General features: G+C 26.7%; 3 protein-coding genes across 7 annotated transcripts; 1 reads left to right on the top strand and 2 right to left on the bottom strand.

Annotated features, from left to right (window-relative positions):
* Nucleotides 1–13,986: 13,986 nt before the first annotated feature.
* Nucleotides 13,987–45,396, bottom strand: LOC128962158 (protein tiptop-like). 3 transcript variants are annotated; one of them, XM_054308511.1, is made up of 4 exons: nt 45,098–45,396; nt 17,263–18,570; nt 14,679–16,010; nt 14,498–14,601 (listed from the first exon to the last, which is right to left on the bottom strand). In XM_054308511.1, exons 1-4 carry the CDS (start codon nt 45,138–45,140, stop codon nt 14,558–14,560), a joined length of 2,727 nt encoding a protein of 908 aa, XP_054164486.1. In that variant the 5' UTR covers nt 45,141–45,396; the 3' UTR covers nt 14,498–14,557. The 3 variants fall into 3 exon arrangements, with proteins under 3 accessions (XP_054164484.1, XP_054164485.1, XP_054164486.1); XM_054308509.1 differs by having other exon boundaries at nt 13,987–16,010; XM_054308510.1 differs by lacking the exon at nt 45,098–45,396 and adding an exon at nt 26,902–27,013 and having other exon boundaries at nt 13,987–16,010.
* Nucleotides 45,397–47,288: 1,892 nt separating this feature from the next.
* LOC128962039 (protein RER1-like) lies at nt 47,289–48,996 on the bottom strand. Of its 2 annotated transcripts, none has more exons than XM_054308360.1 (8): nt 48,693–48,996; nt 48,580–48,630; nt 48,300–48,353; nt 48,137–48,239; nt 47,986–48,067; nt 47,784–47,919; nt 47,579–47,707; nt 47,289–47,352 (listed from the first exon to the last, which is right to left on the bottom strand). In XM_054308360.1, the coding sequence occupies exons 1-7, from the start codon at nt 48,768–48,770 to the stop codon at nt 47,618–47,620; spliced, it is 594 nt and encodes a 197-aa protein (XP_054164335.1). In that variant the 5' UTR covers nt 48,771–48,996; the 3' UTR covers nt 47,289–47,352; nt 47,579–47,617. The 2 variants fall into 2 exon arrangements, with proteins under 2 accessions (XP_054164335.1, XP_054164334.1); XM_054308359.1 differs by having other exon boundaries at nt 47,622–47,707.
* Nucleotides 48,997–50,500: 1,504 nt separating this feature from the next.
* On the top strand, nt 50,501–55,174 carry LOC128962973 (ubiquitin carboxyl-terminal hydrolase 10-like). 2 transcript variants are annotated; one of them, XM_054309424.1, is made up of 9 exons: nt 50,501–50,702; nt 51,114–51,206; nt 51,276–51,779; nt 51,836–52,813; nt 52,898–53,007; nt 53,308–53,722; nt 53,781–53,903; nt 53,965–54,271; nt 54,334–55,174. In XM_054309424.1, exons 1-9 carry the CDS (start codon nt 50,679–50,681, stop codon nt 54,567–54,569), a joined length of 2,790 nt encoding a protein of 929 aa, XP_054165399.1. In that variant the 5' UTR covers nt 50,501–50,678; the 3' UTR covers nt 54,570–55,174. The 2 variants fall into 2 exon arrangements, with proteins under 2 accessions (XP_054165399.1, XP_054165400.1); XM_054309425.1 differs by lacking the exon at nt 50,501–50,702 and adding an exon at nt 50,952–51,051.
* Nucleotides 55,175–55,729: the final 555 nt, after the last annotated feature.

Genomic DNA, 55,729 nt, shown 5'->3' with positions numbered 1-55,729 from the left:
ATAATTATATCAATAAATAGGTGATCCATATCCTCAATATTATTATTATTATTATTACTATTTTAATGAGAAAGTCAACAAAAACTTTAATGAGTTAGTTATACAGTATATAATAAATAATATATATATAATTATATGTATACTATATATATAAGAACAAAAAATAAATTTTTTATTATATTTATATAAGAGTCTCACAAAAATAGTAATATATTTTTATGGATTATTACTTCAAATGTTTGCTTTTTTTGTTAAAATATATTTTACTGAAATAAATTTAATGTGAAGTTTTCAATCATCTCTCTCTCTCTCTCTCTCTCTCTCTCTCTCTCTCTCTCTCTTATTTTTAATGAGTGAATAAACTTTTCGTTTTGATATCTATTATTGAATTTAATTTAAAGGTATATAAATATTGCTATAAAACATATCTACTAAATAATACTGTATAACATTGTATATACTATATATGATAAATTGTTTTTAAAGACTTATTTAATTTATTCAATAGTAATTTATTGAGTCAATAGTGTTTGCCATGTGATGTGACGGCAATACTACTATAATATATAGAATACAAATAGCAAAAAATGGCATTAATTTAACAGATGATTATTGTTGTAAATGAAAGAAAAATCAATCAATTGTTAGTTTGTTAGACCCATCAAACAAAACCATCAGTGAAAATGTTTTTGCATTTCAAATGAGACTGTTTTTAGCTATTTTTGCATTTGATATAAACTCATATATTATTTGCCCATTCAGTTGGCATTAGAGATAGTGAATGTTAATTGACTTAATTTATAGCTATTTCACTATTCAATCATCTATTTTCACGTATATCAGTATATATTATTTTTGATAAATTGAAAGTCAACTAAAATAACTTATAGTATTAACTCATTTAATGTAAATATAGTGTACTGTATATACAATAATACAGGTATTGCTGTACTAATAATACATAATATATTTAATATGATCTCATTAGCAACAAATGTAATACTTTTGCTGTATAGCTATAGTTTGTCTGTGTTGTTGTTGGTGGTGGTGGTAGTGGTGGTGATGGCAATGGTATGACCATTGATATGACTGGTATTGAGACAAAAGTATGACTGGACTGAAGGGGGAAATGGTTAACATTAATGCTTTTGTGTCCGTCCGCTAACAATCATTCGTCATTTGAGTCATTACTGGATTGTTGTGTTCATAGCATCGACCCATTCATTGCCGAGTGATGTGATGCCAGTGCTGTGCTGCCAGTGCTCTGAACGTTCAAATGTTATCAATCAAATGTGACACTCAAACCTGCATGCATTCAATTGCACACTACATTCACACAGACATATACTTACATTCATAGACACATATATTTATATACCAAAAACATATATAAACAGCACTGGGATCTGATCTCCAGTAAAGCTAATTGAAAATCACTTTTACATTAGAGCTAATAATACTATACTTTTTTGCATTTATTCAAAAATGATTGTATGATTGGAGAAAAACATTACTGAATAATCATAGAAAATATATAAATGATCGCATTGTTAGCACACATACTCTACATAAATATTATATACTATTTGTTATAATTTATATTTATATAAAATGATTGCTTAAAGTATTCAAATTGCTTTCAAAAGTCTATTGAAATCAAAATTTGTGCCAAAAATTTGTGATCTCTTGTATAAATTAATGACAAAATCTAGAAAAAGTATTTGTAAAACATATATAATTACTTGAAATACAATTAATTCATGTTATGGTAATGTGAAAAAAAGAGAATGTAATTGACTTTAATAACATAATTGATGAACAAAATGATCAATGATTTGAATCAATTATTGAAAATTATTTTTAACTTTTAATTTACTTAAAATGCAAAAAAAAGTTATTCATAACTAATAGTATTTATATAATGGTAGTGAATATAATGGTTTATATGATGAGATACGATAGGATAGCATGAAGTGAATGTAATGATAGTATGTTTGATATGAAATGGACGATCACTGGGCGGACACAGACTTAGTTTGTCTCATATCATCATTTGTTCCCAAAAAACATAATTAATCACTACTTTCCTCGTAAGCCTCGACACTAACTTCTCTGACAGTCATTGCCAGAGTTGTTGTGTTACTGTAATCCATGAATCAGTCACCGCTTTCGTCAAAAGACAACCAAAAATAAAATAAAAAAGTTTTGTATCAATAGTTTTGCTGTAAAGAACAGTCAAACAGTGATCTTCAATGCCATCAATGGTTATACCTATAGATGGCGTATTGTCGTCCATATAATTACAATCCATTTATAGACTTACGGCAAAACTTGTGTTTGCATTCAATATTTCTGTAGTATATATGCAAACATGCATTCAATCACTTCATACTGTATTAAGTATTAGTTACTAATAGTAATAATAGTAATAAGTTAAGTAATAGTAACTTACTATACAGGTATCGACTTTATACTACACTATCACAACTGTATATACTGTATATTGTTGTGTTGTTTAACTTGACTTTAAATGTCAAACAAAACGTCTAATAAATTAAGATAAAAATTCACATCCGTTTCTCATTTTTATTACACATCACTAAACATTTACTATATAATACAATATAATTTACTAAACAATATTTTTTTGTTTATTTTATTCACTAATTCTGTCTTTTCATTTATATTTTTTGTTCATTGATTAGCTATTTATGCAAATTATTGTTTTATTTTATTTAAATAATACATTAAAACGTTAGATATTAGATTATTATAATTTATTATTGAATTTTATGACTATTCTTATGTTTTGTTAAATAAATAATTTTTAAATAATTAATATCAATATTTATAATTATATTGTGTATTGATAAAACTATTTAAATTTTTTAAATGGTTAAATAAATTAGAAATAATTAATTGACAAATAATTGTTTTGTTAGCACTTAATAATATTATTTGAATTTTATAAAAGTTTTTGAATAATAAACAATTTGCATAAAATATCGTTTAGTTCATATCATTAGAATATCAAATAAAAGATATAAATATTACACTATATTTAGATTGAAAGGTCAGTTCATACCTTTTTGTATATATTTTTTAATTATTATTACAAAATAACCATGCATGTTTTTAGTATAAACATTAATGTTATAAAAATGTTAAATTTTTTCGCAAATGTTTTACAATTAACAATATTGTTGTTTACCATTAAAAACATTTACAATAATAATTATTATATATATATATATATATATTTGAATTTAAATTAGATTCTAAATATATTGTTTTTTATTTAATTTCAATATTATAATTATCATTAATACCACTTGAATTTAAAGTAAGAAAATATAATTTATAATAAAGTTATATATATTCCATATACATGTATAAATAAACAATTATATAAAATTATTAATTCATTTTTATAAATTTGATATTTTTTAGTAATTAATATATTGAATGCATTAATTTATTAACTTAAAAAAATAAAATGACTGTTGAGAATTATTTTATGCAAATAATTAGATTTACTTAAATATAACAATAACTATAATGTTTAACATAATAAAGTTTAGTAATATTCATTTCTAAAGTTACTTATTACTTATAATAATATATATAATAAAATAAGTTTAATTTTAAGTAATAATAATAATTTAATATTTTCTTAAATATTTTTAAAAAATATTACATAAAAGCGAAATAATAGGATATTATGATAAAGTATAATACATTAATTTACTGAATGTCATTAAATGATGTTTTATCTATGATATCGTCAAGTTTTGTAGTATTTATATGTTTCAAAGTATATGATATCCTTAAGATGTGAATTGAAATCTGAATGATTGGTTGAGACTATAGTTGTTGTCTATGTGTTGGCCCATCATTTGATTAATTGTCTTAAATATTTAGTTACTTTAGTATTGAGCTATAATTCATTTAAAGCACATAAACATGTTTTGCGATCTTTTGTTTCATACTTTGAAAATAAAAAACTTTTTAAAAACATTTACTTAAAGTAATCGTTTTCCTAATCTATTGTATTATATTATGGATAACGGCTATAATAGTTGTGTGAACTGCATATTTGGTTAAGCGATTGTTGACCAATGGGCAATACGGGATATCGGGTGGGGGCTGTCATATTGTGATGGATGCCCCTCATATTGAATGGGGTGGTCAGTCTTGTAGTACAACAAACCAGCTAATGATGGCTCGCAATGATGAGTGTTTGGACAGTGACTGATGGTCTCACTATTGTCAGTGGGACCAATAGGTCCGCCCTTAGTGAGGGTCACTTGCAATCAACTGACTACAGTAGTGTAATACAAATATATGCCGTTTTGTTAAACATTTTTTATTTTTAGGACATATCATACATTTGAATATATATATGATGTCCAATATTTATGGCATTATATTAGATGAGTTGTGTTCAGTCTCTGACTGACTGTCAGTCGTGTTAGTGAGTGATGAGATTTCTTTGTTTGAAAGGCACGTAAGTCTGGGCCTCAATATTACTGGTCCGGACTCCACCTACTCATTACTAGAGTGAGTAAGTGAGTGACTGAGTTAGTGAGTGAGTGAGTGAGTAAGAGAGAGAGAGAKAGATAGAGAGAGAGAGAGAGAGAGAGAGAGAGAGAGAGAGAGAGCAATAAGCAATAAAAGTGATGCCGTGATGGCAATGATGTGAACCATATATCAAAATATTGTTGCTTTCAATGTAATGAACGCTTCGACCAACAAACAAACCATTCAATGCATTTGCATATAAAATATTCCTCACTTTGTATGTATGTATATATATATATATATGTGTGCACTAAAGGCTCAACTAAATAATAATAAAAAAAGAAATGCCAAAAACGGCTAAAATTACTAATGAATCAAAAGTTATAAATTATTTTTATTGTGTCCCTCTATGTATATATATATATATATATACGGTATTTATATATATAATATATATATTATTGTATACACATATTGTATGCAAAAAGTTTTCTAATTAATTATTACGTGTATTTCAAACATTTGTTACGATAACATCAGTTTTGAGTTCAACTAATGCCACAACTTTACTGAAGGGAAATAGTTTTGGAAATGAATGGCCTAAACAAAAATGAGACGTGAATTGGCTCAGAGAGTGAGTGAGTGAGTGAGTGAGTGAGTGAGTGAGTGAGTGAGTGAGTGTGTGTGTGTGTGTGTGTGTGTGTGTGTGTGTGTGTTTGAGTTAGTGAGAGAGATCTACTGATGCAATAATAGGGCCTTTCATAGCAATGAGAAATGTTTCGGTGATTTATTTGAGTACATTTACTGTGCAATGCAATGGACAGGCCGTCAAACATCAATCAAAGTAATAGCGTTCAGGAAAGTGACACTTAATGCACCCGAGAGACAAATGAGTGTTAGGACTGTACCACTCTATACCAGCACTGCCTACACAACCAATACATACTGATTGTGTGGAACAGCACTTCTTGGAAGACCTAAATCACTCATAAAACTAAAGTCAAACTCAAATACACAATATATTCACTAATATTATAATACCGATAATAATAGCAATAGTAATAATAATAAGCTATAACTACTAATAGCCATCGTTTCTTATTTTCTCAATATATATATATATATATATATATATATTAATTTATGAACTCATATCCAATCTATCGTTGCTTTTATTGAGCCCTTATGTACAGTTTGGGTGAACAACTTGGACACATGGGATGCTTTACCAGACATTGCCGTATCATTTCATATATACCATCATTAGAACCAGTCTTTACTTTGGATCAAATATTATTCAAGACATGAATTAAGATTAAAATAATATAAAATAATATAAATTAGTTCATCTTCTCTTCTACCAGTATTTCTTTAACAATAATATCAATGAGTGCGTAAATCTGACAATTTTATAATAAACGAAAATGAAAACTAAGAAATAAGTTAAAGAGAAAAGAGATATCAAAATAAGTATCTCTGTGTATGTGTATGTGTATGTGTATGTGTATGTGTATGTGTATGTGTATGTGTATGTGTATGTGTATGTGTATGTGTATGTGTATGTGTATGTGTATGTGTATGTGTATGTGTATGTGTATGTGTATGTGTATGTGTATGTGTATGTGTATGTGTATGTGTATGTGTATGTGTATGTGTATGTGTATGTGTATGTGTATGTGTATGTGTATGTGTATGTGTATGTGTATGTGTATGTGTATGTGTATGTGTATGTGTATGTGTATGTGTATGTGTATGTGTATGTGTATGTGTATGTGTATGTGTATGTGTATGTGTATGTGTATGTGTATGTGTATGTGTATGTGTATGTGTATGTGTATGTGTGTGTGTGTGTGTGTGTGTGTGTGTGTGTGAGAGAGAGAGAGAGAGAGAGAGAGAGAGAGAKATAATAGTTGGATAAGTGATCAAAATTTGGCAATGACTGCAAATGACAAGTGAGACTAACTGTTAAGTGAAATAAGGACTGAACTCAAAATAACATGACATTATTGCTAACGGGTCTCTCTCTCTCTCTCTCTCTCTCTCTCTCTCTCTCTTTATATTTTTATATATGTTTATAACTTACTATTGAATTAGCATTGAAATGTCGAAAATGTTTTGTTCACTCAAATAGAAACCTTTTGGAGACAAAACTGCAAACATTAGGATAACATATAACACATACAATGAGACAGTGAGTTGTGATCACTTGTCTAAAATGATAACTATATGACAATTGAAGGCAAAAATTGAAAATTTTAATTAAATGAATTTGCATTTACTATAATGAGTGACTTGAAATGACAATTTTATGACAACAATTGTAATATTAGTTGTTTTAGACATATTTTCAATGATGTCCACAGTTATGACAGCATAATAACTGACAGAATAAGTTATATATCAGTGATAATAGTGTTTATTGGATGACAAGCAGTGAATCATTTGAATCATGCAATGCCTTATGAGATGTTAAGTCAAAATTTAGATAATGTTTTATGTGATGCCATTTGTAGTCAACATATATAATAAAATAAAATAATTTAATGCTTATATTTACAGGTAATATTAGTATTGCCATTTGGGGCCAAACATTGTAGTGAATGCACTGTACAATAATGGTGGCAATAGTGGCGCACAAATTTAGTTGGTCTTATGGGCCGTACTTTTGATTATTTATGATACAAACCATTATATTTATTGAAAGAATAAAACTATATTATCTTATAATATATTGTATTATCTATTATCATGTTATATATATATATATATAGAATATACTGTATGTATGTATGTGTGTGTGTGTTGTAAATGATAGTTAAGATTTTTGTTATTCAGTATAAATGTAAAAATATTGTCTAAATTTAAAAATGATAGTTAATATATATATATAAATCATATATATTTTGACAATAACTAATTAAATGCACACATTATTAGGGAGTATTGTATTTAATTTATTGTTAAGTGAGGGCTCAAGCATTGCGATGACGGGTTGAGACAGAGCTATGTTCTAATCGTTAGTTTGTTTGAGAGCATCACTGGTCTGAATAGTTTGACATACAGTGTCTGTGAGACAGAAATGGTGAGACTCAGTACATAGAGAAGCGACATATCATTTTCAGACCAAAAATGAAGATTAATTCAGTAGACATTTGTTGTACGGCTGACTGATTCACAAAACTCACGGCAATCGCTCTCTAAACTCAATTCTTTGCATATAATTTTTGAAACATTCAAATGACAACTAATGAAATCGCTATATAAGAGATGACTTTGACAGCTAATCATCCAAAGAGTTGAAAAATATTACTATTGGGTTCACTATCGCATCACAGATGAAATGATACAAGAAATTAGACTAAAATTGAGACAAAGAGACACATAGACAGTGAATCCACTATTATTTCATATCATAAGGATTAACACACATTATTAACGCAATGATTAGTTTGATTTTTAAATAATTTTCATTTCATGTGTAAGACTTCAAATATATTTATAATAATTAAAAATTAAAATTAGTTTAAATACATTGTCTTATTGTTTAAATATATATCATTAATTTTATATCAGAACTACAAGTAATTTATTAATTATATATCACACCTACCGGTGCTATTTTTATTTTAAATAACAATGAAATATATTTATCATATTTTATTGAATAATTATCTTATTTATAATGTTAATAAATAATTACCTAAAAAGATCATAGAAACTACTTATACTTAACATTTATAAATGTAAATATGATTTTAATTATTTTACGCCATATTTTTATGAAATATACCTAAAAAATATTGATATCAATAGCAGATCATAATAACAATTGTTTAAAAATTTAACAACAAAGACAATAAAACACAATATAGTATAGATATGTATTGCAGCGAAACACAGAAATAAATATAAAAATTGTTGTTTTGTTGGAAAAAACAAGTGATTAATTACAAGTAGACACGATATTTTAGATATGAATATACTGTACAAATCAGGGTTAAGCGCTGGGGGTAGGGGGTATGGCCGGCTTACTCCCCAGTTATTACTTAATATAAAATTTATTATTTACATTTTATTAAAAATATTTATTTTTATAGTTAAAAAGAGATATTTGGTTAGAATGACTAATTTTATTTCATTTATAGTATTATTTAAAACTAAAAATAATCATAATAATAATAAAAATACTATATTAATGTATTTTTAATAATTTATAAATTTCATTAATGCTAAAATATTTTTTATTTTTAAAAATAAAGATAAATTTTAATAAATTTATAATTTTTAAAAAATTTGCCGAAAATAAGGGAATTTATTGGTAATATTTTCCTATTTTCCCTGGAATTTCCTCCCATTTTCGGGAACTTTGGGAATTTTTAAGGAATTTTCTCATGACCCCCTCCTTGATTTTCAAATTTTGAAAAAATTACCGTTTAAAAATGCAACAAAAGTAGACACCCCACTCAGTACCCCCAGGATTTTTCGAGATTTTTGTCAGTTGACCTCTCAGTACCCCCTAGACCAACAAAACTTGCTTAACCCTGGTATAAATATTACGTATATACTGTTTATAACTTATATATATACTGTATAACGAGTGTCTTATGAAATACAATGTTTGATGCGATATAATATAAGTTTTTGTTTAATTTTAATTAATTTAAAAGAGAAGTCTATTAATTGTTGCAACACTTGTAAAAATCACTTGTTTTAAGTGAAGCCATAAAGACATATATAAGACATGCTATCGACTAATTATAAACTTCAATATCATTAACTATTGCCTACTCCGAGAGCTCATTCATGTATTGTTGCAATCATTCACGCAAAACATATTTATTTCCTATTTTGAAAGTTTCTTTAAATTTATTATTTTAAATAAAATTATTAATTTGTTGTTGTCTTATACATTAATTATGCAACAAAAATAAAATAAACTTAAAATTAATATTAATTTCAATTATTAATTTTTGATCATTTGCAGAAATATAATTTTTCATTTAATATATTATATTATATTATTATTTTTTAGCAATTTATAATACTGTATTCTATAAATGTTTCTGTAATATTAATTATATTGTTTTAATAATAAAAACTGTGTGTTTTCCTATATGAAAAAAAATAATTATTGAATATACAGTAATTTATTTGATTTGTTATTTTATTAGAATAATTAAATATTTTTATTTAATAAATTTTAATTATCCTTATAATTTCAACAATATTAAACATAATATACATATTCTTGATCATTATAAACATTAATATTAAAAATTGCTTATAAATAACAATAAACTTGTATCAATATATCATTAAATTTCAGTATATTTTTATAAGAATTAATAAATCAAATTTAATAAGCAATTCATTATATTAATAAATAATAAACTATTTATTATAATTAATAATTTAGCCAATTGTTAATAATCAAAAAATAATTTCCAGATTTATGATTAATGATTATTGTAATATAATTACAAATGACATTAAGTGTTAATCTATTCAATTCAATTGAAAAATAGATTATTATTAATATTAATATAATTGATAGATTTTTTGTTTAATTTAATTACTTTAAAAATTAGACAATTTCTAAATATGTTTGGGCCATAAAAACGTAGTTTACATTTTAAAATAAATGAAATAAAATATATTTGATAACATTGTACACATAAGATGAATGTAATCAAAATTATTGATTTTTATATTTAATGCCAAATCTCATAGTGATTATCAAAAAATATAGTTAAAGTCAAATCATTAATTGTTATTTCGTATAATAATTATTGCTAACAAATGCTATAGTTATAATATTGATTTATTTATAAAAATATTGACATTATTTATAATAAACTTTTTCAAAGATAGTTTAACCATATTATGTTTATTTTAATTATTAAAGCAGATTTTTAAAAATTTATGTGTATATTTCTAAATAATTTTATTTTAAAACATTGTCATATAATTTTTAGTTACAGAACTGATTTAATACTTATTTGGGCATCAAATGTATAAAAATAAAAATTTGCTTAAATAAATCAAAGTATTTTCTATTAATCAGTACTATATCTTCAAAATATAAAAATGAGTTACAATTTACATCAAAAAATAAAATTTTATAAATAAATATTTAAAATTAAAAATAATTATGAATTGATTAAACTCATTTATAATACTAATGGTGTGGCATTATATGATATAAATAAATTTATATATAACATACTGTATATATACTAACATTATGAGCATTAATACTGTATTGACAATTATTAGGAGAGATGAGTGTGAATCAGTCAAACATGAGATGTAATAAACAAATAGTGATGAAAATGAGTGGACATAACCAATGAATACCTATTAATATTTGCTATTATGTGTTGACTCTAATCTTATCGTTGATATGTTTGACTATTATTAATAATCAGAGGAAAGGCTGTGTCACTGATCCATTGAACAGATAAATACTACTAATATGTTATATAACTTTTGCTATAATTTCCCCAAACGCTCGTTAAATTGTTTGAAGTCAATGATAATTCATTGAAAATTAATTTCATTTTGCATATGAAATATACTCAATAAAAATACACTCAAATCTCAAACTTATATATATTTATAAATATATGATATATGTATTATACAGATACAGTGCAAGTTTAACATTTACAATACATATAAGTCATATTTTGAAAAACTCAAAAATATGTTAAGAAATACATATATAACTTGTATATAAATGTCAAACATATATATTGTGAGAGATATGATTGGGTTTAAAAATATTTGTGATTCAATTGAATGGCAATAAATCTATTTCTAACCACAATTGCAGTATTGAATATCGCATTCAATACAATCACTGTATGACAACACTATTGTAACAATAGTGGTGCAAAAAAGTGTAACTCCAATAACTACACAAAATTTACTACCAAAACAACCAGTGCTATAGATATGGATGTCCAATACTATGCATACTATACATAAATTTAAAGTCAATACATAGAGTAGTTAAAGTTTTTTAATACAATTTGGTGGCAAAACAAGTTGAAAGTCATATTTCCCACATTTTTTATCAGCAATTGTGAGCCTAAAGAAGTGTCTAAACTCTCGACACTTAACTAACATTTTTGACTGTTTTTTCAGTGACTGAGAAAAAGCGTCGTTTAGTAGTAAATCATTTGAACACAACTATTGTCAATATCTTTATGCCTTACCTTTAAATAGGAAATATAGTGTATATACTATGCATTACTACTGTTGTATTATTTGAATGTATGGCATAACAGCCACTGTGCTTCTGGTCCATCATATAAGGGTATGGACTATAGCAGAGTTATAGACTATAGTAGAATATATAGATAGCTTATGTATGTTATGAAAAAGCTTTCGTTTGAGATATGAGTGCTCCATATCTATGGCATGTCTGTCACTGTTTCTTATGGCCATAAAATATGATTGTGAGCGGGACTGTCACACACTATGATGACTAATTTGAAATATGTCCCAAAATGGTGAGCATATATACCATGCATTCCTCCCCTCTGTCAGTGTCGACCCCCTCTCCCCCACTATAAAGCTTATGGTTATAATGGTATTGAAGTAATGCTTTAGTGTTTCCCCTTTCCATATATCAGTTGCCAGTTTGACATAAACGATGGCATTTCATCAATCACTCACTACTATACAACATAAGCACTAATATTATGCTTGCAATCGATGCACATCTGCCACATCTCTGGCCTATTTTGATGCCATATATACACTACTCATAGAAAACATAATATATTATTATATACAATATATGACTGTATTTTACTTTATTTTCTGACATAAAGAGCTACGCCTCCAAAGCTATTATCATTCATTAAGTTTGAGATTAACTCAAAAACAAATTAACACTTTTCTTATAAAATCATATAAAACATAAATAAAATATTTTTGTTTCAAATATCTAAAAAATGTTTTTTCTTTAATAAATTATTGCTAATTAAATATTTGTTAAAATGATAATGTTTAACAATGTTAGTCCAAAATTGTTTAATTATTACTACAGTATTTTTTATTAAACACATATGTTTATACACGTAATGTATATATGTTTTAATATTTAATAGTAATAATTATAATTAATTATTAGATGAGATGTACACAAAATATCTCAGTTTGAGATCTTATATAAAAGTAAACGTATGTAAAGACATAATACAAAATGAGACAAATGTCACGCTTGATATGTTTGTTGGGAATAACTGACTTACATTGAGTTCAGTTGTCAATAAAATTGAAAGACATCTGCAATGTTGTAGATAATGTCCCCAATTATAAGTTCACACAAACAACACATTCATTGACTACACTCTTCATCAACAAAAAATAGAGACGAATCAAACAGTCTGACTCTCTCTCATATATAATATATATATTTATATATATCTTTCGTTTGTGAATCTCTTAAATCGTTAAATAAGTTATCCCTCAATCAAAACTTATTTTGACAATTCTTTAATACATTTCAATCAAATAGATAAAAGCAAAGTTAAGTCAATCAAATAAAAATGCGATCAAATAAATAAACAAATTTTATTTTTAGTAATAAATTATAATTCAATTGATATTTACAGATGAATTAAATTGAAAAAACATTTTTTTCATAAAGTAATGATTGGCATCTATAGTATTAATACTTGTGATCATCACATTTCAAACACAAAATTCGCATTAATATTAAAAATTATTTTAATAATATTAATATTATTGTGATTTTTGGATTTATAATACTATATATATATATTTAAAGTGTTGAGTGATTTAAAACAATTATCAATTAGATTACAATTTTAATAAAATGCAAAAATTAAGTCATTTTTATATTATTATCTTAAGTTAAAACTATTTAATCTACATATTAATAATTTATTTGACAATTAAACATCGATGAGTTATTTTCATGAAATTTAAAATTGCAATTATTACCATTATTTTTACTGGAAAAATAAACAAATAATAAAAATTGCAATCTATTAAAACGTCCAATATATTCGTTTATATAATAGTAGTTATGATAATTGTATTATATTTTATAATAATATTTTCTTGTTATTTGTTAAAAATTAATGATATGATTGTGAGCTCTCATTAATTAATTTGCATTAGATTTTTGACTCTAAATGAGGTCTCAGCTAATGCATTGACAATACATTTTGAGAACAACCATTAAATTTGAAAAACAATTATATTTATATATACTGTATATGAGAATCATTAAAACAATTTTTCATTATTTTATACAATTATATAATAATAATAATAAAATTCTATTTATACAATAATATTTTTAATAATAATTTAATAATTTTTTAATATTTTAATAATATTTTATATATTTTAAAAAATAATATAATTAATATTCAATAATTAAGTATATAATAATTAATTGAAAATTAGTATTAAATAAAAATATTAGACATATTTACTGGACAACTGTTTAGCCAATTCAGTGTACTTCAAGAACTTGGAGTGTGTGCTCTCATTGGCACCAATATTGGTCTCACTTCTGGCTCCGCCACCACTGCTTCCGTGGCCTTCTTTACCTCCGGTGTTGGTATTGTTGTTATCATTGTTACTATTATTTGCTGTTGTATTGACCGATGTGTTGCATAAATCAAACGCTTTGCCGGCAGTCTTAAGATGTGTTTTACTGAAATGATGTCTAAACGCACCCTTTGAGGTAAAGGATGCCTCACAATAGGGACATTTAATGGGATGATCACTCTTGTGGTGCTTTTCATCTAATGGTGAACTCGAGTTGGATGTATTAGTCACTGAAGTACTGGCATCACTACATACCCAACTAAAAGCTAACAGTGATGGGGATAGACTGAGCCCAACACCGGTATTATTGTTATTGCTATTGATATTACTCGTGGCGTTTGCTTTATTTTTACCGGAATCAGTCTTATCGAGTAGTTTCTGGAGTTGCATCAGTGGATTGAATGATTCACATTCACTGCTTTTCTTCTTGAATTCACTTTTATTTCTTGGACTTACAAGAGATAATGGACTTGTTTTGCCATCCTTTTCAACAGAAGAGCGGTTAATCTTTTCTGGTTTAACCTCAATGTCTATCGTTGATAGAGAATGTCGTTTCTTACTTACTTCAAGACTTTTAGATGATTTGTAATCTTTTTCTTCGTCACTTAAATCACTAATTTTGTCTTCGGATTGTTTGGTTTCACTTTTGGTGCCATGAGTTGTGGATTGTGGTGTCGATGAGTTAGACTTAGGAGAATGCAAGGAATGTCTGTCGCTTTTAGGACTTAAATTTTTGGTCTTGTTTTCCAAATCTTCATTATTATTGGAAATAAGTGATGATATGGGAAATGAAAGCTTTGGTGAAGAGGTTTGTGCGGAACCGCTTGACTTCAAAGCAATTGTCGTGGCGTTTGTAAAACTATTACAACTATCGGAATCACAATTAGATGAGTCGGCACTACTCATGCCATTGTTTTCTTTGAGAAGCTCATGAGGTAATGGACTTGATATTGATTGGTGTCCACTACTTCTGCTACTGGTTTGACCATCACTGAAGAATTCATTGCAATTTCTATTCCAAGACATAGGAGGCATGTGTTGCCAGGGAGGACACACTTCTTCATCAATTCCCAGTCTCTGCAAAATACCAGTTGAATGTGTTTTACGTGTTTTTGGGTCAAAGCTCTTCTCAATTAGTTTTTCAATGGCATTGAGAACAGAACCAAAGCCAGAGACAGATTCATTAGCGTTGTTGCCATCAGTGGTTGTCTCAGACTCCCCTTTGACCTCAGATCCGGAGTGGGCTTTACTTTCATTTTCAAGAACTTCCGTCTTGATCTCAACCAGAGGGCTAACAGTTTGCCCACGACTGGGAGGACCAGATCGTGAGCCACTGGATGCGGGAGATCTCACTCTTTCTGGAGATTTGTTGTCTGACTTTAATGAACGCATTGCAAGCTTTACCTGTGCTTTGCATAACTTGATATGAGATATGAAATGTTTGGCCTCCACTTTCTCGTGACAGTCATCACATTGTATGAGCTGACCATTGACACCACCAGAAGCAGCACTGCTATCACTTTCTTCTTTATCATCTTTAGGTATCTCTCGTCTCTCTAACTCCAATAGCTTCCGGACGGGTAGCGATTTTTTCCTGCGTTCCCTCGTTTGCCGTCTCCTTCCGTGTCCTCCTTCGGTAATACTTCTAAGGATGTGTTCCTTATAGTGTGAGTTCTTCACCATATGATATGATAATTCTTTGAGCGAACCAAAAGCCTCATCACAGACCTTACAGGTAAGCACTGCATTCACCTGAGCCTGAGTTAGCTTATCCTCCGGTGTGCGCCAAGAGATGATCTGTTCTTGACTTATAATATTAGTATAGTGTTGAGTAACTCGCATATGGGTTGTCATGTCCGCCAGTGTCTTGAATGATTGCCCGCACCACATACCTATCGGTTTAAATCATTTCAATTACAGTCAAATTTATTACTTTTAGTTGTGTTTGTCTGACTATAGGACTGCCATAAACTAAGATTTAAACGACTTCTCAGTCAAACACATATTGGCTTTTTCTCATTAAATTAAATCTTATAAAACGTTAGAATAATATATGAAATTACATTTCTTTCTTTTATAGTAACAAAATACTAAACCAAAGCAATAATTTGTGAAAATAAAACATATTTCATATAAAAACTATTTAAAGCAAAGAATTTTTATATTAAAACTTTTTATTTAATGATATTTATGAAGGTTTTTAGCCATTAAAACACTATACTGACTGATTGGTGATGCCTAACCGCGCCATATAAATGGCATTTAATTTCATATATTTCTAGTTAAACATTATTATAACTAATTATTAACTTAAAATAATTTATGACTTATATTATTCAAATTCAAATATATATATATATATACAGTATAACTCAACTCCCTTTCAGTATACTGTATATATATATGCCTTTTCTAAAGCTTAACAATACTAAGTTAACAACAACAACAACAACACAACATTAAGAAAAAAGTTAAGCAAACTTTTAAAGCCTTGGGCTTAATATTCACATTAAAAGAAAAACGTTTTAAATAACCGATTTATTTTGCTTTAATCATATTTATTATTTGTCATATAATAATCAATCTTTTTTGTGCTCAAAAATAATCTATACATCTATGATATAAAAGCATATATTTAATACCAAAAATATAAACATATAGAAAATTTCCCCATAATTTTTCAAATGGTTAAACAATTATAATACAAAACTTGCATTTTAAATGCTATATCAAATGTTTTTAATTAATGTTGTGTTTAAGTGTTTGACATATAAAAGATGAGTTCTGATGCTTTAGTTTTTTGTATAAAAAGGTAATAATAATAAACTGGTATTTATTTATAATATAATTATTTATAATAAATTCAAGAAAAACTGAACGGAAAATCACGCTTTTGTAATACTAATGTTAACCCAATTTATAATTTTATAATTCATTCAAATTTTAAAGACAGCAAATATTTAGCTAATAATTTTTAGATAATCTATTTTTATCAAAATTTATTGTAATATAATGCAAATGTTAACTATGGTTAATATCATTAGTCAAATATTGAAAGTAAAGCACTGCACGAAATCAATGATTGCCTCAAAAGCTAAACTGTTGAATGAAAAACAAGTTATTTATAGGACTGATTGCACTTACATTTAAGTATTTGTCGGGTCTGTTCAGCTCCACGTCCTAACCAGACATCCTGTCCCCGAACCAATTTTCGGGGAAGTCCGACATTGTTTTTGGCCAAAACTGATGAACTAATGGGTTCTTTTGGCATTGAAGATGATGATGATTGGTGTGATGATTGTGAAGGTGTAGCTCCGGATGAACTGATATTAGCATTTTGTTGAGCACCGGTCGCGTGTTGCATACCAGCCATTCCACATCTCGGTGACCGTTTCATGTGGTCAGTCATTTCAGCCAAACTTCTAAACGACTCCTTACACCAAACGCATGTAAACACATCTCTGGTTTGTTCACTACTTCTGTTAATCCATTGTGTTTGCCATGGATTTTGTCGCCCGGCATGACTTCCACTCGATATTCTTGTTGGTGTTGATGACGATGGAGATGAAGATGGAGATGACATCTTTGTAGACAAAATGTTATTTTTAAGTTTACCGTTCCAGACATGACTGTTGTCTTTATGTGATTGTTTAGGTGGTGTTAAAACCCGGGGAACTGAATAACCCCAAGGACTCGATGACGAGTCAAAGCGTGCAATCTTTGATGAAATGTTTGATTTGGAAGAAAGAGTCGGAGATAATAGTCTTTTACCGACTGACAGATCAAGAGGACCATCGGATCGGTTAATGAGTTCATTACTTTTTTTATCTTTGGTAGACAGACCTTGCGGTCCATTTAACAGTGCTTTGGATGACCTGTTGTTGGCTTTAATGCTAAAGTCTAGTGGAGTAGAGATATCGTTGGCTTCCATAGAGAGCATCGCCTTTGAAGACGATTTACCAATTAGTTTAATATCACTTTCACTACGAGTCGACTGTAAGCTCAGGTGAGTTTTGGAAGTATTGTTATGCTTTGTATTAATTTGTGGTGAAATGAGAGCACTGGTAGTCAAACTCTTATGTCTGAATCCCGATTCATTAATATTTTTTTGCGCATCTCTTATATCTTCATGAGAGGCGTTATTATCATTATTATTGATATTATTATTATTTTTATTATTTGACTCTTTGTTTGAAACAACATTTGCTTCAACACCATTGTCCTCAACATCAGAAGCATCACCACTTGAGTCCAGTGGTGCCGAAGTCGCACATTCATCAGTTGTATTATTGATATGGCTATTGTCATCTTCACTCAGTTGTTTGACTTGACAGTCTGGATCAGCATCTGCTCCTTGAGTGGCATCCGTGCCCTCAGTACCATCAGCTCCTTCAGCACCAACAACACCATCAACAGCACTGTCTGTACCATCAGTGCCTCCACTTTGTTCCCCTGCAATACATAATAAAAACCTTTATTTTAAGTTTATTTTAAGTGTATGTGAGGGGCAAAGGAGTGCAATGCTTAGCATATAATTATCATTAAAGAAGTGATTTATTAAATATTGCATTCACTCATAATATATTAAATGAAATTAATGAATAATATAATAGAGAAGTGAATATTATATAAGGCTTTATAATAATAATACAAAACTATAACTAAGTTTATAATAGAGACTAGTTTTAAGTCGTTTTCTTCATTAGCTGTTAAGGCATATAATACTAAATATTGAATACTAAATAATTTAATGCTTGTGTTTATGGTTTACCAGTTTTCACAGCAACTAATAGACACCACAAACTATATTATATAACTTGTAGGTGGCTTTGACTTACACTAACCACTGCTTTTCAGTGCTTTACAGTACCTAACAGTGCTCTCATAGCTCATTCATAAGCAAAACCGTCTTTACAATCAAATTCGCAATTTTTATGCCTTATTGTGTCTGTTTAAAGCAATGCCGACTTATAATACAGTCATTTATATACAAATCATAATTGGGTTCATTCACTTCATTGCCGAAAATGTCTGCTTTTATCTAAACTATCCATAACTCATCACTACATCTCTACATCTTTTCTTAATCTTATCACTCACTCACTCACTCACTCACTCACTCACTCACTCACTCACACACACACACACATCATATATTGATGACATTTGTCAATCACTTTACATTTTTTGTAATAAAATCAAATGTCAACTAAAATAGTGAGATAAAAAAATTGTCACATAATGCAAGTATTTTAGTACAAATTGTAAATTAATACACTTTATTATAGTAATTATATATTGCAAATAATTTGTATACATTCAAAGATATTAATAGGTAATACAAAAATATCATTATTTATAAAATATGAACTCAAGTTATGAGAAAAAATATCCGAAAACAATATATGATTTATCATTAAATGTTTCCAAAAATGTCGACCAAATAAAATTAAAGCCAAAAATTTCAAATTATTTGTTTTATAATATTTTTAAATATTAAAATTATCAATAAATAGATAAAAATTAATATAATTTAGTAAGAATTTCATAATACAGTATATGAATGGTTAATGAATTTTTAGTTCCAAATAAAATTATATTCATTTAACACAAATATTTTTATTTAAAAAGTTATTAAAAAAAGATACCTTTTGTACTATATTTTAGATTAAATACTTTTCATTAACAAAGTATTGAAAAACAACTAAACTTAGTGTCTCTGAGTTTAAGGGGAGAGAGAGAGAGAGAGAGAGAGAGAGAGAGAGAGAGAGAGCTGATTGACATACAGTGCTTATGACTTATGATAAGTTGTGTTAAACCGAACAGTCGTTTCTCTTTAACACAATTGTAACAAAACTTTTTAAATGTTTTCAATAGTGTTTGGGGTTTAGAGTTATATATTATATTTGTAATATTGAAGGCATTCATTCATACAATTCTTGTATTATAAGTTAAAACATTTAAAAGTGTTTGTATTGTATATAATACATCAGATGAGATGCTTAAAGCTCACAATCACACATAACTTAAGCATAAGTTGAGAAAATATTGTATATATATATAGAAATGGTTATAAATTCAAAATGAAAAGTATTTCCCATTTGAAGTCAATGTTGTTATTCAGGTGTTGTCTGTCAGTTAAGCTTTCTTTCTGTGTGTTATTTATGTGTGTCTTAGAAGAGGTTCAGTATATATAAAAATATATATACATTAAGAGATATAATACAACCAAAAGCTACAGATTCTGGTGTATAAACTGAAAAATAACTTTCATTGAACCTCTGTTTAGAAGCTTACTTATGCCTCAAATAATCAATCAATCATTTGTTTCGCATCATTTAAGGTGGGGAAGGGGTGCCAATGAGGCCGAGATTTATATACACAGTTAACTTGTTAGCCTAGAGCCCAGATATGACTGTTTTACTATACTTTCAACGGCTGACAATAGTTATAGCGAGTTGTAATCAAAACGAGTCTTAAAGAATCTAATGGTATATAAGTTATGGCAATAAATATAATGAAATGTTAGAGTGAACCGGATATATGGCTAGATTTGAGTGCATTCATTATGCATATATCGTATATACACTACAAATAAGTATAAATGTTTTTTTTTTGTGACTACTTTTGTTTGCAATTTGACGTAAATCATTGTTAATATCACTAAACAGTGACTAACTAATCATATTTGAGGTCACAAATGGGTGACCATTGGGTGCCATGAAATTCACACATAACATCGCAACATGTTTTGTCAATATTATTGGAAATAAGATTTATATAAATTAAGACATTTAAACCTTATAAATATTACACAATTTTATTGCATTTTTATGTTAAAATTGCAATAAAATAGTATTAATTAAATGAATCGGAAGCTATAAAATAGTATCAAATATAAAGAGAGTTTAATTTAGTTGTTTAAATGAGATCTCATGTTTTGTATGTAATTTTCTGTAGATTATCACTCATTTCTTTAACAATAAAGTAATGAATTTTTATTATATAATTGTCATATTTTTTATTTGCCACTAAAACTAATAACTAATAAGTTATTAGTTGTTTAATGCAAGTAATGAACAAAATAGCAGTGAATGTTTAGAAATATAATAATAAAATTATGCATAACTGAGAAATGTGTGCACGAATTGAAACAAAGGCTCATTTAGTTGGGGTCAGGTATGGGTCAGGCGGGACACGCCTGTGCCGGAAGATAGCGATGTATTGGAAATAATTAAAAATGTGAGCCGTGATTGGTTCGTCCCTGTCGTTGATTATGATTCGGTGGGTGGGCGGCCATACATACCCCCAAACATCATAACTAACTTTACAATAGTATTGCAATTAATGCTTTAACTCCATAGTACCTGTGCTTCAGAATCTTTTTATGAACCGGTGCTTATACTATGCTTTTTATTTGTTAAAAAGCCGTATTAACAACAAGTCTAATAGAGAAAAACAAAAAACTAACCATAAATCACATCAATTTCTGGTGACTTTCGGGTCGTTCACGTCTTTAATACAAAAACTAAATATACAATAATTTTTGTTAAACTCAAACTAATTTACGTAATATTTATTAGAAATGGTTTATATATATTTGTGTTGTTTATTAAGATAGTGACACCCCTTAGAACCCCTATCCCCTTCTAGTTATACCATTTAGTCAGTCAATGCTGGCATCCCATCCATGTCTAAAAAGTTTGCGTGATTTGAGTGAATTGAAAAACTGTCAAAAATGCAATACATTGGCATCAAAAACATTTATCATTGCATTCATATAAATGAATTTTTCATTTATTATACAATATTTTATTTTCATTAATATTGTTGGTATTAGAGTTTAGTTAAATAACACTATTATGTAAATCAGTTTAAAACAATAGTCGTAACGCCAATAGAGAAAAAAGTTATGCAAAAGTAATAGACAGGTGTATTAGTCTTATAATTTGTTTTATGTATATGTTTTTCGACCACTTCTTGTTTTTATTTACCCGATTCACGTGCTTTGCCGACAAATTGTATGCCTTTTTTAAAATCAATACATAAATTGAATACTGTTTTTTTACTAAATAATAATTATTATAATTATAATAAAATTTATTTTATTTTATTAAACAATTAATATTAACATTATTCACATAACCATTAAAAATGATTCACGAATTGAGAATAAATCTGATAAAAATGTATTTACTATTATATATTCTATAAGATAATTGGCATAAATATGTAATAAAAATGAATATCAAAATAAAATATCTTAAAATTAACTACTTAATTATCATTGCAATTTTTCTCGTTTAATTATTATAATTTGTAAATATTTTTTCAATAAAAATGTTGTGTAATAATCAACAAATTCATATATTAATATCCAATATATTGAAAATATAACTAAATTTTAAAATACTTTAAGTTTTTTTTATTTATTATTAAATTATTACTATATATACAATTAAATAAATTGAAACATAAAAATCAAAATAAATGCTTTTGTTTTAAAACGCAATTTTTAAAAAATATTGCACAATATAACATTGTTTTATTTAATTGAGTAAATTATTTAATTTATAATTAAATCAATTTAAAAATAACATTAACTAAATATAAATTTAAATTATGTTCAGTAAAGTGTTATTTGCAATATTATTATTATTATTACTAATGTATTGATATTTACACTAAAAACAGTTCTAAAAACAATTTTTACAGTTTATTATTTACAAAACAAAAATGCAATAATAAAAGTCTGTGAAAACATTTGTAAATTTAGTGTAAATCCTATGTTTAAATTTGTTAGTTGTCGTTGAGTTTCAAAAGTTAAATAAACACAAAAAATAAAATCAGAATCAAATAAAATATATTATTTTTATGTTTTGTTGCAATTAAAGATTAAACGTGTTTTTGCTGCTAATAAATACCATTCTATAAGAAAATATTAATAAAAAGCATATAAAAGTTATAGATATCTAAATATACTGACATTCAATCAATCAAATGATGAAAAATGATATATATTTTTTTATAGATGTGTCTAAACTATTGAATCATTGCATGATAAATGCCAATAATCATTTCAAGTAGATTTTCACGAAATTCTTAAAAATTGTTTGTTAGTACAGTAGTTGAATTAGTATTGGCAACGATTATGTTAGTCTCTACACAACAAAAAAAAAGGTTAACATAATATTTTTTGATCAAATATAATAAATGAAATGATAAGTCATTAATTTTATGGCACTTTTTTATAGGCAATGAATGCTTCAAAAATGGCACTTTTGTCAAAAAATGATAAATGTTTTGAGAAAATTTTTAATTAGACTCATCTCTTAAAATCAGGTAAATTAAGTTAAATATTTAATTTAATATGAAAAACGAAAACTTTAAAATATTAAGTCATTTTTAATATACATATATAGGTATTAGAAATATAATATCAATACAATAATTTAATTATTATGAAAAGGCTTACAAATACTAATATCTTTTATTTTACATGATTTATAACCTTTAATTTATATCAAGAAATTGATGTAATGATGGACTGATAGCAAATTATTTTTGAATAAATAAACCGTACGATACACTCCTTTTTGAAACATTTGATTTTTAGTTGTTATGCTTTTAAAAATTAAGAAAAAATATATTTTTTAAATATATAAAATATTGAAAGGTCTTAGTCAAATAAACTAAAACTTATCTAAACTTAAAAATCAATTTTATTAACAAAATATATTAAATATTTCATAAGATAATAAAGAAATATCACATTTAAAATCATTGACAAATTTATTTGCGAACAAATACTTAATATACTGTTTATGCATTAATTTGATTTTCTTAAAACTAATATACATTTAATAAGATTTAGAGTTCGAGCAATATTCATAAGAAACTTTCCAAATAAATTTCTTCAAATATAATTTTCTCAATTCATTGTTACAAAACAAAAATTTTAATTTAGTATTAAATCATTATTTAAGTGATTTTAGCAAAGTTTTAATTTAGTTCACAATAAATATTAAGGATAGTTAGATTAAATTTATTTGCCAATTGATTAGATATTATTGATTTTTATCTTATATGTGCGAATAATAAATAAGTTCAATAATAATAAAATTTCAATAGATGTCAAAATGTGAAAATAAGTTCAAAGCTTCCCTATAAATTATATAAACTATAATTTTTTAAATAAAAAAAATCATATTAAACCATAATCAGATTATAACAAAATTAAAATAAAATATGATAAAAACATAATTATAAAATAGATATTATAAAACATTAATTTTAAAGTATTATAAAAAATTATTTTAAATTGTTTTAAACTTATTCTAATGAATTAACTATACACTATATTTTTAAAATATTAATAATAGTAAATATTTGGTTCAACATAAAACATAATTCAACCCACAAAATAAAAGCTAAAAACTGCTTAAAACTATTAAATTTGTGATTTTTATTCACAAAAATGATGGCAAAATCACGACTCTTAGGACACGATTTTGTAATACATTTTTGTTTAATTAACAATGTTTTAAAATTTATTATTATTGTTAATACAAACTAATATTCAAAATTAAATCTAAGGAAACGGACGAATTGATTAATTTGTTTCAATGAATCTGATAATAGTTGGCATATCTAATAAATACATACATCTAATATATAGGAAATAAGGTCGACAATGAAAGAGATTAATTTATTTGATTTCACTAAATAATTGACTTAAATATCGGACAATAGGCTTAACAAAATATATTATATCACAACCATTATTATGCTGAACACCATTAACTGTTTGTCTATTTATCCATTCATCACTTAAACATACTAAAAGTTTAATGTTAATGTTTGCCTCAAAATTGCCTAAAGATTTCTAACAAAGCAATCATTTTTTTAAACAAACTTATTGTATGGCATAAAATTATGGACACAAAATGTCACAAAAATAGTTAATATTAGTTGCTTAAAGCCTAAGATAGAAACTTTAAATTGACTTTATTTTTTAATAAAAATCGTAATATACATAAATTTTAAGTATCATCATTATATAAACAACCGGTGTTAAATATTTTATATGTTAACAAATATTAAAAATTTCAAAACATGTACTCTCTCTCTCTCTCTTTCTTTCTTTCTTTCTCTCATTTTTTCCTTCTCTCAAATAGTATGTATATAAACAATAAATTTAAAAAGGTTTGTCATATAGTGAGGTAATCAATGAAAGGCTATTGAATAAGTTTATAATGATATTGTTGCTCATCATCATATAGTTATCGTTTTATTTGCCAAAGGCATTAAAATAAAGTCAAATTTTGATAAAAAACATTTGACGATTAGAGTCAATATTCAAAATGTATGGTATTTACAATTTGTTTCAATCAATATTAGCGATAATGTTTTCAATATTTTTTTCAATGTTTGGTTTTTTAATGAGGTGTCTAATAAGCCGCCGGTCATCACCACAACTACTGTCAACTTCACACCAATTGATATGAAGACAACTACACAATAATATAATAACAACAACTTTAATATTAGCCAAATTATTTTCAATTATTTTTCAATCTTTTGATTAATTTATCCAATTTAAATGCAAACATTAAATATACAAATGTGTTATTTTATTTGTATAAATATTAAATAATTAAATGACATACTTGTAATACAAGTTGTAAATAGTAAAATGTAATGCATGACAATATGTATACTTAATTTAAGAATTTATAAGTTTTTAGTAGTAAATAATATATTAATTAAAAACCAAAAAAAAAATATTGTAAGTATAGTTTTGAATTGTTTTAAAACAGAGTATGTTAGAAAAATAATTTTAATAATAAACAATATTTAATTTAGTTGAATATTGTTTAGCATTTATATACAAATGTAAGTATCATTTATATTATATTAAATATTATTAGCAAAATTGATAAAATTCACATATTATAATTAACGTCAATTAAAATAATTATTTACTTAGAATAGTGTAGGTCTTAATATTATTGAATAAAAAACATGACATGAGTTATGTTGTATAGTATTGTATTGATAATAATTATAATGAAGTGGTGTATGATATCCCACATATCTTACAAGTGTTTTGCAAAACGCTTATATGATGACAGATATCATAGCAATAGTATTAGTTATTTTGGCCTCAAAGCCATTGAGCGAGTGATGCAAACAATGCATATTTAAAAAGAGATTCTCCAGAAGCTTAAGCATTGGGATGTGCGCTATGTTTGTAATGTAATGTCAATGTTAGCATAACTTTACATTTAGTAGTACAACACCAAGCATTGGGTGCACTGTTGCCACAACATTATCGTATATACAATATGTTCATACAATCACTTTTTTGAAAGAAGCAACACATGAAATGCTACTCTATTTATACCAACACTCTATTACTTTCCCTCATCTCTCTCTCTCTCTCTCTCTCTCTCTCTCTCTCTCTCTCTCTCTCTCTCTCTCTCTCTCTCTCTCTCAATGCTTCTATTCCTTGTTGTTTAGTCTCACCGATTGATGTTTGTTTCGCTCATTCATAACATTACTCCCCTTTTTCATTCATACTAAGCGTGGATTTAATGTAAAGATCTCTCTCTCTCTCTCTCTCTCTCTCTCTCTCTCTCTCTCTCTCTCTCTCTCTCTCTCTCTCTCTCTTTCTGCAAACACATACCTATACCTTAATGTGATATTTTATATAATATATATAAAGTAGAAACATGTGTATTGTTATAGTTATGTGGATGAGTGGTTGATCCGTTCTCTTACCTGCCAACACATCACCATATCTTATAAGTGATAGTATAAGCAACTGATATCTCAGCAATTTTCGTAATACAATTGGCAGACAAGTGGCGCTGTTGTTGCAGTACTTGACTGTCGATCACTTGATACACCATATCTTCAATGAATAAGTCCATCAAATGAATCAATTTCGATGGTTTCAAAACTAAAGGCAAGTCATAGCAGTTCTTGGTTTGTCTTCAAACTTATGAGAGAGTTGTGTATAAAGTGTAACATTGAATGACTGAACGCATGTTCGTTGCATTCATAGACATGACATTACAGTCATAGTAGTCATACATTGCATACATTGGTTGTACAGTATATGCCATACAACACATCACATCATTCTCTCGTGATTTATCACTCAAGTCGGGCGCACTAAACATTACGCATTGTGGCTAAAGTATATGGATATACCAATAATATATACCATATCACCATTACTACCATCTACTACAACACCCGTACTATTGACTGACACAATGGCGAAGAAGGAAAGAGAGAGAGAAGAGAGAGAGAGAGAGAGAGAGAGAGAGAGAGAGAGAGAGAGAGAGAGAGAGAGAGAGAGAATCTAAACGGTGTTATAAATGTGTTTGTATTGGATATTGTAGTAAATGTTAGGCAATATAAGCATATCTTTTACATATCGTTGCCAACTATGACACGACTCAAACAAAAGAGTATTTTTACAGTTATTTATTGCTTTTGCTTTTATGTTATATTTTCAGGATTTTACACAAAACTACTGTACTTTATTGATGCTAACAGTGTGTGCACCAAATGTGTGTTTAATTTAAGGTTTTTAAAATAAATGTTTCATAACTTTTGGTTAACTTTTGATATAAATTTTTGTCAATTAATAAACAAAAAAATATATAATTCGTTTAATTTTAGTTATTCTATGTTAAGTGTCATCAGTAAAGTATAAATAATTATAAAAACAGACTGAGATTGATATAGAGATTACAAATTTTGAAATTTTGGTCATCAATTGCTGACAGTTTTCTCATTATAATTATTAATAATATTTTTACGCCTTTATGAGTGAGACAAAAACTATCATAACTATGGTGTAAATATAGTAATGTATATTTATATATGAGATTAAGATGACTTATATTTAAACTAATAAATTAAACGTTAAAAGACAACACATTTCATAAAAGTCGTCAATAAATTTTATCCCAAAGTAGAAATTATGAGAAAACAATGGGGGACTTTGAAAAAAGTCATAAAATTTTAACTTTAAGCCAATAAAAAAATATTATTAAATGTATTATATTATAACGCAAAGCAAATATATGTGTTTTTTGAAATGAAATTTGCTATCGAAATAGTATCGAGTTATTAGAAATATAGACAAACAGACAGATAGATAGATAGATAGATAGATACATATAGTATTGAGTAGAGTCAGGTCAACAACTAAGACAAAGTGAGAGATGACTGAAATGGCAATCATTTGATGAACCATCAGTTGATCACGAGATCAACATAAACCATAAATTATTGAATATAAATTGGTTTATATCACGACAATCATATAAATTACATATACTGTATATATATAATACAGTATCAATACAAACAACTCATATATAAATTTATATAAACCAACGATGGGAGGCATACCTATCACCTCACTATTACTGACTGACTCTCTTTTTCTACATTTTCTAATCATAATAAATTTAATAAACATTTATATATCTGTTTCTCTCTATCCCATTCACAATCTCTCTCTCTCTCTCTTTCTCTCTCTTATTCGGTAATTCTATTGAGTTTATACGCTATTTTAATTCAAAAAATCGTCAAAATCATATATTAATAATTTAAATAAAAAAAATTATAACAAATTATATATAGCATGCAAATTATCAAAAACAATATTAAAAATGCTTGTTGATAGATAATTTAGATTATATAATGCTTTAATTAAATGTTAAATTTAAACCTTTTTTTATATATTTAAAATATTCTTTAAAAATCATAGATAAAAACAGATAAAATTATTTTAAATATAAAAATTGAAGACAAAGCAAGACTTCTTAGCAAATATCTGTCTTTTTTTGCGAGAAGTCACTCAAATAGCTACGAGATTGACACCAATTGCCTAACAAAAAAAGTGATGAACATCACTGTCTTAAATACCAATTCTATGACATAACAATACATAGAATGGGGCCGTTTTAGCTAAGGATCAACCAATTCAACAACAATCAACATCAACATTGTGTCCCAAAGGGGTAATATCTAGTGATAGTTTGATATGGAAGTAGAGAGAGAGAGAGAGAGAGAGAGAGAGAGAGAGAGAGAGAGCAGTGATGTTTTAAAATGTATTGTTAGTAAAGTTGGTATGTGTTGGACACAAAACAACAACAACACATCCAATACAAGCTGTTTTCACATGATTTATAGTTTATATGCTTTATTTTTGCTTTACGACAATATCATCAAAAATCTAGAGCTCAATATAAAACGGTCACAAATAGAGATACTTGTGCTTAGAGTACACACTGTACTATGCTGTTAGGCCACAAACATAAAGAAAAGTACAACATACACATACACATACACATACACATACACATACACATACACATACACATACACATACACATACACATACACATACACATACACATACACATACACATACACATACACATACACATACACATACACATACACATACACATACACATACACATACACATACACATACACATACACATACACATACACATACACATACACATACACATACACATACACATACACATACACATACACATACACATACACATACACATACACATACACATACACTGTAAAGTCTCATTATCTACAAAACTATGGGTTGCTATGAGACAGACATTGAGCTCAGGCAGGCATCACATCACATCACAACACATCAAATTTATGACTTCAATCTTAAGACTGCACCGAATATATAAACCAATGGCCATTCGCTTGCTTCTCATGTTTTGCAGCTAAAGGGACGGCCAAATGTTATGAACACTATTAGACCATTTATGCTATTTATCGTTTGCTATCAAACACTAGATTTTTGCCATAAAGTGTTTCAAATGCCTTACATTACTTTTGAAGAGTTTTTATAAAAATAATTATTAGAGATTAAAGAAGAAAAAGAAAGAAAAAAATAAATGAATAAAAAAGAGAGGAAAGAGAGAGAGAGAGAGAGAGAGAGAGAGAGAGAGAGAGAGAGAGAGAGAGAGAGAGAGGCAATAGGTGCAGAATCTACAGATACGATGATATTATTCTACTAAATACTACCAAAACATATATTCTCAAAGTGTTTATATTATATAACATTTATATTGTCTATGTTTTCGATAGTTTTAGTTCCCTATTACTGATGGTATTAAGTCATAGCCAGTTATCCAGAGCATAGTCTGGGCATTATAGACATAAGCATACAGATAGCTATGCTTATCCAATAAATATATAAGTGTTACTACACCCCACTATCATAGTTATCAAAGCTATTATTTTTGTGAATAATGAGCTCTAGGCCATCAAAACTATTTAATTACTATTTTTAAATATAACATTCAAATAAAACATGCAGTGAATTACATTATGTAATATAAAAATATTGATTCATATCTACAAATATTTATTAGCCCTAAAAATATTACATTTTATAATATTATATATTATTAAACTATACAAATATATATACCGTACTTAATATTTTTTGTTCAAAAATAAAATATTAAACATATGGCTATCGACAACATAGTAGCAATAAATTATAGAATTATACATTCATTTGATTATAATTATTGTTATATATTAATTGTAATTATATATACTGTGTATGAATTATATTTACTGTATATAAAGCAATAATTAAAAATATATAGCCTTTTTGAGAGCAGGACTGGTAGTTATGGAGCGAAGCGCTGCCAAAGCAAGAGTAGGTTTGATTGAAATGTGTTGGAAAAGTGATGTGATGGGAATGGATGTAATTGATGCATATATATAGTATATAGTGGTGAACTGCATGTGCCTGTGCTGGTCTCCTTGTGCTGGTAGTCATGGAAACGGGTATTGAGCGTAATGTAGGGTCTAATTAGCTGTATAGCAGACACAGACAATTGATTGACGGCATTGCTCTCAAACAAAAAGCAAATACAAGTGAAAGAAAATCAATAAATGTTTATATCGTTTATATATCGTCTTTAGTCGACAACTTTTAAGGCATCAAAACTATGCTATGCTTTTCCTATGCATACATACATAGTATTACATACACTTCTCTATATCTCTCCATATCTCTCATTATTATCATTTACAGTATATATTATACAATACAATACTAAACAACTTTACTATTCAAATATTTTTATAAATTATTATTTTGATGTAAAAAAGAAAAATACAGAAAATTTGTTTTCAGTTCACATATAATAAAACAATTTCATTGAATTGACTTTAAAACATTCAAAATGTTATAAGTTATTGCTTTAAAAACTTATAATCTTTCATATCAATGACATTTCAGAAACAAATGTAAATTATATAAAAATGTGATATAAAGTGTCGTAAATTAGGATTTTAATTTATTTTATATTTAATTTATGTATTTTAAACATAGTAATCATATAAATTATTTAGATATTAATTAAAGCCAATATGTAAAAGCTGTTTTAAAATTGATGCCAGCAATTATTTTGCACCAAAATTTACTTAATTTAAAATTTAAAAAATAAATATATAGATAACTATTTCTAGCATTAATTTATCGAATTTTCATATCTTTTAAACAAAATTAATCATTAAAATTAGTAAAACATGAATAATGCTTAAAGAAATATTGTATAAATACTTTTAAATAAATAATAATTTATCAACTTATTTGTAATAAAAAATTGTGATAAATGCTAACAAAATTAGATGTAATACATAGATGTAGTCACTCCAGTCAATCGATTAGTAAATCAAATAATATTGTTTCAAAAAATGTAAATTCAATTTTAAATCATTTACCTAAACAAATGTTTATTTCATAATATTACTAACATATATTATATGCTACTTAATAGAATAATTTGTTTATATATACCGTATATATATATATATATATATATATATACTATTATAATATATATAGTATATTGTAATATATTACAATATTTATATTACAGTAATGTAAATTTATAGTTTAATAATAAAAATAATTAAACAAAATAAATTATAATAATAGTTATAATAAGTTTTGCTTTAAATTAAGTTATTAACTCATTAATGACTTCAACAAACAAAATGTTAAATAAATTAAGTTAGAGTTCAGTCGATTATGTTATTCTGTATTCAACATTAAATATATTTTCTCTTCTCATACTTTTCTTTATTATTTAATAAATATTGAATTGAATCGGATTTTGTTGAGAAACATATAAATGTTAAGAAATTATTGAATGCTTAGTACTTTTAGTGTCAGTTTATTTGGCGGATCTTTATTTATTTAATGTATGTTTAGTGAGAATATTATGCAATGCTATTAATCAAAGCATTTATATTATAAGTTATAATAATAATAATGATTCAACAAATTCAATGCAATATATACTGTAGTATATACTGTATATATATATATATATATATATATATATATATATAATATATATATATATATATATATATATATATATATATATATATATTAAATGAATTTGCCATATACGACAAAATGTGCTTTTTTGAAGGCATATCAAGAGAGTAGAGAGTGGTTATGATGTTTCGTCATATCATTATTGAAGATGACAGGGAAAGGGAGAGAGAGAGAGAGAGAGAGAGAGAGAGAGAGAGAGAGAGAGAGAGAGAGAGAGAGCAGAGTGAGTGAGTGGTTGTGTAGTGTAAAAGAGTGTTTAGTTGGGCACCGGTTGTCTGATTGATTGGCGGTTAGTCCTTGACGTGAACTAACACACAATATATTTCAGAGTTAAGACAATCTTAGCTTTAGTTTTGATATGAGAGGCAAAAGACATTTGAGTTGTTGTGCACAAAGCCATCAAATAATACATAACATATCTGTACTGCCGTTGCTATGGCTATGACTGTGCTCTCGACTCTAGAGTCAACCTAACCTAACCATTGATTGACATAATAAAAACTTATGCAAAAGCGCTATTCATTTAAAACTTTACATACTATTCAAATACATTATAACTATATATTCAAAAATATTATGCTATCATTTAAATCTAATGTTAGTACTTATGAAGTACAACATAAACAGATATACTTTATGTACATAAAAGTGTGATATAAGTATAGCACATATAATATATTTTTATATTTATATATATTATCAATCCGTCCATAAGAAACCTCTCATTTTACTCCAAATGACAACCAGAGATGTGACACAACCAGAGCTCAACTCATAAGAGACACAATTTTGGAGAAAAACTGAAACACAATTCTCAAAGAAATTCTTAGTTTAAGCTTTTATTTAGTATATAATGTGTTAAATATTTTGTCTAAAAGTATTTTTATGAATTACAATACATATAAAAGTGGGTGTAATGCTATGTAATGCTATGTAATGCTATATAATGTAAATATTGTTAAACTTTTTATATAACTTATATACAGTACTAAAGTGTAATCAGTGCTATAAGATTGACATAATTTTGTCTGAATGTCAAATAAGATTTGAGTCATTTTTGAAAGACATTTATACGAAAAAGATATAGAAATATGAGTTTGAAAAGATTTGCTGTTATTTTAACTGATATGACAGGACCTGATAGGGGTTGATATGGTGTACTTAAGCTGTAAAACATAACGAATTAGTTCATCATATTTCTGCCCTTAAGAGCACATCCACGACCAGCAAAGACACTATTCCTAGCACTAGTATATCAGATGTTTAACTATAGTTCATATATAGATAGCTAAAAGTTTGATCTTTTTATCTGTCATAAGCAGTCATACGGTTTGAGAGTTAAAGTTGAAGTCTAAATCAATGATGTCTGAGACAACACAACTGTTTAAATGAGTCCAAAAGAAATATAGTTTTGACAATAAAAGGACGGAAATGGACGACAATAAGTGAACCAATCAAGAGATGACAAAACAAAAGACATCTCTTCAACAACTCTTGCAAAGACATTGACAACAATATCTATAATATAATGTCTTCTCTGCTCTCATATCAAGTAATGGGTCTTTTGTCATGGCTTTGGGGGCACTAAAGCTAACAATCATTTTCACTCTAATAAACTAAACAAAATAATAGGTATTATTACTGTATACACATAGGTATACTGTATACAGAATACATGTATGTTATTCTTGTCTACAAAATGTAAAACAATTTTGTCGATTAAGCTGTTTATTATAAAATTAAAATTATTTAAAAAAATAACTGTCTGATAAAATTATCTACACTTATAATAATATTATTATTTTGTAGATTTCGATAATTATTATAAAAGGCAATTATAAATACAATGAAAATAAAACTAAACGGAAATAAATGACAAGTTTTTTTTATCGATATACAGTATGTTTTGAGTAAATTTGAAACAAATAATAGACAATTCATAACTGATTTATTTTACTAAAATAATAAAGCAATTGAAAACAAGTTGTCGAACTAAATAACATAATAGTTGACAAATAATTATTTGAATGACAATACACTAAAAGTAAAGAGTAAAATGATATAAACATTATATATATGAAGAAACAACATTATAAACGCTATCTTATTGTTGTTATTGATTTGTTGCTTAAGAAGTAAATCGCATTACTATTGAATCAATGACTACATTAATGTTTGGGTCAATAGTAAAGAATCAAATGTAAGAACAGTTAGTCTCTGTTTATAAAATATAGCTAATTGTAGATACAATTGTGAGTATATATATATATATATATATATATATATATATATTAATTGTATATAAGAATATTCAATATTTATATATATATATATATATATATATATATATATATATATATATATATATATATATATAATTAATTATTATATAAAAAAGTTTGTTAAAAGTCCATTTAATTGATGGTATTTATAATGAGTTAGAAAGCAATAAAATATATAAATGAAATAATGGAGTGCTAGCTGTTAGAGAGCAGGTGTTGTCATTAATAAATACTTTTATTATATATAGCAATAAATGAGAGATTCACAAACCATTGCCACAAAAGTCAAATCATATCTCAGATGAAATACTGTGACATAAGAAAAGCACTCGTCATATGAATGATACTATGAGAAAGCCCGAGGCTATGACTGTGACTACAACCAGTGATACCACTATTTGGCAAATCATAAATGTGGCGCACAATTAAAATGCTTACAAATGATATATATAAGCTGATCCGCGCCGGTAGTCAATGTGACTGTGTATTGTATACCAACTTATAAAAACTATGTTTAATGTTAGTTTCAATTGTGACCATTAATAGGATCAACAGCGCGTATATACTGTACATCATATTGAATACAGTATATAAATACAGCATATTGTGTATTGTATTATATGTTTTTGTATTGAGAGTATTGAGTGGTTGTGAACACAAATATGTTGACTGAAAATGATTGCACTGATTGGCAATCCATCACAATTTGAAAGGCGTTTCTCTTTTCTCACCGATTCATATGATTTACTAAATCTATATATATTTGGATGTATTGTTAATGAATGGCAATTAAACGCCATAAACATAACTTAAGTGACTGTAGACTATAGTAAACAAGTAGTGGTTTGACTTAACTTCAAGGCAAACAAGTGGAGCACTGGCACAGAGAGCTTATTCAGAGTATTGGTAACAGTAGTGTATATATTCTGTGATAAATACAAACACACATCACATACTGCTCTCACCCATCAATCTCTACTATACTTCCCCTCATTTTGACGTCTCTCCCCATCAAATATCAATTCAATGACTACCCGTTCATACAAGTTGTCAATCATTGTATTAAATAGAAGAACAACTAAGTAGAGGCAAAATCAGATGAATTGAGACAAACTGTAAGAAAAGTTTGTGTCGAGAGTTATGATGACTAACATTGAACTGACATCTCTTCAATTCATTTATCAAACTCACAGACCAGTGAACAATAGATAAGAATATAATTTTTAATACCAGAGATGTGTCCATCAAAGTGTGTCACTAACAATGGTAGTCATGACTACTCGCATATCCATGTGATAGCCATTTGAAGAGTTGATGCCATTGACAGCCATTGATACCATTGATACCATTGATGCCACTGTGTCTCTAGTATTGCATAAGACTTAATCTATACATAACATTGATTGTCATTAGTAAGCAAACTCTGCACAGTATTTAATTGACTCAATATATAACTTTTCATTACATGACTAGTCCTGACACACATCAATGACCACCAGTTTATTAATAAAGACATTTAATTAGTATTACTTTTCTTTATTATTATTTATTTCATTTGTTTAATATTTTTTTTAAATGCAAAGATTTAGTTTGAGATATTTGAATACAATATATTTGAAACATTTGTCAACATTTTAAAATCTAAACCCCAATAACACCATTGACTTCATTAAAGCCGGTCATCCGTGACCTGTGATTGAAGACTAAACTATGTTTGAGTGACATTTGACTCAATGTATGATATCGTGATAGCAATGAATATATTGAGACCATATGTACGACAAGACATTAAACAGTTGCTGCAAATGAATAACAAACTAATGATAAAAACACAATCGTTTTTATTGATATTTCACTTCAATTATAAGTTATTACTTATATATTGTCTTTGATTTGACAATATTTTGATTCAATATGTAATTTGTTAGACTTATGTGAAAGTTTGCAAGTTTATAACAAAATATTATTATTATTAATAATAAAGTAAAAATGTAATATTTTTATTTAATACATACTAATAATAATATCTCAAATATGATAATTTTAACAATCTTTCTCTTTTGATTGATTGACAAATTTACGTATATTTGACAGTTGAAGGCAATGATAAATATGCTTAAAATATATTAGTTTACAATTGTTTTTTATATTTTCATAAACAAATATTTGATATGCAATATCATATTTGTTTTTACATTCAATATTTATTTTTTTAAATATATTTATTATTTTTTTAGAAAATATATTTATTATTTTTTAGAAAATATATTTATTATTTTTTAGAAAATATAATTTTATTTAAAAATAAATTATAATGTTTTGAATTAGATGTATTGTATGAAAGATATAGCAATATATATACCGGTATAATGTATATAAACTTGTAAGCTCGACAAGGGGTCAATTCATAGACAATTGTATTTATTTGTATTTCTTTAAATAAACCAAACTATGGAGACATTTGAGAAAAATTTGGTAAAAAGTATGATATGATATACAGCTGACACCACACCCGTCCACTCGTCCACTCCGGCAATCAATTGTAATATTTAGTTGAAGTGCAGATGACATATGTCTGTCTAAAAATGACTACAATAGTTAAGATGATGTACACCAATGGTGGTGGACAACACTGGTTGCCAATGGATAGACCAGTCATCAAATAAATGAGTGACGGCTTGTCTTTAGATGAGTATTATCAATAAGACTTAGACTTAATGGGCAAACATTGTAGAGAATGACGGAATTGTCCAAAATATATATAATCAAAGGGGAGACCAATTGGTGAACATTGAGAGCAATAAGAGTGAGATGTGGTGTATGTGCTGTCAGTACTGCAAATCGACGGCAGTTTGTATAATAAGTTGTGTGACATCTGAGCTAATCTCACATTTTGCTATAAATCTTCAGTACTTCCCATTCATTGCATCATAAGTGACATTAGCGCCAAATATTATCATCACAACTACCCAACACATCACCACTATTGACTTTACATTACTACTATTTCCTCGCTATCATCAGCGATGTTAATATTTTATATTATTTTTTTAGTTCAATCTCTAACTAAAACATTTGGCACATTTAAATACTGTAGTTTATCTAATGTTTAACATAACTAATATAATATATAATCTAAAATAATAAGACACTTATTAGGTTTTATCGTATGTTAAAGCAAATTTCGTTTATAATTACAAATGATTTTTTATGAAACAACAAACCTTCAAATATGTTGACAAATATGTGAATCATTGGTCTACAAAATATGAGACGCTTTGTTGAGATTGTGTCAAACAATAGGAAAGTTGTCAGAAATGCTGTGCAGTTGTGTGACTGCAAAGAGTTAACCATTTGTGGCACTTTGTCTGACGACGTCTTTTATCTAATTTGATGGCTAATGTCAGTCCATATTTAGCCACACATATATACAATTAGTTGTTTAGACAATTGCATCTCATATCACACATACATTTGTAGACCTATTGGTAATCATCCAAAACAATGCTAAGAAGCACATCAGTGACAGACCGTCACCTCACTAGAGATGACAAGTTGTCAATAGACAGTACAGCCCAAGGCTTTAACCATATCTAGTGAGATGTCCTCACACATCAATTTCTTGCTGTATGACCACTCATATACTGACAACAAATATTGCGATAACATATACAATAAGGACAGTCATATAAAAGACTCGGCATTTCTCTCCTCAACTCATATACAATACTATCGATTGACAACTAAATAAAAGTTCAAAATATTAATATAATAAACACAATAATCTATTTCATTATAATTTACTTAAAACAGTTCTCAACTATTAATAAAACTAAAAATATTATATAAAAATATATCAAAGAAATCAAACTTAAAATTAAATTCAATATATCAAAGAATGAGCACTCATGTAATCAATTCATGAAACTCTTGATTATGTCAAATGACTAAAACAAATCCCAAACCATTACTTTTTTAATGATTTGAGAGCCGACTTCCGGCGGTGAAGAGTCACTCAAACTGTCAATCATTTGCCATCAAATATTATAGTTAAGAGTGTGCTATGAATTCACAACTAATTATAATTATATTAAACTTAATTTTCTAATATTTATATATAAATTTATAATCAGTTATATTATGAACACACTTTTCATGAATTTTACAAATTATGTTTAAATAATTTTATACTAACTGTCCCGAAACTGATCAATTTTTAGTAGTTTTAAGTAATTTCATTATAAAAAATTTTATTTTTTAACTAATCAAAAAAATATTATACATCATATGTAAATATTAAAATTACTTTAATCCAATAATAATCAGTAATTTAAATTATAAGATACTAATATAATTTATATTTCATATTGTGAAAATCAATAAATTAAATTGTTTCGTATTTTAATCGTTTAATAAGTATTGAAAATATATTAATTAACTATATAATTACTACTTGTATACTATATACTATTTTTTATAATAATTATAATTAGAATAATAATACTTATTATAACAATAATAAAACTTTTGAAAAGGCTAATGAATAGCAAATTATTTATAAAATTATTTAATCAAAACAAATTGGAAATACAATACAAAAACATTGACCACATATATAGCTAATTGAATAAAAATTTTACCCGCAGGCAATAATCTCCTAAAATAAACAAAATGTAATTAAAAATTAAAAGACCTTGCAAATCAACTTTTTTTGTTAACTATTTAGAGACAATTAGCACATTATATTAATACCAAAAGTAGTTATATGGACATTAAAAATTTAATATTATATATTGTAATAAACATAATTGTTGATTTATCAATTTTCAAATAATGATTAGTGTATCACTTTTAAACATATTAATATATATTCTGTACATTTTATTAATTAAGTTAATAGTTTTCTAGCTTTAATAATTTCTAGCTAATTATTATGCATTAAAATAATAATTTTCAAAATGACAAATACTACATAAAAATTAACATTCAATTAACAATTAGGCAAAAAATGATTTTTGTTAATTATAAAAACACAAATTGTGACACAGATTTTATGCAATATTAAAGACATGAAATTAAAAAATATAATAATTTTATATACACTCCAATGGGAATATTCATTATAAATAAAAGTTTTATAAAAATGTGAATTTGTTTCGAGAGATTATTAAAAAAACAAAAAGAAAACTCAGCAACAGTTCAGGTGTAAAGTGTCTCAAAATTAACATATTATGTCATAACATATGGATTACTATTACATGTAAACTCTATATATGTAATGCAAATGACATTATTAGCCAATCATATCATTGATTTTTATTTTGTTCAATAAAATTATATTAACAACAACTTCATTGAAATCATTAAATAACAAACAATTATCTTTAAAAATCTTAACTAAACATCACACATAAATCATTAAAAATAAATTTAATGCTTAAAAATTGCTTAATATTTATCATAAATGCTTAATTTTGAGTTCAATAAAAAAAATCATATTAAAATACTAATATATCATAAATTAATAGCTATTCTATAGATACATATTTAGTATAATAAAAATTTAGTATATATTTAGTAGAGAAAATGAAAATTATCAAAATTTATATTTAAAAAATATATAATATCGTTAATCATAATGTTTATTTAAAAATTATTGACATTTATTTAAATAATATTCAAATTGAAAACACTGATTCAAACCTTTTGTTAAGCTTTTGAATAATTATTTGTTTTGTATAAAAGAAAATACTAAATAAAACTTAAGTAATAATTATGATTTTTCGCTGTAAATGATATATAGCTTTGGGAATGACTTTAAAATGATTTGCTGTAAAATTGTTTATTACTCTTTGAGAAAACTTGTTTTGGTTATAATATAATATCATATATAAATATACATATAGTATGGGTTATATTCTCAATATTAATGGTATTAAAAAAACGTTTTACTAATAATTGCTTAATAAGTGATTTGAAAATTTATCACTTCATTGAAATGCAAGCAAAGATCGAGAAATATATAAATTTTGTAAAATATATGAAACAACAAAAATTGAATTCACGAAATCGAGTCAATTGAATACTCAATAATTTTTTAAAAAGTTTTTAAGTTTAGATTAACGGACTATTAAAGCATATTATGTTGGCCTCAAAATAATATTTTTAAATGTTATGCATTCCTTCTAATATTATCTATGTTTATGTAATTAGTATCAATTTTATGTTATAGCATAAATTACAAACAATTATATATTTATTAAATATACAGTTCAATAAATATATCAAACAATGTTTTTGATAAAATATTTTTTAATTTAAATCAAACGGTTAATAAGGGCGATACCAATGGGCACTCTTAGAGAAAAACGATAGGAAGGGGTTCACTAAATATTAGATTTTTATATTAAATGGTTTATCTCATGGACTGAGGGCCTTATGTGGCATTCAATCATATAATTGACTGTTATGATGGTGGGAACAGTTGAAACAAACCATTAAACTATTTCAAAACATGCAAATAATAACCACTCTATTGACTGTCATATAATAATAAATTATTTAACAATTGATTATTTATTTACTTATTGTTTGTCATTAATGTATCGCTGGATTACAAACAAACCGACGAAATAATAAACAAAAGTCAAGTCATTATTAATATTTAGCGGATATTTTACAGATTTTTTTTTAATAATAAAATTGTATTTATATTTTCTGTAAATACTTATCTGTTTTCTCTAATTAGCGAATTTTAAAAATAAAATCCTTTAAAAAACTAAAATTAAACAAAAAATATATTATAAAGTTAATTACGAAATCCAAGTTTAAGAAGAATAACTAAAACTATTGACGAGAAATAAATGTTAACTCTTAAAGTGATTATTGCTATCTATTGGCTATATTTAAGTCCGGTGTTAATCATAGGAATACCAATGTTATCATCAATGATGGGCTCATTCAAACTGACAACTGCCCCGTCTATACTGTGAACCGGTGTTGTATTCATATGAATGATGATATCTAATCACGGGTTTAGTGTTTTTATGATGTCCTGAATGCTTAAACAATAATTGTCCTTAAGGTGTATTGAATGTTGTATTCAAAAATGAATTCAATGAACGCTTATTGGCAGAGAGAGAGAGAGAGAGAGAGAGAGAGAGAGAGAGAGAGAGAGAGAGAGAGAGAGAGAGAGAGAGAAAGAAAGAAAGAGAGATGGTTTATAGTTTTTTAGAGAATAAGGTTGTGTTAGGAAACCCAAACCACTCCCAATCATGCACTCCATACCCGAAAACTTTTGATTTATTATTGCAATTATAATTATTCCCCTCATGCGAGACACAATTATTATTATTATTATGATTACAATACTCGATGTAATGTTGTATTTATGCATTATTGAAATAGTTGTAACATTGTATCAGACAGTGAGACCATCAAGACATTTAAGGGCCAGACTTAGACCAGTGCAACAAATTAATAGCCTTTTTCTCTTTGCCTCAATTTTGATGATTTACATTCAAAATATTAAACTTATTAAACTCAATATTCCTACCAAACCTCCCTCTCATTTCTTTTTAAAAAATATTTTTATATTATTGATGTACTATTACATCAAATTTTGTTGCTAAACAAAACCTCAAACAATAATCAAACAAAAGTGAGATATATTGATATATATAAATATAATGTTATATAATATACATTTATACAGAATATATATATGCGTGTATGTATGTGTGTGTGTGTGTGTGTATTGTATGACCACCGGAACCGACTCACTAGCAAACACATGGTTCTACACCCTTGGGATAGATTAACAAAACGAGACAAATAGTGAGGCAATACTAGACTTATATAACAGTCAGTCTAAGTCAGACTCACTTTTACTCTAAACGCTAAAAAACTCATATCAAAAACATTTATATATTTGTATATACAGTATAATATTGTATTGTATGAAATAATTTGTATTGTATGTCATGTTTGCTGTGACTGTTACTTATGGCACCGGTATGTCACAAACGAATCGATCGATTGATTTCTCTGTCTTTTTATGTCATTTTTGATGTCAAGAATTTGTTTACTAAATGTCTTCTCATTTATACAATACACAAACATTTATCTCTAGTTATGCTTATTTAAGTCAACATTACATATGCAATATAGCAAACAATTGACACAAATTTATTGCCTTAAAATACTATTAATACATTTACAATGATATTATAAGATATATTGTCAATCATTATAATACTAATATTTTATTTATAAAAATATTAACATTAATTAGTTTTAAAAGTGAGTTCATAAATAATTATAATAATTTTGTGCTAATATTTTAATATATATCATATTTAATGTTTGCTTTAAGGAATTCATTGCATAATATAATAGTTTCTTTGTGTTAACGATTAGAGTATTGAATTGATTTTGGTATTAGTTTTAATGTTTAGTGAGACATAATTTTAGTGAAAAAAATTGAAAGCATTTTTAAGAAACATTTTTAATGATTATTATGGACCACATCTGCGCTTTTGATGGCTTAGAGGTCTGACAAACACAAACTTTAAAGCTATTGATGGGTTGCATATAATATACATCACTATTTCGATAATTTATTGTTGATGTTTAAGGAGAGGGGATTGCAATGAGTGAGTGAGTGAGTCAATGAGTGACTATAAGAGAGACTGAGAGAGAGAGAGAGAGAGAGAGAGAGAGAGAGAGAGAGAGAGAGAGAGAGCCTCATAAACGACTACAAGTTCTCAAAACACGTGCTATTATAGCAGTGCTGGTAGTGTTTGGCTATAATATGCCTTCAATGGCAATAGTAAATCATTGGACCCCTGTTTGGGGGCAATATTTGCCTCTCATATCATAAATTAGAAAAATGTGATTTTGGCAAAACTTTTTTAGTGATGGATCGCTTGAAAACCTATGTCCTGTCCCTAACCTTGAGTTTTGAGCTCAAACACCAATAATAGCCAAAAGAGCTTCTGATTTATGGCATTTCATTCACAGATAGATTAGAGAGCGCTCTGAGAGCGGGCGCACAAAGAGATCCGTGACGTTTGACTGACACCACCACCAGATTGATGGATATGAATAAACAGCAGATGGCATATTACCAACCATTGCAGTCACCAACCATTAGGTATGAACTGCACACCCGATTCACTATACGGCTGTGCATTCAGTCACACATCATATGGAAGACAACCAGAATCTCATCAAAGAATTTAACTCAAGAAGAAAAAGAAAAGACAAACAGAGTAAACGAAACTACAGTTAAACATAAAAACAACAGAAACAGTCCCTCTGTTTTTAATCTCAATCTTTGCGGTCAAAAAATAAAATAAAAACATAACTTTGGGTTTGTTTTGATATTAAGTGTTGTATACTACAAATATATGAGTAATTCAATTCAATTTTTATATAAAAAATACCACATATTGTACAGTATATATACAGTATATACTAAATATATATAAAAGTTTTCTCTAAGATTTATAACAACTGGATGAGCAAATGCTAGATAAGTGTTAGTTATGTAATACTTATATAACATATATAATAAGTTATAAGCAGTACATGACATGTTTGTTACTTTTACTGTCATAATGTACTGAAAATCAGTCAGATTTGAGGACAAACTTTTGAATCGATCGCTAAATAAATGAGTGAATAAAGAGATAAAAAGATTAAGGTTTGTAATGGAAGTGTTGTCTTATAGATTGACGACTTGTGTCAAGCAATGGATGCCTGCATTGGCATCAATAGGGCATACGGTGTGCGCAATGCTATTGTGTGAGTGTTTCTCATCTCTTCGCTTGTCATGTCAGTCATGTCAGGTACAGACATATCGAGACAACACATCACACACTGTATGTCAATCAGCGCTCAAATGCTTCAAAACTCTCACTAAAATTCTATTGAATTCTGTCTCAAACATCGATTCTGTGTTTGTCAACATATATATAACATCAATACAATCATTACATTTAATCAATTATTAAAAGACATCACAATTTTTATTATATATATAAACACTTTCTGTAAAGCTTTCGCACAATTATTCATATAATTGTAGTAAAGGTTTGAATTATAAAAAAAACTAATAATAAATATATTGATTAAAGAAGTTATGAGTAAATAAAGAATATTTAGAAGAAATAGAATGTTATATAACAAGTGTTAGTTGAGAGCTATGTTAAGGAAAGGTATGTTAAGGTATGTTAAGGTATGTTAAACTTACATTTGGTGACATGTTTAGGTCTATCCTGCTTTTTTCGAGGCATGACTTTAGCCGAAACATGCACTTAGAGTGTTATATTGTTATACAACAGTTGAAAACACTTGTCTCACAGTTTTTCACATATTATGTAAAAACTGCACAAAACTCTCGTCGGTTGTGTTTACTGTTAGTTTTTGGGCGTTCACTACTTGTTCACTACAAACTTCCTTCTGATCCATTCACAGCAGATGCCTGTGCTTTGAGTGACGTTTAACTGATGGACAGGTTCACAGTCTGATAGACTGAAACACTGATAGAGAGTGACTAAACAGACAGACAGCACACACATACAGATGTGAGAGTCAAACCACGCAATGCTGTGACGATTCTTGTAGTTTATACCATACTATTGGATACCAACCTATCATAACAAACCAATACTCACTCACGAGGATAGGTCTGACATCTGATTTGGAGAGATTAAGACAACACACAAAACACTCATACATTTGTGCAACAAATTTCAAATACATTTTTCTCAATAATCTAACTTATCATAACATATTGTATTTCGATATAATATTATTTTATTGTATATTATATACCTGTTTATCATTTTAGACAGTTTTGATTGACACTCGTTCAATATTTATTTATATTGAAAATAATTCAATATTGATATCATTTCAACATTTGTTTTAATTATATTCATTCAAAAATTTAATGATTCATTAAATGAAGAGTTTTATATTTAATATATGACATAAACTTATTTTAGACAAAAATGATTTAAATATAGTTTTGCAATTTATAATAAAAGTTTTGTAAAATCATTGTATTACTGAAGTAAACTAAATAATAATGATTTTTTAAAAACAATATGCTTTATACATTACATCAATATTTTTAATTTATTGATATTTTAGTAAAATAACTTTTAATTTATTGTTTAATGAATAATATTAAATAAAATATTTTTTTTAAATATATTAGCTAAACAAGATTTAGAAAACACTAAAATTGTTATAATAAATATTTAAATTTATTAAGACTTTATGTTTATAAAACCGATTCGTCACTTAATAGAAGGACATTTCAACAATTTATTATAAATAAAATAATATAATAAATACTTTCCTATAAAAATGTTTATTAATTATGATTGATTAATAATTTTTATCACACAAATAACAATAGTTAAACAATCAATAAGAATTAATTTATAGTTTAATTAAATTATTTTTATAATGCAAAGTTGTAAAATTAATTTTATGCATTCTCATATTAATCAATTGTATTGATCAATATACTGTAAATATCAATAGATAGCTAATAAAGAAATATAATGTACAGTATTGTACTGTACAGTCGTAAATGTATAAACTAAATAAAACTGTATATAAATGTGGAATTTATGTTATAATAGTTTGTTTATTCATATTTTTGAATAATTTTTTATTGATCTTATCTCAGTCATTAACTATTTATATATAAATATATAAAAAATTATTAATAATAAAAATTTATTTAAATTATTATTTTATTATTTTTGTATAATTGCAGTCATAGACTGACATCAATTACAGTATAATTATAGTGAAGACTTTGTAAAACATTGCTTAAATATAAATATATAATTATTTTTACAAACATTTTAATTAAATAAGACACATTGATCAGTCTTATTTTAACATATCAATAATAATTAATCTAATTATTAATATTAATAATTTAAATATTATAATAGAAATATCATAATTGTTATTAAATATAAATACATTTACTTAATACAATAAAGTAGTTTTTCCAAAAATTTAAACTACCCGTACATTTAATTATTAAACTAATATTAATTTACAAAATACAGTTTTGTTTAAATTAATTTATTAAATATAAATTAGACAATTGAATTAAATTTTTAAATAATAAAACAATAAAATATAATATTTAAAACATATATTCTATAAATTAATTTAATAACGTTGTCATAAAAATATCCATAATTTTGATAAAATGGATAAGTGTATAACAACTTTATTAAATAAAACTAATAATTTTAACAAATTTTTTTTAATGAATATTTCAATTAAAATGAAGTGTCATAAACAAAATGTTGTGTTTATCAAAATATATATATAAACTTACAAATATAAATTTAATTTTTTTTCAACAAATTATCCGGACAAACCATTAATAATAGTATTGATTAAATAGTAGCCAATTTTCTACACACATTAGTTTATTTATTTTATAAATCCTGTGTTCCGCTAGGAATACTATAATATAAAAAAAGAAATTTTTAAGAAATATTTCAAAATTTATTTATAAATTACATATTTAAATAACATTAGAAATAATAATTATAATAATAATAATAAAAAGGAAATCAATGGAAATACTACTAAATCTAATGGTTAATTAAAATAAAAATAATGACTACTAATGTTGATAAACAACAATAAAAAACACGTTTTTTCATAGATGTACTGTTCTGTTATATACCGGCGGAACAAACTTTGAGCGAATAATCCTATTTTGAGCTCACTTTGTATAGACTTTTCCTGAGTCTTCCTTTCCTTGATATTTGGTCTTTCCGTGAGTCCACGGAAGATATCGGTACTTAATCATGTGCTGAAAATCATTTAAATTATTTAATTAGTCTTTTAAATCATTTACAGTATATATAATTATCAATTTTTTCAATTACTTTGATTTGTCTTTTCATAGTAATGCCGAAAAGTGTAATGAAATAAAGCAGAAGAATGGGCCAAAAGACTGGAATATTGAAAGCCTCGAAAAATGTACAGAAAAGGGCTATCAGTGTTGCCTTCGTTGAAGTGTACCTACGATTACCAAAAACATCCTAATTATCCTTAATATTCATTTATATAGAGATATCAAATATTTACCAAAACTTAAATTCTGGTAATCTTCTAATGAATGGTCGAAACTCTTCATTAGCATTGGTAGGCAAAGATGGACCGTCAGAATCTATTATAATTGTTTCGTTTTTTTAAATTAACTAATATTTATTATGACAAATATCAGAACTGGACATACCTTCAAAGTCATCATAGATGGCTGGATCTATTTTGGGCGTTAAAAACGCAATCAACATATTTAAGTAATATATACCCAAAGCATAACATATTATATACCATCCCTATAATTAACACATTAATTATAACAATACTAATTTCAACAATAAAACAATTTAACAAACTTGATATATAAACACTCGACCCATAAATATGATAAATATGACTAATGTAAAGACCTGTTATAATTAAATAATCAATTAATTATCAAAAATCAATTATCATTTAATTCAGTCACAAGTCATTTCACAATTGGCCACAAATAACATTCAAATGATAATTGTTTAGATATTTTACTATTTAATTATCAATTTAATGGACTATCGATCCCTAATATTAACTAAATTAACATCAATTGCCGCTAATTATGAAACACATGGACTTTGGTGTCAAATGGTGACCAACCCATCGGTGTGGGACATATGGTGTCCATACGTCGAGCAATGATTGGTATCGCTATTATTAATATAAAGACATTAATCATTTGATGGTATGGTATGTATGTATTTGTGTAATACCTGTGACAGAGTTGTCATGAATTTAGAGACCGCCGATGGTTGGGATGAGTCAACAAATGGTTCGTTCATTGAGTCCATGTTTGCACACAATCTATAGTTGTATTGTATTAAAAGTAACCAAATTGGACGCTGTCTTAGTTGGCCATCAATTGTAAATCACCGAAAAATGCCATTTATTTGTCTAATCTAATGAATGATTAATCAAAATATGACAATCAAGTGATGACTTCACTCATCAAATTGAGACACGAATGCTATACTGACTGTTATTATGACATTAACTAATAGATGGCATTCACTCTCATTTCATATACTATTTCATGCATTAAATGAAAATGCATTCAAACATTAAATTTACTTTACTTTAGATTTAATTAATTAATCGATTGATTGTTATTATAATACTGTATATCATATATGACCCACATTTTAATCATAGCATATATAATGTATTATATAATAGTTATATATTATATGTTATGCAATACTAATGCATTGATTGTCACACATGTGTAACTAAATGCCGGTTTTGCACTTAATTCACATGAAATACACGATTCAATTGTCATTTAAATGCTTATATAATATGTAATATATTATAGATATGTATATCATTTTCAATTTAATTATTTATTATATTTTTGTCATTTTCATAGATAATCTTCTTTACATTTAGACTATTGAGACAATAAAATCAAATAAAAGCAATTGTTGTCATTGAATATGTAATACAATTGTTTATATCATTGAAAATGTGGTCCAAAACTATTTGCAAAGCAATCATAGGATTAGTGAATCATTAATACAGTTATTGAGTCTATATTTAGGATGAGTTCATAGTATAAGTCAATTGCAATACTAATAGAAAACAATGGAATGCTATGAATGTAAGTGACTATCGATAGTAGTGTTCATCCAATTGACTGACAATTACTGCTTTCATATCAATTATAGTCTAATGAAATGTCAATCACTTATAATTACAATAGATTTCATTAAAGGTCTTAAAAACTAATATTTAATACCATTTTAAACATTAATATTGAAATCAATTTCAATAAAAAGGGGATTTAAAATACATGTATATTGCGTAACGTTTTACACATTTATGTATACATTAGACGTGTAACGGTTCGGTCAGTAATGCATCCAATTTGCAAAACGGATAATTCATTTCAATATCTAATTATAAAGTTTTATATTTGATACTAACAAATGTTAAAATAACATAAATATATTGTTTTATTGATATAATAATATGAAAACATTGATAAAAATATATATTTATTTAATTTGTATATTCAATGGATTGGTTGGATATGTGTGTCAGTCATGTATTAAATGTATTGCGTATGTGTTGTGTGTGAGCACAGTGTGAGTTATGTGTATAAGTTAGTGATGTTAAACTCAGTGTATTTATGTTTAAGTTAAATATTAAATTCAAAATAGTTTAATCAAGTTATAATTTTATAAATACAATAGTAAATAATTATAAAAATTAAATATAAAGTTTCTGATAAAAATAAATAAATTCTATACCATTATTGATTACTATTTAATACTGTATATAATTAAATTTATTCACTTGTATTATCAATTTTATTCAAAGTCAAATTTTGATTAAATTTTAGGTTATTGTCAAAATTTAGATTAAACACAATTGGAAATTATGATTTTTAAAAACGCAAAAAATCGATATACTTTATAAATAATATTGATTTTTATTAAATTTTAATTTAACATTAAGTGGTTAAACAAGTGTTGAATTATTAATATTTTTAATTTGAATTAATTGAATAGTGATTTGAATTTTGAGAATTTGAAGTCATTTGCAACCTTACTATGACTGCAATCCAATGCATGTATACTATAGTTGTGTATTAATATGTATTTAGTGTCAGCACTGGTATCCAGTCGTCATCACATCAAACATGTCGTCCTATAGCGAGGCATGAATGACATGATTGCCATATATTTGTATTAATTATGGACTCAAATCACATAAATGAGGTAACGTATGATTACATATGACTGTCCATTATCCAACTGACCATCTGTTTGAACCCATATAAGCTCTATTGAGTTACTTACCCGACCTATAGGTGCCAACAAATGGTTAACTATTGACTCTATGTTTGCCACACATTGTATACATTGACAGTCATTACTACATAACTTAATCACTGCTTTTAATTGCTATTTATATTTTTAAATGATTTGATTTATTGTCAATTGTTTGGGATATTAATTGAGAAACCAATTGAAAGCAATACTTAATAATTGCTATTATATTGATATAACATATGTTTTAATGATTGCTATTCGGAGTAATAAATAGATACTAAAGACGACAATCAATGTATTGCATCTATTAATAGACATTTTGTTGATTTTGTTTATTATCTCATTATCTCATTCAAGGCAATGGAGTTCTTAGACTTAAGCGATGCTAACGACGATGAGAAGGCCGACGCTATGGCTATCATTGGATCGGTTCCTTTCAATGGCGTTGAAGTATATTATCCTATATGTTATTATCATATGTTTAACTGATTTAATGGTTTTTTGTTGATTTGATAATAGTTTCCTTTTGAAATGACACCATTTGTTAATAAAATGCGGATAAAAGTATCTCACGAGTCATTCAATAGTTTGTCACAAGAGGTTGATTCTGGCGTCGATAATAGGCAACCGGCAATTGAGACACCAGTCAACTCTTCAGCGCCATTAAGACATTCACCGAATCAGTTTGTGACAACTCATACTCCCGAAACAGTGCCACAAACGACAAACTCGGTTCCTTATATGGAAATGACACAAAACATGTCAAATGGTGCACCTGTTGTGTGCGCACCGCCGCCACAACAATACATATATCAAACACAACCTCAATATCAATACCAATCACAGCCGCAAATTGCCAATCATTACTATCAAATGTCTCATAACGGAGCGCCTATTGTTCTTAATACAGGCAAAGATATGAACAAAGTTAGACAATCGGTTCCGGGTATAAACACCGGTAAATCTGGAAAAATTCATAACGATATCAGAGCTCCTTTTTATTCTTCCAATCAATACCAAGAGGTATGTATACAATGAATATGTAGTGAATTAGATTAATATATTGATAACATTAACAGATACCACAACTGATTGATGCTAATCGTACGTCTCAGGCAATAGTAAGCGATACCATAGTGACTATGCCATCAGTGCAACCAATGTTCACACCTGGATTTTCTCATATATTGCCACCATTTGCCGGGGCACAGATGTATTTGATTGCTACTCCCGAAGGATCCTATATTACCTATGGTTTGCCTCAGAATGTTCCCATAACCCAAACTCAACAACTGTCGGGCCCACACACAGCCACTAATGGTGAGACAAACTCTGCCAACTCATGTAAAGTGCCTTTAAATGGTTTCAACGCTGTCGAGAATGAAATCGAAAGGTGCAATGATAACCAACTAAGTGATGAACTCAGTGAAGAACCAAACAGTGAATCAAATAATGATTTTAATGACAATATTAATGATAACGAAATTGAAATTCAAGACTATAACGAAAATACTGAGACAAACATTGATACCAATGATGCAAGTGATGTGAAAGTTAGTGATAATGATGCGATTGAATCGGTTGAATCAGAAGAAACTCTCAGAGAGTCTCCAGAAATAGAAAATAATAATTTGGTTGATTCAACTCAAACAAGCACTTCGGCACCGACGACACCTCCAGCAAACAGCACCAGCAATGTGTGGGCTAATAAAACTAACCGTTTGTGGGCCGACCTATTTAAAGACTCATCCGCTCCTAATCATCCCTCGTTAATGTCATCTAACCTCTCATCACAAACGACTGGTGGTTTGACCACCGGCTCAATAGTCAGCCATAACTACAATGATTATAATTTATCTGAAAGTGACAGTCATTTGAATTCTAGTTTTGTTAACAATAGTGAAAGTGAAGCTCAAATTAAACGCATTCCCATTAATTGCGATTCATTTGCCAGAAAACTATCCAAAAAAGTTAAAGAAATGCATTTAAAACATTTCTTACCATATCTTATACCCGCAGGTCTTGTCAATCGTGGCAACTGGTGCTACATTAACGCCGTATGTATTTCAATAGTTTATAAGTTTTTAATTTTGAATATAATTTATTATTTTAATTAATAAAATTTTTGATTGATTGGACAGACCCTTCAAGCATTGGTAGGTTGTCCTCCGTTTTATAATTTAATGCGAGATATCGGAGAAATGTCTGACATTTATAGAGAAAAATCGTCGACACCTATAATTGACAGCTTGTGAGTTGTGTTTGATATTGATTTAAAATATATTACATAAAATGAAATTATATTGTCGTATAATTTGATGTTTGTTTTTCGACTTAAAAGTTAGTTATAGTTGTTTTATGTTTAAGATAATATTTTATAATAACATCAACTTATTTTTTTTACAATTTTACAAAATTGTAAATATTTTTATATATCTACTGTATATTTGTAGTGCAAAACTATTAACATGAATCTATATTTGAGTCATATTTTATATAAAAAAAATTTAATGTTTTAATTATAATTATTAATTTGTTTTTATAATTATAGAGCAAAGTTTTTTAGTATGTTAACTCCAAGCGAACATTTAACACGAAAACAAAAAATTGGTATTAATTTGACGTCAGAGGAGATGCCCAAAGCTGAACCCATTGAACCACGTTTTATATATGATATGCTATCTGTTCTTAAGGAAGAATGGGGTCTTAAAGGTCGTCAAGAAGATGCCGAAGAATTTTTGTCATTCATTTTGAATGGACTTCACGAAGAAATGATAGCACTTTTGCAATACAATGACAATGCGATAAAAATGTTGAACGGAGATACTGTCAATGGACACACCGATAAAGATCAAACCCGATCACAATATAATGATTTGAATCAAAATGACATGAATTGTGATGACGACGACGCAAACCTATGGAAAGAAGTCAGTTCAAGACATAAGGCATTGCCCACACGCTCTGTAAGACAAAAATTATTATAATATATATATAATTTTATTAATTTATAAATAAATTCAGACAAAAGTAGATTCTTCTCCAATAATGGAAATATTTGGCGGCTCAGCCCTTTCAATCATAACTGCTGGTTCATATGCACGCGGCAATAGACAACCATTTTTTGCTCTGCAATTAGACATTCAGGTAAATAGTAAAGTAATTATACAGCTAATAGTTTAATGCAATTAATTTTATTTGTTAATAGTCTGATAGAGTAAAGTCAGTAGAGGACGCACTTAAGTGTTTGACAACTTCGGTATCAATTCAAGACTATATTTGCCCGAAAACCAAACAAGCAATAGATGCGAGCGCTCAGACATATTTAGAAACATTACCTCCAATTCTTATACTTCATTTGAAACTTTTTGTTTATGATATGGACGGAGGATGTCGTAAACTAATGAAAAGAATTGAATACCCGGTAGACTTGGAGTTACCGCGAGAGTGTCTTCACTTCGACAAATGGGAGAGAGAGAAGAACTATCAGCTAAAACGATATAAATTATTAAGTGGTTTGTTTGACTTTAATTAATATATTTAACAATAGATTTAAATTTATTTATACATTAAATAGTTGTGTATCACGACGGCTCTGAGGCAGTTAAAGGACATTATGTGGCCGATGTATATCACATTGGAAGCAATCAATGGCTCAGATGTGATGACCAATCAGTGAAAGTGATCAACACTACTAAAGTGCTCAATACTGACTCTTCACGAACTCCTTATCTATTATTTTACCGACGATACGACACTCTTTACAACAAACATACACTTCATGCAAATAATTCAAAATCATATTATCATTAATTGCAAGTTATATTCAATATACAGTATATTTATAATACAACGCATATAATAATAATAAGTGTTTATACAAATTGTTTTTTGACTGGTCTTCCCGTTTAACAGTTATAATTAAAAGAGTAATAAGTTATGAGTAAAAAGACAGTTATGTTTTTGCTGTGCTTTCTATGGACTAAATGCTGTGATAAGTGCTTAATGGGACGTTATGACAAAGCTATTGATATTAGATATAATTGAATACGTTATTAAGTAAATCTATTTCTAAATTTTATTAATAAATTTGTTATCAAATTAGTGCTAAAATTAAATTGAAAAATGAACGATATAACCGTCCAATTAGTTTGTTTGAAGGCTATTACCGTAAAATTTAATTTATTATTCATTACAACACAACCGTCCAAATATTGAACCGTTATATTAAGTGTGCGATCATACGATATATATCAAAATAAATTAACAAATTATTATTGAAGATATTATCATTTTTAGTTTATTAATCGACGATATTAACAAACAATGGATCGTTTTACTAATTGATAACTAAAATTAGTTATATTAATAGTTGATATATGAAAATAAATTTATTATTAATAATGTGAGAATTAATTTGTGTGCAAATATAACTCTAAAATATATATTATATATTAATGAAGACTAGGAATATTTGAAAATTTTGTATAAATCTGAAAATTTGATGTAATAATTATTAATATTATATTTGTTTTGCTTTTAATTGTTTTATCAATAAGTTTTGATATTTATGGAAATTTAATTATTATATACGAAGTGAAATGCATAACAAATTGTGCACATACTGTCACTTTAGTTTTTTTTTTATATAAAATATTAATATTTAAAGTGTTTAATTTAATTGAAATTATTAATATATGTATTTGAATTTAACTTTATAAAAATTGGTTAAATATAAACAAATGTTTTAAAATGCAATTAATATTTAACACACAATTATGATTGATAAGTACATTTAAGATCTGCTATTAAAAATGGTTTAACAATATATACATATTAATTGTTGTTTGACTTATCTTGAATATAATTGACATAAATTCAAAATTATTACAAATGTTTAATTTAGGAGTTTTTGAAACTCATTATAAAAATTAAAGTATTTTATTAAAATTTATATAAATAATATACATATA

This window comes from Oppia nitens, unplaced genomic scaffold, assembly GCF_028296485.1.
Source record: "Oppia nitens isolate AA-2021 unplaced genomic scaffold, nextdenovo-longstitch-racon4-pilon3 scaffold6_pilon_pilon_pilon, whole genome shotgun sequence".
Taxonomy (NCBI): Eukaryota; Metazoa; Arthropoda; class Arachnida; order Sarcoptiformes; family Oppiidae; genus Oppia; species Oppia nitens.
The sequence above is the reverse complement of the archived record's forward strand: the minus strand, read 5'-3'. Positions and strand labels throughout refer to the sequence as shown.

Bases quoted from the DNA above. Each gene is read 5' to 3' on its own strand.
- LOC128962158 (XM_054308509.1), bottom strand. From the start codon at position 45,140: ATGCCTCGAAAAAAGCAGGATAGACCTAAACATGTCACCAAAT. The intron at 18,571-45,097 runs GTAAGTTTAACA...TATGTATTGCAG, and splicing joins ACCTAAACATGTCACCAAAT to GGGAACAAAGTGGAGGCACT. The intron at 16,011-17,262 runs GTAAGTGCAATC...TTAAACCGATAG, and splicing joins GACCCGACAAATACTTAAAT to GTATGTGGTGCGGGCAATCA.
- LOC128962973 (XM_054309424.1), top strand. From the start codon at position 50,679: ATGGACTCAAATCACATAAATGAG. The intron at 51,207-51,275 runs GTATATTATCCT...ATTTGATAATAG, and splicing joins TTCCTTTCAATGGCGTTGAA to TTTCCTTTTGAAATGACACC. The intron at 52,814-52,897 runs GTATGTATTTCA...TTGATTGGACAG, and splicing joins ACTGGTGCTACATTAACGCC to ACCCTTCAAGCATTGGTAGG.
- LOC128962039 (XM_054308359.1), bottom strand. From the start codon at position 48,770: ATGGACTCAATGAACGAACCATTTGTTGACTCATCCCAACCATCGGCG. The intron at 48,354-48,579 runs GTTGGTCACCAT...TAATTATAACAG, and splicing joins CATATGTCCCACACCGATGG to GTCTTTACATTAGTCATATT. The intron at 47,708-47,783 runs GTAATTGAAAAA...AATGATTTTCAG, and splicing joins CTATGAAAAGACAAATCAAA to CACATGATTAAGTACCGATA.